Consider the following 60,072-nt stretch of genomic DNA (forward strand, 5'->3'; position numbering starts at 1 on the left):
ATTTTAAATGTTGTTTCAGTTCACTGAGACCCTTAAGGTCCTACTACCACATTTGATTCAGATATGGACTTGGGGCCATTGCAACACTTTGATTGTTTTCTTTTTCATTCATTCTGTTGCAGATTTGATGGTGTGCTTCAGTTCATTGTCCTGTTATATGACCTGTTATGTGGGTCAAGTCTTAGCTGTCAGACAGATGACTTCCCTTTTGCCTCTGGAATACAGAGAAGTTCATGGTCATCTCAGTGACTGCAAGGTGATCAGGTCCTGTAGCTACAAAATAAACCCAGTCGTTAGCCCTCCGCCACTGTACACGACAGTGGATTTAAGGTGTTTGTGTTGATATGCTGTGTTTGGTTTATGTCAGACATGGCAGTGTTCATTATGACCAGACAAGACAGACAACTCCATTTCGGTCTTGTCTGTAAAAAGGACATTTTTCCAGATGTCTTGTGCTTTATTCAGATGCAACTTTGCAAACCTAAACTGTGCCGCCATGTTCTTTTTAGAGAGAAGAGTCTTTATTGTGGCAACTCTTCTAAACAAGCCATATTTATCCAGTCTTTTTCCAACTGTCATGAACTTTAACTTACAACATGCTAACTGAGGCTTGGATGATGTAGTTCTTACTTAATACCTATGGAAGGAGTAAGGGCATACTTAGTCATTTTACACACCGTTTCCGTATTTTGGTTTTGTTTTTGTCAAATAATTAATGATGCAGTTTTATATGTCATGTGCTGTTGTTCCTTCGAGGCTGTATTTAAAAAAAAAAAAAAAAAGCAACACCTGCTAAAAAACTACAGATTTTCTTTTTATTACACCCCAATATGTAAAACTGAAAAACTGAAAAACAGTGTACATTTGAATTATCATTACTGCATTTTTAGGTGGGTGTGCTCCCCTCTTTGTCATTTAACAATCACTAACAAGGGAGCTGAGGGAAGAGAGCCGGGAAGGAAGGGCAGTTGTGGGTTATGAAAGGAAGTCGAGTCGGCTGGCAGCAGCAGAGAACTAACTGTATTTTCCATGACTGCCCACCTTTGTTAGGTGACTGTGAACTGTCAGGACAGAGGATGTGGTGGAGGACAGAGGATGCACAAGACACAATAAGAATGCGAATGAAAGTATTCACTTTATGCTTCCCTGCTGACCTGTAACACACACAAAGGTTTTATTTTTACTCACCGGCATGTCTCCTTTGCTGATTCTTCGGCCCAGAGCTGATATCAGATTTGGGTTACAGGCTTTCAAGACTCAAGACTCTTGGCATTTTATCTATTCCTGAGTCAGCCTTTCACTTTCCCAGCAGTACTCCTCATTTATCTGGAAGTGTCTTTAGTGCACATACATAAATCTGCTGTTCTTCAGTCTTGTATACTTTTGGCAAGAGATGTGGAGTTACCTCAAACCCTACAATAAAGGGTCACATTATGGCCAGTGCCACTCAGTCTTAACACAGAATAGACTTTATGCTTACCGGGCTAATTTAATGTACTCTTTATACTCTGATGGGACACATGATACATTTGCAATCAGAGCCTGAAGCTCTGGCTTGCCAAGTCTCTGTTGAAAGTGTAGAAACCAGAACATACTGGCAGAGAAAATACTTCATGAGAAAGTGACAGAGAGTACTTATGATCATCTAAAATAAGTCACTGCTGACCTGTGATATGGTGTTTTGTAAAAGGGATTTGGTGAAGCACTTCATATATTACTGCAATGCACTGGCTTGTTTTACTAGATTGGTCATTGCCTCCCACAGTTGATAGCTTTGTGCAGCTGGAAATAATTCTGCATCTGCGATTAAAATTGGTCTCAAAAGACAGCAGCATGTTTGATTTGGTCCACTAAGAAGATTAGCTAATCTTATGCATGCATTTACTTTTACTGGTCAGTTTTTTCTCATCGTATCATTCTAACATGTATCAGATTATAAAAGACAGTTTTAAAAAAACAGAAAGAAAGTCTGCAAATCTGCAAATCTCTACACGTGCTAGCAGCATGCTACCAGTGTGAAGAGTGATGTAGCTTCACTGCTTTTCACTCCACTGGGGACAGCAACAAAATCACTTAGGCCTTTCTGTTATCGGGCAAAGTAGAGCTACTGCTACATACCCCGCGGCTCTGTTTGCTCCTGGCTGGATGGCGTGGGGCAAGCTTCTAATCATGCTGAGTGAGGACAGGGGCCAAATCAGTGGGGATAAAGGGTAAGTGTGGCAGAAGGGCAGGAGCAGAAGACAAAGCTGCTAACAAAGCTTTCGGGTAATTTATGATTCCCAGGGTAGGCTGGGGCCTGTTCCTAGCTTTGTCGGCTATGAGCAGCCTTAACTCCATGGTCCATGGGCCTTCCCTTGAATAAATCAACCACTCTAAATGCTGACATACTGAGGGCTGCCCCTAGCAGCATATCGTCCCCTCACAACACCCCACACTCCTGTTATAAATCAGTTGGGGATCACAGAGATGGACAGGCAGACACAGGGAGTATGGACAAAAGACTCCCTTGAGGCAAAAACTCCATAAGGACCGAAGGCTTCTGTCTCTTTTTAATGCATAGTTTTAGTTGAGCAATCTTACAACCACAGACCATCTTACAACTGGAAAATGTACGAAAAATAAACAATAATAAACATGAATCAAATTTGATTTTCTTGATGCCTAATAAAAGTCTTTCGATTTATATTTTTTCTCTCTCTGTTTTAAGTATATTTAATAAAAGACAGTCGGTGATTTATTCACCAGCTCCTCGAGAGACACTGAACCCCAAATTGCATTTGCCAAATGAATGACATATAATAAATTGCCTTTGCTTGCCCAGTTAAAGGACTTCATGTTCTTTCTTAGATTGCAAGCATATTGTGACCTCTGGGCTCATGAAAAACTTGCCAGGGTCTTGTGTTCTTTTGCACAACCTTAAACGTGACCCAACAGCAATGATAAACTCACTTTTCGTATGAACTCCCTAGCCATAACGCAAGGCAGATGCTTTTATACTTAGTTTCTCAATATATATCTGCACCAAAGTAGCAAAATCCTTTGAGATAATAAATAAATAAATAATTTCAAAATGTAATGGGTTTTTTATCCAAGTCTGTTCAGCAGATAAACACTCCCGAGGCTGAGGTTTTACTGTAGATAATGTAATTCTAGAGTTATGAAGAAGTGTTGAGTTGTTTCCTGTTCCCAGCAAACTGGAGTATGCAGTGGCAGGAAGAGAGAGTTTTGAACCCGAAGTTTGAGCTGACCTTTGTCACCAATCTTACATTACTTTTATTGGTTGTGCCCTTATTTGTCCCAACTTTGGGAAATCCCAGTATTTTCATTCCCCCCCCCCCCCCCCCCCCCCCCCCACCCCCCACCCAAAAAAAAACATCTGATAATCTACTTTTTAAAAAGGAAGTCCACCTTTTTTTTTTATCATCTACCCTTATGATCCTTTGTACATCTTGGTTCAGCATTCCACCACCTTTGACTCACGATGTTGTGCTGTATCACTTCAGTTTACTGCCAATCTGCAATATAATTTCCCACTGGGTGAGGTCTCTGCACAGAGGTCCAACAGTCAAAGTTCTGTGTGTTCAGCACACATTTCCGATGACAGTACACATGTTTCTTATTAGACTGAGAGAACAAGCACACAACAAACAATAGGGCTGTTCAAAACTTCTCTATAGATGCATCCCATGTGGGCACAATAGCATCAAACCTATCTCGCACCGCAGGGTAGCGGCACAGAGAAATGTGAGGAATCTGACAGTTAGTGCTGAAAGGCGTGGAAAATCACAGCTCAAAGGCAAACGAGTCAAATAAAAGTGAGAAGTGTTTGACAGTTTGGAATTTCTTTTTTTGTCCATGCCAGTCAATAAGAGGGTATTAAAGACAAAAGATAAGCTGCTGATAATTAACTGTATTGATAGTGGGGGTTTTAAAAGGTTCCCTTTAGTGTTACTAGCTTGTAAATAAACACATTGGAAAGCTGAATGATGGAGAGATGTGTGGAGAGAAAACTGAATGAAAAAACATTTGCACAGTTAGATGTGCAGTACGGGTGAAGTGTTTGAGTTAGATTTGAATTCACAATTATTTTTACTGTTTGTAGCTTGTCGAGCATGAGCCATAACTCAGTTTAAACATTTGGGAGGTTAACAGATCTTAGTAGTTTTAAGGTTTCCTGTTATAGGAAGTTTACATTACCGTATCAGCCTTCTTAGGTGCTCCCTGCGCACATGAGTTGACAGATAAACTGCTGTTTTTTTTTACCAGAGGCAACTGTCCACAGTACATCTATCATCAGTTTGACAACTACAAATGTATGTTTTAGCAACTTGCGAACCGAATGCTGGAAATCAGACCTCTGGAAAAGTAAAATATACTCTGGTCTGGAATTGTCTAGTCTCTGCTCAAGCTATCTTTTACATCCGTTCTACTGTATTCCCTCTGCTTGTGTTTCAGGTCAAGGTCTTGTGAGGCACTGCTGCCACTGTATATCATCATACAAGTCCTGATTTCTGTGTTGTGGTCTGCAGCTATCACTGGTTGGAGTCCTCCAAGCCGCAGCAAAGAGAAGAGTCTTGTTATCAATGGAGAGTGATGCAGAGCTAAGCCAGCTCTCGCACAGTGAAACACAAAGGCACACACACATAAACACGCAAGTACTCATACAATACGTTTTGCCCACATTGCGGTTCTGGTGGTTTCATGTGATGTGTCACCGAACCACACAGACCTCATCCTGATTCTCTCTGGTGTGGTTTGTTCCAGCTGTGTTTGAGGACTACTAAATGCACACTTCTGTGTGAACTCACACTAATGTGTTGACACAAGCTGACCTGGAAGAGGTAGGCATACAGTGTGTGTTCAAATGTGCTCAGCCTTAGCTGGAGCTTGCATGCAGGTGATTTCCTGTGCTCTCTAGGAATCACTTTAAAACCTTTTATTTGACGATTAAAACCGTTCTCCCCAGGCCTAACGTTTCTGAATTGTTCACCTCCGAAACAAATTTTTTCTCAAGATCTTTAAAAGAGCGCAGCAGTGTAGATCTGTCATGTGGTTATGTGTAAATGCACACCTGCTGCTGAGTGGAATCACATCCAGATGAATTAGACATTTACAGCAGCATGGCAGTGGTCTGATGCACCCGGATGAGAGCCTAGCCCACCCCTGTAATTATTGTCAGACACACAAACAGACATGTATTAGCTGGGACAGGAGAGCACATGGGAGACATTAGCACTGCCAACACTGACACACATGTGTAAAGCATGCTGTGGCTGGAATATACATTAATATAGACATGACGATGCTTTACTCATGTTGATTTATTTACCACTTTGAGGCTTAAGAGAACATCATAGGCCGTATGTCTGCTCAGTTGGGCCATGAAGCAGGCACTCAACAAAGAAGCACGAAGCAGGGGTTCAACTTAATGCCGCACACATCAGCAGCTGAAATTAGAGGAATTTATTATGTGTGTGTGTGCTTTTTTAGTTATCTTTAGCCGTCTTTACACATTAACTTGGGTGCTGGTTTTGGAGAGTTTGTCTGCCTGGGTGGGATGTGCAGGAGGCAGACCATGTGATGACCACTCACTGGCTGAACATACCCCAGAAGACAACCTGCAGTGTTCTCACATCGATGCAAATCGTGACAACCAGACATCACACTAACTTTGCTCCAGGGAGCTGTAAGGCTAAAGACCATTTAATGTCTAATCCAACCTCGTCAGATGTTTGCGTTCTCATATGCCCGGTGTGGGGTGATGAATAGAAGCGTTCAGGGCTGCAGTGCATTTTTACTATTGGCTTCAGGACAAGTGAGCTTCCACAGTGAGTTTGTTAGTTTCAGTTTTGCTTTTATTTTGCTTTATCAAAATTATAGGGGGATTTTTCAGGGACAAGAATTTCACAATACAAATAGAAGTGAAGGCTGTGGCGGTTGTTGACTCAAAGTCAAGTAGACTTCCCAGAATTTAAAAATAAATAAATAAATAAAAAAAATCTTTAAAAAATGGACCAAACAATGGATCACAATAGCTCATTGTGTTAATAAATTTCACAAAGACACACAACACACACACATTTTTTAGTTATAGGTATTTATAGGTATCTATGACAACTAATATTTTATATGTGAGGCAGGTATTTCTTTCTTTCTTTTAGGAACCAGAATCTGTTTATGAAGTCATATCATGAGGATGTGTCTTTCTCATAGTGACAAAAAATAAGCCATCATTACATAAATGATTGAACTGTAAGGTGTAGACATGATTTAAGGTTCAATTTTAGGTTAAGGTTAGTCAAATAGTAGTTACGGTTATAATGAATCTGCAGGAAATGAATGTAACTCAATGTAATGTCCTCTGAAGTCATGTATTTATATGCTTACATGTGTGCACTGTGACAAATGGAAGTGTGACATAGGGTAACTCTATCCCTGTGGCCTACATGTGTATGTTTATATACCCACAAATGTATTAGGTGTCAACTGAGACACGGAAATTGAACTGTATATATGTAAGAAAACATTTATTCTTGGACTACAACTCATTATTTTCACCGTCATTTACTCTGCCAATTATTTCCTTCCTCAATCAGTTAATGTTTTAGAGCATAAAATGTCAAAACAGGATGAACAGATACACATATGATCACATATTTAAGAAGGTGAAAGAGGCAAATGTTTTGAATTAAAACACTATCAAATGCAACTATCAAATAAAAGAATGTGTCAATGCATTTAGTTGTCATATATTTTGTAAATCAGATTTTCATAAATCATTCATTCATTCATTTGTTCTCCTTGTGTAAATGTGTGTATTGAGAAGAAACTAGGGTCTGTAACTATAACAGATCTCCAGTATATTCACTTGAAGAATGAAGTGGGAGGGAAACAAAATGTCCCAGAGCCATGGAATTACTCTGAGAAACCTATCTCCACCATCATGACCATTCAGAGAAGAATGAAATTATACATTAGGTTTTGTGGGGGGAAAGGACCACATGAAATTATAACACTATCCCTAGCTGCTTACGATAACCATCAAAAATGAATACCTAACTCTAACTCTTAGCCTAAACCTAACCATAACCTAATTGTAACCCTGACACTAAAAATTTTGAGTCTGAAAATTGCCTTCAAACTCATGAGGACAGGTACTTTTGTCCTCACAAGATGTCTAAACAGGTCCACACAGCAAAAGAAAGTCTTAAAAATTAAAATCTTTCGTACGAGGCTAAAGAAAGGATCCGGTTCATCAACACAGCTAATGGACCAGTTCTTATAGAGACTGTATTCAAGCGCTACTCTACTCAAGCACTTACAGCGCTTTGTACAATATGTGCCATTCATCCATTCATACTAGCACTTTTTTCCACATCGGACTGTTTTCTATCTGGTTTTCACACTCTGATGAACACATTGGAAAGAACTCTGGGTTCATTATCTTGGTATCCAAGGATACTTTGGCAAATAGACTGGAGCAACTAGGGTTCAAACCACCAATCTTCAGATTAGCGGGTTATTCCTCTTCTACCTCCTGAGCCACAGCCACCTCACAATATCAACATAGATTAAGATCAAGATAAATCTTTGCCATCAGTTGGAAGTACGTTTTGGACGTGCATCCTTCTGTTTATTGTGATCCAGTGTTTCAGAATACAACCTATAAATTAAATTAGGAGAAAAACATCTTCTGCACACCTATGAGAACTGTTGGATTCATGAGAAGAATACTGTATAAACAAAGATAATGACCACAAGGAGCTCCCTTGATTGTCTCCCTAGCTGCCTCACCAAATTCTTGTAAAGTGATTTCATTCTCAAGAAATTCGTCTGGTCCCAGAGAGATAATAAAAGTTACCGTTACTGAAAGCGAGGAGGACTGTGTTCCAGCGACAGCAGATGAAACACAACTTCATACTGGAGCATGTATCAACATTTACAGTATTTTGACACAAAATCCATAAAAAGCAAGGACCACCCCGATTTTCACACATATAAATTCGAACCTATAACACTGCCTGTAAATCTTGCCCCCTGTGTTATTCTACTGTCAGGATGCAAAGTAGCTCAGAGCAGCAGTGTTAACAGTACTCCGCGGCACCCTGGGAGATTTACACCCAACCCTCATACGCCTTATAAATCTACAATCTACTCTGTGCATACAAAGAAGTGGGAGTTATCACAACTACATCCATTTAAGATAAACACTTTTGCTACCTGTGAGCTTGACATGGTCTATCAGTTAAACTTAACCAGTTGAACTTTCCCTACATTATAAAGCACATAAAAGCACAGCTGTGTACTAAATATTATCTCCTCCTTCTCTTGATAAAGGCTGGCAAGTACTGGTGAAATACGTGAGCGATGGAAGGGGAAGATAGAGGTTTGCATTCCTCTCTGCAGCTCATCGTGTGAATGCATCAGTTTATTTGCCACCTATGATGATTTTTAAGCAGCTCGATAGTTTATTTAACCCTTCTTGACTCCTGTATGCGGGCCCCTTATATACACTACCCTGAGAGAAAAGAAAAAAACAAGGAAAACACTGTGGCTGTGAGCTACCTGATCACAGCTCTACACTCTGCAGGTCTTCTACTAACTAAACTACAAGGTTTTGCTGCAGCACACTTTTCTTTTAGTTCAAATCTTAATCTCTGGAGAGGTTCCCCTGAAGGTGACCCACATTTACTGGTTAAGCAAATAAAACAGGAAAATGTCTCCATTTTCCTACATTCACAAGCCAAGGGTGACAGCAATATTCATCCTTATATAGCTATGTTTGCTTACACAGATAACACTGTTTGGAAAGATTACTGACTACTGCTCATGCGCTAAAGTGCAAGACGGAGAGGAAATTTTAATTAAGCCCTTCATTTATTTTTGCATGAAAGTGGAAATAAACTTCCTCTCAGAGGTAAATACTTGGAGCTCCTCATCCATGAAGCGTAGGCTTTCCAAGACTCAGAAAAAAATCACAGACACTTGGCAAATTAGAGGAAAAACATAATATATAGTGTCTTAGTAACATGTGGGAGCCCCACGTGCCACCAGAAAAGTTTCTGTGTGACTCTACAAATCCCAAGAAATCTACTCTCCAAAGAAAATGCCCTAATTTGGTGTTTTAATTTTAGTGATAAAGAGTTCTGCCTAACATGTTTATCCAAAATCAACAATCATTGTTCGGTTAAGCCAAGGTCTGATGACTGTCGGGGTCATAGTGTATGATTCATGTTATTTTATGACGTTCTCATCACTCTGTGATCCTTTGTGCCTGTAAATGGGATCATTGTCATCCTCTGCCATTAGTGCAAAAAAGAATTTTATCACAAGATAAAGATCATAACTTCTGTGCTGATCTGCAGTGATCCTTCCCTCTAAGGAGACAAAACAAAAAATGCCTGCAAAGCAGGTAGCAGACCCACCAGATCTTCAATCTTCTCGGCATTTTCCTTTAATTTGTCACATTCTTGCATATTAATAATGACTGAAGTGTCTAAGTAGTTCCCTAAAAACGCAAAGAGTTGTTTTTGAAAATGTGGTTCACAGTTTCTCCAATGATAAGGCAAAAATAAGTGGTTTTGTGGCGCCATCTAGAGTGCAATGTTCTCTGCTGCTGCCAACCAGCAGAGGGCGCTGTTCAGCAAGTTAATCATTGAACGGATGCCTTCACTAACACCGGAAACCAGGAAGCGGCTGGTGAGCAATATGACATAAAGCGAGCCAGTGATGTTGTATAACTGCACGTTTTGTGAGTATCTCATTGTCACTGTCGCTTTGACGCTGGGCTTAATGGACCAGATTTTACTCAAACAGCGAGAAACAGTGGGTGCTGTAGTAGGAACATATCTGAACATGTTTGGTCCTTTGAACGTCCTCTGTTTGTTGAAGCTGAACAGCTGATGATGTTCGGCTCACTGTTAGCTTAGCAGGTTAGCGTAGCCACGTAAACAATAGGTTGTGAGAGACTTTAACGTTTCTTTCAGTTTTATGCCTATCCTATAACTCAGCGTCTAACCGCTAATGTGGTACCTTCTTTAATTTAAATTGGTATTATTTACATTCATTTCTTCCCATTACGAGCCTCCACATTCACATAATTAGTTTAAGACCCTTCCGTTAATCGTTATTAACCATAGATATAAGCTTGGTTTAGATTCCGATCATTACATAATACCGTTCAGAGTTAACGCAGCCTTTTTGGACGCAATAAAAAGGCGACAAGCAATAACTGTTTAGTTTTATTTCTCTATTTAAAGCAGTTCTTTAACAGCTTAGACGAGACAATGGCTTAAATGACTTGTTTGACATCTGTTTGACACTTCTGGCAGCTGCTTCACTATGCCTGTAGACGGTACAGAGGACCAGGTGCCCTCCTCTCTTTCTAGCCCGGCTAGTGCTGCCCTCACCCCGGGAGGAACGGAGGAGGATGGAGCTACAGGCGGCTCAGCAGTCTGTACTTTCCCTGAAAACAGTCAGGCCCCGGAGGCTGCTGCAGCCTATCCTGCCAACACTGGACCTGGGGAGGGCAACAGCGGTGAGCTGTGCAGCATGTTGAGAGAGGAGATGGAGAATGTCATTATATCCTTATAAAATCATTTCATGTGTTATCTTTGGTGCATTTAGCTGGGAAAAGGTCTGGAGCATTGCTGCAGATTGACCGACAGCGCATCCAAGCAGCTTCTGCCAGTTCGGGAGCTGATGAGCTCCAAGGTCTTGGTGTGGCTGTGTATGACCAGCACATACTTGAACAAGGTGTTTTGCAGCAAGTGGACGAGGCGATCCAGGAGGCCAGTCAGGCTGCTGTTAAAGCTGAAGCCGAGAAGGAGTATCAGTCTGTGTTGGATGATGTCAGGTACAGGAATTTAAAAAAACAAAACAAAAACACAAATGGTTTGTGTGTGTTGTGTTGAAGTAATCATCTTACTTTGTTGAGATGCTATAAACTAAAAAAATTTTTTATTAACAAGTAGCAAAACGTCAAGGGACTAATAAGTCTTCTGCTTTTAATCATGTGTGTTGCAGGTCTGTTACAGCATCTTTAAAACATATCAACAAGATTATTGAGCAGCTTTCTCCTTACGCAGCCTCCAGTAAAGACATCAGTAGGAAGATTGAGTCTGTCAAAAGACAGAAAGAAAATAAGGTAAAATACTACATGTGTAACGTTTTAAAATAAAGTAATCTGGTTTATATGATGATGGTGTAATAACATAATAATAATAATGGTGTGATTGTGGTGATGAAAAAACTTGTCATACAGGAGAAACAGCTGAAGAAAGTCAGAGCCAAACAGAAGCGACTTCAAGCCATTCTGGGAGGAGAGGACACTCAAAGGGTGGAATTTGAGTTTTTGGCAGAAGATGATGGAGAGGAAGGTAACGTGTTTTTGTGTACTGACTGGAAACATTAACCACTGATCAGTGGGTGGAAGCAATTTTTGTGGCAGCCAAGATGCCTAACTTGTAGCATTCACTGATTATGGTCCATATTAGGTTGATGAAGGAAATTTACTGTGCATTAATTAGAATAGCAGGGTGTCCATTTGCTTTCTGCCTTCAGCAGATTTCACTTCTGACACAGGCTTAAATAGGTGTGACAACTCTCCTCTTGTATTGTTTGTTGCTACACAAGTCTGTTTTCACACATAACAATACACATAATATGTATTTCACACCTAAAATTCAAGCTAGCAAGAAATATTTTCATGTACTGTGAAAAAGAACCCATAACTACACTTGTCCTCAGTTGTAATAAAGGTTATGCTCTCAGTATATTCCATGACTGCTCCGTGAGTTATTCGGTGCATATTTAACCTGCAGTCACATACTTCCTGCACACTAGCCGAAGTATTTCCTACATAAATAGACCCTTCTGAATCCTTAAGAGTTTTCCTGTAGGCATTCGTGTTGATTCTGGCAGTGAAGAAAATCTCTGAATCTGTATTTGTGTGTGTTGTACCAGAAGCGGGACCATCCACGTTGGGCAGTATGCTTATGCCATCTCAGGAGACCGAATGGGAAGAGCTTATCCGAAAAGGTCACATGACTCCTTTTGGAACCCGAATCCAACAGAAGGAGGTAAAGAAGGAGCCACGAAAACTGATGCTTGCGGAGAACTCTGCTTTTGACCAGTACCTGGCAGACCAGGCCAAGTTGGCTACTGAGAGGAAGAGAGTCCCTCTCCTTAAGAAGAAGAAAAGCTCTGGGGTTGGAACCGGTGGAGATTCAAGAGAGAAAACCAAAAGAACTGTTTCATCTTCCAAGGATAAAAAACTGCGTAAGCGTATGCGAAAGCTCCAGGTAACTGCTTTAAAGGCCCATCCTAAGGCCCGGGCCAAGGCTGAGCCACAGCTCCAAAAGCAACGGAGAAAACGTCACACTGAAGGAGAGGAGACAGACAGTGAGGGGTCAGAGTACCTCCCCAGTGATGAAGGAATAGATCCTGACCAAGAGGAGAGAGAAGCCATGGAGGAGGGCTTTGGAGATGATGATGAAGAGTATGAGTTGAAACCATACAAGAGAAAAACCGAAGGGAAAGGGAGGAAAAAAGTAAAGAAAAGTGACAGTGAGGAAGAATACCACCCTGAAAGTACAGATGAAGAGGATGATGACAAGGGAAAACCGAAAAAATACAAAGATGATGGAGATCTGGAGTATTATAGGCAGCGAATAAGGTACGATCATGCACTACTAACATTGCTCTAAACTCATGTTTAGATCTGTGGTTGGGTGCAAAGGTGTGCAGAGTTTTTACAAAACGAAAGCAGCAACTTATGCCTGCATATGCCTTGCTCAAAAACCCACCAGATTGTTCCTTTTACTTTGCATCACATTTGTAATGGCAGTGCTGTGTGCTATTGTTATTCCTTTTACTTAAGGAGGAAGCAGTTGTCTCTTTTTCTGCTGGCTCCATAGTGCAGAAAGAGAGTTAATCCCAGATGAGATTGGCAGCTGTTTCTTGACTAAGCAAATTCACTCCCTGCTCTTCTTCTCTCTCTGCTCTCACACTGGCCTAATTATCCTCCTGCACATGGTTTTATACACTCACTCACTCTAATGCTCAAATTAATGGAAGAGCAGCCCTAATGAGATTTCATATTTATAGCTGCCAAATAAATTGTGTTGGCATGTGTCCTTTTTCTACACTATAGTGACTGAATGTCAATTCCACAGCATAGACACGGCATGGACGGTGAGACTAGCTTATACGTGGAATGATATTATTAGAGCGGGCGGTATTTGTAGTTGGGTGGGAGGTGGAGTGGGGGCAGAAAAGTGTAATTAACTGAACCAATGCTTAGTCTTGACTTAATTAGAGAGTGTGGTCTCCCAGGCCTAGCTTAAGGACCAGTTTCGTGGCAGGGTGACAGGACCAGGCCCAAATGAAGATGGATTCTTATCCTCTGTACCTCACACCTTTCTGGGGAACTCGCACTACTAATTGTCTGTATCAATCTTCATTTGCTGTGCGACGACTATGCCTCTAACTGCCCTCTCTCCTGCACTATTAAAACTGTTTTCCTTTAACATTTCCCTTTTTGCTGTAGATGTTTCACCGCTCAAGGGAAATACCTTCAACTCAAAACATTCGCTATCCTTACACCTGTGTAGACAAATGCTCAAATAACGCATGGAGTGCGAGAGGTGCAAATAGAACACCTTTCTATCCAGTCTCCACTTATCCTGTTTAGGTTTGCACTATATTCACTTGAAATGTCTGATTTAGTTTGGATCTCTTAGTTGTTTTCATTTTGCATCTGTAGCAATATACATCACTGAAAGTTTAAACAGGTTGAATTCTTCACTGTTGTTCAGGTAGTGTATTCATCTTTTTAAAAGAGGAAGCAGGTGTTTGTTCTCAGCACCCAGGCTCACTGAGCTTACCCCTTGCGGTTGTGAGCTTCTAACTAAAATAAAGAAATTCATTTTATCACATCGGTGTGCAAACACTTCATCAGTGTATATTAATTTTCTCAACAGGAGATGGAAGCGTCAGCGTCTTCGAGAAAGGGAGGAGAAGAGAGAAAGGGGTGAGGAGCTAACCGATGACAGCGATGCAGAATTTGACGAAGGCTTCAAAGTTCCTGGTTTCCTCTGGAAAAAGCTTTACAAGTAAGTTCAGTCCGAAACATTGATTATGGGAATGAGTTATGTTAAATATCCATGCATGTAGATAGAGCCACTTTTATCAAGTGATAACAAGGACTAATAAAACATTTTTCGCATAAAGATTATATGTGTACTTTGTTCTGCATCACAGTCACTGCTCTGAAAAAATAATGATTATTTCATCAGCAAGCCTTGCAAATTTATTTGTTCACTGATCTATGAGGTTACTGGCAACCCTTTATGTGTGTTTATGTGGATTGTCCATGGTTGCTGTTACAGCCATGTGTTTCAAGTGTTTGCATTCATGTCAATGACCTTTTCAGGTACCAGCAGACGGGTGTGCGGTGGATGTGGGAACTCCACTGTCAGCAGGCAGGGGGCATCTTGGGGGATGAGATGGGATTGGGTAAAACCATCCAGGTCATCAGCTTTCTGGCTGGACTGAGCTACAGCAAACTGAGAACCAGAGGGTCCAACTACAGGTGTGCGCACACACACATGCGTACACACAAACTGTTTCCAGAGACTGTGTGTCTGTATGGTATGAATATTTGAGTAGGGGGATTTCTACTTGAGAGTGTTCATCTGAATTATTAAACATGTTTCAATTATCAGACTCTTCACTTTTTTTATTTATTTATTTTTACTGCGGACATCAGAGAAAACACTGACACTCTGTGTGTGTGTGTGGGGGGGGGGGGGGGGGGGGGGTTGAAAGTGAGAATGCGTTAGAGTGAGTGTCTGCGTGAACCCTTAAAATGAATTTCAGGCTCATGAGGTGGGGGTAGAGCAGGTGGGTGACAACAAATCAACCGCCAAAAACATGACGGAGCGCTGCTGATAATCTGGTTTTACTTCCTCGAACAACACTCGTACATTTATTGGGTGGAGCTTCCCTAATGGTCAATACTCTGTCTACTATAGACGCCCACAAATTGATTGCTTGCAAACTCAATTATGGTCCAATATCAATAGCTTCCACTAGGCAGAGGTTCATACCAGCCCATTAGTGTATCTTTTGTGCGTGCCTGTGTGTGTGTTTGGCAAAGTTCTTGTAGATTTTCACAGTGGAGCTGAGGATATCTCCACACACTTTCTTTGATTTATTGTAAGTACAAGGCTTTGTAGTTGCATCATTCCGCTGTGCGCTGTTCCTCATCCTTGAATGCATCATATATTGTCATTGCAATCTAAGCATATATACATTATTTTACTTAATAGGGAAAAGACCTTTTATTTTACACTGTAAAAATGATGGCTGTGATTTGCTACTGAAGCCTGCTCAGGTTATCCAAAGTTTAATGAACACAGTTCCATTGTTTACCCATCTTAATCTCTGGTTTTCGATTAAACACGTGTCTGTGGTGTTTGTTTCGCTGTAGGTATGCTGGTCTGGGTCCAACAGTCATTGTGTGCCCAGCTACAGTCATGCACCAGTGGGTGAAGGAGTTTCATACCTGGTGGCCTCTTTTCCGAGTGGCAGTCCTACATGAAACTGGGTCCTTCACTAGCAACAAGGTAGCTGTTCATGAGTTTTATACAATCTTTTTTTTCCCTCTGGGGGGCACTAGAGTTCTGTTTACAGTATTAGCTCCTGACCTTACCTCCCACTCTTTCCCTCTTTTTAAAGCCACATTGATAATGATGCCCTACTTGGTACATTCTTTGAAGTATATGATACTAGACATGGTTAATAACTGCACTGGTTTATATTAAGGTTTACATATTAAGGTTTGTGTCTTTGCTTTTTTTCCCCCATGTTGCAGGAAAAGCTCATTCCAGAAATAGCAGCATGTCATGGTATCCTTATCACTTCATATTCAGCTGTGAGGAACATGCAGGAAACCCTACAGCTCTACGACTGGCACTACATTATATTGGACGAGGGTCATAAGATCAGGAATCCAAATGCTGGAGTTACTGTTGCTTGCAAACAGGTATTATATACTCATGGACACATGCATCAACATAAGCAAAGTTCATGCGGTTGTAATTAATTAATAATTTTTTTAAATTTTCTCTTCTCTAGTTTCGCACTCCTCACAGATTCATCCTGTCAGGCTCACCAATGCAGAACAATTTGAAGGAGCTGTGGTCTCTGTTTGATTTTGTGTTCCCCGGCAAACTGGGGACATTGCCTGTTTTTATGGAGCAGTTCTCCGTGCCAATTACTATGGGTGGATATAGCAATGCATCTCCTGTACAGGTACACACACAAAATTGTGAAATAATAATTTATTTCAGTTCTGGTTGTGTGTCCTTTCCCTCTTTTGAAGTGGAATAATGTTATTGTAATGGTAATATCATTCCAGACAGGAGCCAGTTAATCCAACAACTCTACTATTTCTGTAACTGTATCATAAGGGTGGAGCATAAATGGGCTATGCTAATTTGAAAATACCTTCTATTCATGTATGCACAGTTTTGGAAAGCTTGATGGAAGCCATTAGGTGCAGTGCACGATAATGTAGGCCCATGCAAGAAAACTTGTGTGCATCCCCAGTGTGTGAGAGAGGGAGAGGCTAAAGTAGAAAGGCGGGGAGCTAAATTGTAGCCCTTTGTCATTAGTGTCCAATCGTTAATAACTCACTGACTGAATAGATTTAATTATTTAAGATGGCTATTGATGCTTCTTCCGCTGTCGATAATAAAAACCTTTACTAATTATTAATGTTATTAAATGGTCAGAGAGGGCAAAGCTCTGCTGCCTTATCTTCTTCTCGATATTCTCAGAGCAGCAAAACAGGCCCTGAGATGATACATAAAGTTCATGTATGTTCAACTAGATGTATGTTTTAAAAAAAACATATGTGTTTGAGGTGGGGCTTTATGAGCATGTGCATATAGGCTCTATTACTGAGGCATGCATTTGCAGCCCCATGTGAATCCACTCAACAGCTTGCGCCGAGATCACTGGATCATCTGCTGCCTTCCTCGTTTTTGTTTTTTCTTTCCTCTCCACTTTACCCCATTGAGCTCAAGATACCACCATGTTATTGTCCCTTCCAGCTTTGCCAAGGGTGTCTTTGATCCCCCCCGTGGATCCCCAGTGAGTTAATGTTTAAAAGACTAACTGGCTTTTAGCACTGACCCTACATACAGTTTAGCAGGCCATTTGCAGTGGGGCTTCTAGTGTGGACCAAGTGTGTCTCAATCTCCCCCTCTGTTTCCACTGGAACTGGCCAGCAGCACTGATGAAAGAAGGCTGTGTCCCTCGAGACCAGCAGCACTCAGATCAATGTTGAATGGCTTGTACCGCTTAGAGGGACAGCAACATGAGGTGATGAGAGATAGCAGATGAGTGGCCAAACAACAGCCATGCCTTAGGAAACATGAGCGCTGACAGGAGTGTGTATGTGTTTGCTTTGCATGCTGACCTGAAGGTTCCTTTTGTTTTAAAGCAGTTTGTTTATCCTTAAAGGTATGATTTTTATTTATTTTTTTAAGGTCCAGACAGCATTTAAATGCGCATGTGTGCTGAGGGACACCATAAATCCTTACCTGCTCAGAAGAATGAAGGCAGACGTCAAGGCTAACCTCTCCTTACCTGACAAAAATGAACAGGTATTCATCATACTCTAAGACACTTGACCCTGCTCTAAGTATTGAACAGCGTCTAACGCCTGCATCTCTTAACAGGGGAGATGTTTATCTGATTGGATGTGACTATTATGTGCCACATCTAAGGAGTATTTGATGAATGTGCATGGCCCCTGTCAGGTGAAACCAGCTAATAAAGTCCCAGTAAAGTAAAAGAAGCAGGTATTCATTAAGGCGGCTGGTCTCTGGTCTGTCCTTGCGGCTGACGCTGGTGGACTTCTCAGTCCACTTCTGCTCATTAAGTCAGTCCCTCAGGACACCGGTGGCTTCAAAAAAAGCCGTTGCTTCCTTCTAATTTCTCTTCTCAAACACTTCACTTCATCAAGGGGCTTTAAAGTGGATGTTCACTGCTCATTATAAACTCTTACACTGCCCTCTATTGTGTGTGTTTGTGTCTGTGTGTAGGTTCTGTTTTGCAGATTGACAGCAGAGCAGCGTCAAGTGTATCAGAGCTTCTTAGATTCCAAAGAGGTCTACCAAATACTAAATGGGGACATGCAGGTGAGCCTTCATAGTTTGTGTTCTGCTTTTGTGTTTGGTTGACACACACTTTACGAGGATAAGAAAGTAGAAGACTTCCTGGAACAAGACATGCATTATTTAACCACCTAACAGAGGCATTTCCGTTTACCTCCCTCTCACAGAGACATTGTGTGGATTTTTATCAACTCTCGTACAATTAAAGATCCCCACCTTTAAGTGGAATCTGTGGAATTGAAATTATTTTTGCCATGTAAATTATGTTAAACCCCTAATAGCTTGACTTTGGTCTTGTTTAAGAGGTTCAATTCGAGAAGGTTGTACAGTTGTGTTTCTCACAGTAGTGAAACCCTTGAGAGAGAAACTACCATTTATCACCACTGACCAAATGGACGTGGTTGGAGAGCTAGAGGTGACCACAGATTATGCATATACGCACACGTGCGTGCTCTTACAGACGTATTCAGTGGTCACTCTCAGTCCATTAACCACCATTACTAATGCAGTGACCACTGGGCCTTCATCAGGAAAACTGGCTAAATTGTCTTTAAATAAATTATGTAACTCATTCCTGTAGATTTTTTTAAGGTGCAACACAGTAAAAATCTGTAAATTTATCAAAGTTGACATCAGTTCTGCTGACAGCGTTCATGAAGGAATCTCCTTTTTCTTTTTGTCTCATGTAGGTGTTCTCAGGTTTGATAGCTCTGCGTAAGATCTGTAACCACCCGGACCTTTTCTCAGGCGGACCCCGGATACTGAGAGGAATCCCTGAGGACCAGCTAACTGAAGAGGAACACTTTGGCTTTTGGAAGCGCTCGGGCAAGCTGATTGTTGTGGAGTCGCTGCTACGTCTCTGGTTCAGACAGGACCACAGAGTCCTGCTCTTCACTCAGTCCAGACAGGTGAGGAACACTTTCCTGAAATAATCACCAGTATTAAAGACGCATTAACAGTGGTTTGTATAAATACAAAAGATTTTTGTAAAGCCAAGATAATTCTTTCCTCCTTTACATCTTAAATTGTGGTGTCATGTGTTGCCAGCTACCTATAAGCCTGTTAAATTTAGTGTGTCTGTGAACGTGCGAGACAGAAGGAAAAAGTGAGGAAGTGAGAGAGTGTGTATATGTGATGGAGGCCCCAGCTGTTGCAGTCAATACCAATGAGATTATACCTCAGAGGGAACCTGAGACCCTCCCTGTCGGTATCTCTGTCCATGTAATATTAATCTGCTCTAATCCTTTTAGAGATAATCCAAACCTCAGCCCTTCTTTCCCCGTCTTTATCTCCTCTTTCTGCTGTCTTTATCCTCCCACTCCTTCCAGATGCTGGACATCTTGGAGGTGTTTGTAAGGGAGAATAACTACTCGTACCTGAAAATGGACGGCACGACTACAATATCTTCCCGACAGCCTCTCATCGCTCGCTACAATGAGGTAAGGATTAGTCATCTCTAATGGCTGTATGTGTTTCCAATGAAAATCCTGCCCTGAGGGACCAAATGCTTCAGTGGAATCCTTCTCACCCCGAGGTGGGGACGCTAATTGATGAAAATCTGTTGTTCAAAGTGGATGTGCTCAATTTTCTGTGTGTGGAAGATGTTGAAATATCACTTAGCATTAAAGCACTCTTTAAAACTAAAACTTTTTAAAAATGTGTTGTATCTAATACTAAATCTGATCAACATACACTGCATTTAGATAAAGCTGTTTTATCGTCTTTAAATAGGGTTTAATTTGAGAATAATTTGAGAGCAGGAGATTGTTATCTTACTTGCATTAAATTTTAACAATTTACTAATGAAATTTTTTTTTTACAGGATTATAGCCGAAAGTGATTATCAAAGAGAGTATGAAATTGCAGATTGGGTTCATTAATCACCAGTATTTTCTCTGCTTCTCTCTTTTCTTTTCTTTTTCAGGACAAATCCATTTTTATCTTCTTGTTGACCACTAAAGTCGGAGGTCTGGGAGTCAATCTGACTGGAGCCAATAGAGTCATCATTTATGACCCAGACTGGAACCCCAGTACTGACACGCAGGTTAGACAGCCACACGTAAAATAATTAAAAACATTGACTCAGTGAATTATTTCTCATGTGAGTCTTAATGTTCCTTAGAGTTGTGATTTGTCACATTAAATTGCCTACTTTTTTTTTTCTTGTTGGATGCCAGCTTTTCATGCGTTTCCAATTTCTTGTTGCCTGGTTCACCTGCTGCTCTGTAACATCGCTTTTCCTCCTTTCTCACTGAATGCTCGGTTTAATCATTTGCTCTGAATGTGTTACGCTGCTCGCAGGCTCGCGAACGGGCTTGGAGGATCGGTCAAAAGCAGCAAGTAACAATCTATAGACTGCTGACTGCTGGGACCATTGAAGAGAAAATCTACCACAGGTCAGACAGCAGTTTACTTTTCTAAGCACTTTATAAGGATAATATTCAATTGCAAAAACAAAATCCTCTGTTGGCCATTGTGTTTTCTCTCACCGAGCCTTTTTGTTTCAGTTTTCTTTCTGTTGATTTCACACATTCATGAGTATTGGCAATGACGTGACTAATTGCTTACATCACTGCTATATTAGTACTTGCACTGTCCCGGTTCTAGGTAATTGAAAAGCATTCCTGCATTATTAAATGGCCAATTGAGGACTTCTAAACTGTTGCTCTGTTTGTTTTTTTGTCTGTAAAGTGCTTTCAGAAAGCAAGTTGGAAAAACTGCAGGCATTGTGTTTTGATACCTACAGTGGTGAGGTTAACTAATGTGCTCATCCATCAGCCAAACTACTCTGTGGTGACAGGGGATCAGGACTGCATGCTGAGCTGAAATGGCAGCTTGCATTCAAGTATGTAATTCTGTATTTTATCTGCTGTAATTCAGGCAAATCTTCAAACAGTTCCTAACCAATCGAGTACTGAAGGATCCCAAACAGCGACGGTTCTTCAAGTCAAATGACATCTATGAGCTGTTTACTCTAGCTGATCCAGATGGAGGTCAGGGAACAGAGACAAGTGCTATTTTTGCAGGTCTGTTGAAACATTTCATTGTCCAGTTATTGGGTTGTTAAAATAAGCTTGAGGGATTTAATTTTATTTACTTTGGTTTATTTCTCCCTAAAAACAGGCACAGGTTCTGACATCAAAGTGCCCAAAAAACCCGAAAAGCCAAAGCCATCACACAAAGTAAATCACAGCAGCCATGCACATAAACACTCCTCAGCAACCTTCATTAATACAGGTACAGACAGCACGCACACTCCTACATTAAGGGCCGGAAGTACGTCTCCATGCAGTAAAAACTCTCAGGGTAAACAAAATGTCCCGATAGACAGTCCAAGCACCAACCAGGATGCTGTAGATATAGCGCCTGCGGGACAAAATAAAAACAGCGACTGTGATGCAGCCAAACCAGACACAAATACCTCAAACTCAGCCAGTTTTCACCAGCACAGAGACAAAAACTCTGCCCGGACCAGCCCACAGAAACACAGGGAGAAGAGGAAACACTGTGACTCGGACGACTTGAACAAACGCAAACATAAGAAACACAAGCGCTCCCGGGATGCTCGATTCGAAGGCCACCGCATCTCTCATTTGGTAAAGAAAAGAACATTTAAGAAATCCGAGAGCGAAGACAATGCAGCAGAGGACCAGAAGAAATCAGACGATTATGTCTTGGCAAAGCTGTTCAAGAAATCTGGTAGAAGTTTTTTTTGGTTGGTTTGTTTGTTTTGTACCGTCTGCAGTATCAGAAATTTTTATATACAAGATTTGCGAAACGGCAAGCTTCTTTTTCTTATTTTCAAATGTGCTGTTCTTTTCTTCCATGGTGTTTCTCAGGTATTCACAGTGTGATGCAGCATGACACCATCATAGAGTCTTCCAATCCTGACTATGTTCTTGTGGAAGCAGAAGCCAATAAGGTGGCTCAAGATGCCCTTAAAGCTCTTAAAATTTCCCGGCAGCAGTGCAGACTGCGCTTCAAAACTCCTCCTGCCCCTGCAAAGTATGTAGTCTCACACTGACACGGTGGGATTTTTTCTTTTTCTGTTTTTTTAGAACTTCACTAATTTAATTTAAAACAAACTTATCATTTTCTCAAATGTATTTAAGGCATTCTCTTGTTTGCCTTCTCAGGAAACGCTTTGGACAAAAGAAGAATTCTCTCTTAGCTACACCTTCTGTTCAGTCTGTTCCCACTTCAACCAAATGCAAGGTAATGGCCAGGTTCTCATTAAAAGATGTTACTCTGTGTTTTTTCATTTCTGATGCCATTTTTGGGTGTATTCATTGATTTCTTTTGTTTAGGATGCTGCTATTATAAAGAAGTCTGTGTCAAAGAAACCAGGTTCGGGAGCTCATTTTAGCGGGGAGGGTGCAGAAAGTGACTTGAATTCCACCCCGCTGTCATCCTCCTCTCTGCTGGCCCGGATGAAGGCCCGTAATCACCTCAGCATGCCCTCCAGGGGAGAAGAACCAGAAGAGGAGGAGGAGGATGCCTCGGGAGCTGCAGGGAGTCTTCCTGCTGCTCCGCCCACTGAGCACGATGAGCTGTTGGTGGATCTGCGCAACTTTGTAGCCTTCCAGGCGAGTGTGGACGGACAAGCCACCACCCAGGAAGTGCTCGAATATTTTAAACCGAGACTGACCCAGGAACAGGCTCCTGTCTTCAGAGAACTACTCAGGAGTATCTGTGACTTTCATAGGACCTCTGGTCAGGAGGGCATCTGGAGACTCAAAGAGAGCTTTCGCTGAGGGAAGAACATTTAAACACCCCTTCAAGCTCAAGCTTACAGTTGTTGTCTTGCAACCTTCTTGTTGCTTGCGTTCAGGAAAGACATTTTGCCGTACAGTCTTGGGTTACCTAATGAAATCATAATTAGTTAAGCAAGTCTTGAAGGTAGTTTCTGTGATTGAGTTTGGCAGTTGTTCTGTTCTTTTTTTCATTGTTGCTTGTACCTGGTAATACTTGAATTCATTTATTTTGATTTGACTAAAACGGTGTAATATCATTCAGATATGCGTTTACTCTCAAACTTTGTTCTTCAAAAACCTCAGCGATGTCAGATTATACCAACTTTCTGTTAAGTTTAAGAATAGGGTGCCATTTTATACCTCACTAAAGGTTTTTGTAGATTTTATAATAAACTTTCTTGTACACTGTAGGGGTTTTTGGTCACTTCAAAACAAATTAATATTGCCTCTCCGTTGTTTGCAGGCATTTTAAAAACTGTGTTTTATATTAAAAAAATAAATGCAATTCCATATCTTGCATGTACTGTATGCAATAAATCTGATGGCTGCTTTTCTGGCTTTGTTATTTCAAAAATACACAGATGTAAAGGAAGATTTATGATTATGAATATATGCCAAACTATTTGCAGGTTACAAAAGACATGTGGGACAGTTTTGAATCAAGAACACAGGTAAATGTGAGGACATTAAAATAACAAGATAACTCAAAATTGGACGGAAAAGCTGACATACCTTTTATTTAACTGTGGTGCTGACCAGGGTCCTGAAATAGTCGACGGCTTATGCAAAATCTGCAAAACCTGAACTAGTTAAAGTTTATTTGTAAATGTGTCTCGACCTACGGAGATGAGGAGTAATTGCATTTAGTCTTTTAAGCAATCATCAGAGGATGGAGAGGAAAGGCGCTGACAGGAAGCACACACACACACTTAAGGCCTGCACTCTTGTCAAGAGTTGTCTAGACCAAATATTGGGATAAAGTTATCAACCGTTATTTGATTTCAATTTTCTCCACGCACCTCACCGAGGTCATAATAACAACTTTATTTTCAGTGGTGCATAAATTAATTACGCGCATTTAATAACTAAAATATCATTATATTCCCCCTTTAATAACATAAACGCTGCACGCCAGGGAAACCCTTAATAGCGCGGGGCCCTGTAACTGGCCATTATCCGCCTGTAATGATATTACAGAACCAATTACGCGCCATTAGAAGGGATTTTCTGCACTTTATGTGGTTTAGTCCAATCCCGCACTCCTCTTCTAAATTTCAGCTGCTTCTCGAAGCCTCATTTTGCCTCCACCTCAGAGACGCATGGCGTCTGCGCTCTGCCGTCCCAGATGCGCTTTAAAACTAATTGAAAGGGTCCCGCAGCAGATCATTTATCTGAGGAAGCGAAATAAATCGCTGGACCCCTTGCTGTGAACAAAATCAAAAATTTGGCCTTGTGAGTGTTCTACATGCGCAAACCCTTGTAAAGTGGACCCCCTAACACACCCTGACGAGCAATTAAACCACCCGACAGTCAATCTAAAACCCAAAAGCAGTCATCCTGCTTTTTTTAATATATGAAAGAACCAAATAAAAAGTGCAGTGGGTATGTGTGCATGTTTATGGTTAGGGAATATGCTTGACTCTGGAATAACAATCACTTGTGATGAATTTTTTTGGCACCAGAGCAGAGCTGCCGTTTGCCACCCCGGGTATGTCTTTCCTCTCCTCCTTTCTGTCTTTCTCTGACACACACACACACACACACACACACACACACACACACACACACACACACACACACACACACACACACACACACACACACACACACCAGGGGTTGGGGGTGAGAAAGACAAAGCCGTGATAATCCGATTAGGACCAATTAGGCGTGAGATTCTGCGACACTAGCTGAAAGCCTTAACACTCTGTAGACAGTTATACAGTTATAGAGACATCTGGACACTCCCAGAGAGAAATAGAGAGACAGACAGAGAGAGAGAAGTGAGTAGTGTGTGGGGGTGCGTGTGAGTGTGTGTGTTTGCAGGAGCGAGAGAAAGAGTGTGGGGGGAGCGAGAGACAGAGAGATCTGGACACTCCCAGGCAGAGAGTCGGTGGAAGTGCAGCAGCCACTTCTCTCCGAAGCGCTAACTCACTCACATCAGCATCCTCACCGCAGGTAGGATGCTCTCACACATTAACTTTGAATCTCGCCAAATCCCGCGCGGTTCCGCATCTTCTGCTGACGGTTTAAGAGTGTTTTTGTTGCTCCCGTCACAAATCTGCATTATTCTAGGTCTGTGGGTTTAAGCTGAAACTTTTGTCTTTGTTCCAGGTTCCGTTTCGGAGTCTCTTAAGCGCGCAAAGATGTTCTACTTCCACTGTCCACCTCAGCTGGACGGAGAGTGCTGTCGCTCCAACACGCGTAAGTTCGCTGTCTCGCTGTTTTTTCCAGCTACGGATTATTTCTAACGTTACTCTTAAAGTTGTTCTCTGTAAACTTTTGTGATGTTTAGACAGCGCGCGGTGATTCTGCGCGTAAAGTGTGTGTGTGCTGTCGGAGACTTGAGAATGGGCCCGAATTTATCATTACTTTCTCTAAATCATTATAATATAATCATTTAACACAATGTGTTGTTAGTAATTGTTAATTAAAACAACACCGACTTATAAAATGTATTTTTTATGTCGTGGTAATATGTAACTAAAACTAGGTAAGTCAAACTGTTTCGGTTGTGAATCTGAATATCGCATGTAAAACACTCTTTTCAAATTTTAACTTGAAATTGTTGGTTGCTTATTGCATCTCTGGTAATATTTATACAAGTCCAAAACAGCAGCCGGTATATTTCCCCACACAAATTCAGCGATGGATGTAAAGGGTTAAGTCTGATTTTCTCTCTGCTCTCTTTTGGTGAGAAGAGCTGGTGGTTTGGCCCCGGGGCAGAAGGGGCGTTTTGTCCCGGGCACAGATGTTGGGTGTCATGGCTTTTAGTCCGCCATGGTTCCCCTTAGACACCTAACGTCAATGTTTCATGCAACTAATGGAAACACAAAATGTGCCTGCTTTGGCTAATATTTGTATTTTTATAGCCTTTCTTTTATCACTTTTATCACTGAACTTACCTAAATACATCATGAAGTTATTAACTCCTTATTAAAGCAGTATTATTATTATTATTATTATTTTAAGTGATTGAATTGTTTCCAATTTCCCTCTCTCTCTTTTTTCAGTGAATTCAGGCGGATTTGGCAACCACGCCCCAACTGATTTTGACGATGGATTTCTACGTAGGAAACAGCGCAGAAACAGAACAACATTTACTTTGCAACAGGTAATTATTTACCAGAACAAATAAAAAAAAATACACACATATATATAGGCTATATGCAAATCAGAGAAAAAGAAATGGGCCTAGCTGAAACTTCTCTTAAAGCAAAGCAGGTGTAGGGCGCTCTAGCTTTCAACTGGAGGAGGAAATAAATACAAAGTTGGGCAAGTTTTCTATTTTAAGGCAGGGGGAATTTCCCTGATATTCACCACAGACATAAAAAATAAAATAAAAATAAAACCTTTATCCCAAATTTATTTCCAAAAGCCCAGAGGCAATGATGCCATAAAATCATATGAAAATAGAAGACGACGAAAGATCTGTTGATTATTTTTATTATAATTGTGGATTGTCACGCGTGTATTTAACTGTAAGTACTTACAATTACATGCTAATCTTTGACATCTTTATTTAGCGTTATTCACTATGTCTCTTTACAAAAAGAAAGAAAGAAAGAAAGAGAATAGTCTGCTTATATTCAAATCAACTGGCAAATCATTTTAATAATTAAAAGTCTGCCCTCTGTTTTTTGCCAATGTGCAGTTGGAGGCTTTGGAGGCTGTTTTCGCCCAGACCCACTACCCGGATGTGTTCACGCGGGAGGAGCTGGCAATGAAGATCAACCTGACCGAGGCCAGGGTGCAGGTATGGCTGCAGCAGTGGTGTGTCCTGGGCACGTTTGACCATGCAAGAGAGGGTAAATTAAGGCACTCTGTCATTCCGGCTATGCACTTTAATAACATCAACATAATGGTGAATATTAGATTAGCTTGATTAATCGGTCATTCATAATTAACCAGCGATAATGTTCTTCACTAATTTGTCCGCGTCTCTGAGGTAGGAATACATCATCCGCGCAGATCTCGTTCTCGTGACACAGCCAGAAAAGAGAGAGAGAAAAAACGTGTTTTAAAAGAGGGCAAAGTCCGTAGCCTCCACAACTCCCCTTTCCTATCTCCCTGATCCTATCACACACACGCGCGTACATAAAAGAAAAAAATGGGCAAGCATGCACCTTAAATGTGCCAATTTATATTCCGTTCCTGCCCTGCACATATGCGCGGTTATAAACTTGGCCAGATGTAATTAAGTTATGTGTCCTGTATGTAATTTCCTGCATTCCAGATTTGCTTTTGGGTTTTGTTGTGCGCGCAGATCTAATTGTGGGAAATATAATAGTTTGCCTTTTGTTCCCCAGGGTCATCTTACTATCGCTTAAACCCAATGGCTGGGTTGATAATGGAATCCAGCGCTGTAAATTAGGGATTGTAAACAAATTATTCCCCTCCTAATCCGATTACCACATTCCTATTATTAAATCTGAACATGAATCCACCGCAGTATGCAGGGATATTAAACTTACATTATTATTAGAAAATAAATTTCCTTTCTGTTGTAGTGTTGTTGCCCCCCCTCTTTTTTGTGTGTAAAGTGTCAATGGGCCTCCCCCGCATTAAGAGCACGCCGCAAATTGAGATTAATGGAGCAATTATAGCCCATTCAGAGATGGGTGTGTGTGGGGGGGCGCGACTTCTAGCTGGAAGGTGCAGGGGTGAGATAAGTCCATCGGCTGTATTGTTGTCCTGCCACCAAAATGTTGTCCTTTCTTTATGCCGAATGAATGCATGTGTTTTGTTTGGCTGTTGACATCATTTATACCCCCGGTACAATAGCAGGGATGCAGAGCACATGCACACCGACTCTAACCTCCATTCACACATCATGATTAATGCCTGCTAGAACCAAGTCCTAATCGAATCTGATGTTGTCAAACAATCACTAAATAGGGAAATAAACGACTTCATCATTGCCGCCTCTCTCTTGGGCAGCACAACTGTCAGTGGGAAGTCATTAAAATATGATAATGAAAAATTGCTCAATTAAATGTTGTTATAGGCACTGACCTTCATTCGATTAAGATACCAGAACTTGGCTATATGTGCTCTCAGCTCTGTGGATGCTGAAGGTTTTGGGGCTAAGTCAGGGACTGTGGGAAATCAGAGCATTGCTTTGACAGGTTCAAATGCCACTTGATAAGAGAGGTCACAGAACAAAGGAAGTAGGGAATATTTCTTTTAACTTTACTGTTAACAAGATTTCAAAAATTGGGAATATATATATTTAATGTAGTTTCAATTTCTCTCAATATTACGCAAGTTAGATTACAAGCCTAAATCCAAGGAATTAAACTGAAATTATTGATGTGTCATTAGGCCCATTTTAGAATTCCAGTTTTAATTTATGGTTTAATTAATTTGTTGTACTTTTTTATTTTTTCACATTTTTAATTAATATTATTTTTTTTGTCAAATGCAGGTTTGGTTTCAGAACCGCAGAGCAAAGTGGAGGAAGACAGAGCGAGGGAGCTCGGACCCTGAAGGAGGGAAAGAGCAGATGAGTGAGGGAACTCCTCCATCTCGCAGCATCAACTCTCAGTCCCCAGTGGACCAGGGCAGAAAACAGAAAGAACCACTGGAGATGCAGCCAAGGTGAGAAGAGACAGACAGACGACCGTCGTCACAGTTATCTTAGTGAAACAGCGTCCTGTTAAAGGGGAAATTTGTGAAGCACTGTCGGCCAGACTAGAATTTTTTTTTTCTTCAAAACTCTGATAGCCAACATTAACTTCTGGAGAAAGCTCCATATCGTTAGTCAATAATTCTAATTCATTAGTGTATTTTGGAAATAGCTGTAGATATTTCTAGATATATATTACTAGAATAAATTGTCTGCTTAAAGTTATACCTGGATATTTAAGTACTAAGTAATTCCTAATACTTAATTAAGTATTTGTTCTCTCTCCAGTATCAACAGGACAGTGGGTCCTGGTGGTCCCTTCTTTCCATCCTGCTTACCAGGCACCCTCCTTAACTCTGCCACCTATGCCCAGGCTCTCTCGCAGGTCGCCACTCTGAAAGGTAAATATGATTTTTGTTAACTGATGAATAAAGATGGTAATAAAGATGATGAAGATCTATTTTTTAAGTTGTCTTATCACAAATTCCACTGATTCTCATTTTTCAGGTAATGGCTTGTGCTCGTGCTGCGTTTCGGACCCCATGGGCTTGTCCTTCCTGCCACCCTATGGTTGTCAGGGTAACCGCACAGCCAGTGTGGCCGCCCTGCGCATGAAGGCCCGTGAGCACTCTGAGGCAGTGCTGCAGTCTGCTAACCTGCTTGGTGCAGCAACCGGACCAGGTGCCAGCGTGGGAGTCCTGTCAGGAGTCGGCGTGAGCGCAGCTGGGGTGGTAAGACCCTCGGTGGGTCCTCCCATTGAGGTGTCAGGCGCTGTCGGAAGAGGGGGAGATAGCTCCAGTCCCACCTTGGCCTCCAAGGTCCCAGTCCTGGGCAGCAGTCCTGACAAGCACCCTCACTGCCCTAAGGAACCACTGGAGAAAAAGTGAAGGCGCTGGACACAAACGTGGATGTACCGATACTCTAAATCTGTGTGACTGTGCCTGCTGTAACTACTCGACCCTGGCTGTATGAGAAACTAAGCACAAATGACTGACTCCAGAAACAGCCTGGGACGGACTTTTCTCATATCACACTGTGTGGATGAAAACATTTAACTATTTATTTGACAGTAAGTTATGATTGTGAGAAATGCTCAGTAACTGGGGCCTCGTTCCCTCATAAAAGCACAACTGTGGTTTTTGGATCTATTATCTGTCTTCATGCGCTCTTGGACTCTTTCAATGGACTTACATAGATACAATATGTGTGCGACAAAGACATATTTGATAATGTGAATTTAAATAATCCTGATGTTGTTCCTCTCATTTTCATTAGGAGGTCTGGTGGTTACCTTGTAAACATTAATGCATGTAAACTGTAAGTGTGCAAATGGCTGGCAGGACAGTGAAGAGTTTTGCAGGATTTTGGGCAATATATTGTTTATGGCATCAGGTCAAGCAATCGCCTCTCATTCTTTTGAGTTTAAAAGTGAAAGTGCACTTTAATATTAATCAGGCATTTTAAGTGTAAATGTGTACATGTGCTAGACTATGTGTGAACCCCAGGCAGGCTAAAGCAGACTCAGCGAGAGAGCGGCAGTTGTCCCTTCCACTCTGTTAGCACATCTGTAGTGCCAGCAGACAGGGAACACACCAGTCCTGTTGTGACATGTTCTTTAAAACAATTAAAGATGTACTCGCTCATGTTCCTCTCCTGTTGCCTCTCGCTCCAGCCATCTGTTCTAATACATTATTTATCAGCTTCCTTTAAAGCTGGGAGAGGAGAGCATTCGTGACTCTTATTATTTATTTACTTTTAGGAACGCTTGCGCTCACCCCTCCTCTCTGCGAGCCTTTTTTTTATTTTTATTTTTAATAAACCCCATTAAAGATGATATATGCTATTTGTTAATGTTGGATTTACATTTGAAAAAATATCATCTGTCATCACCTCAGGGCTCTTCACAACGTAGTTTATCACGGGCAATATATTTGTTGATTCATTATTCTTAAATATCTCCCCTCACTAGAATGACTCTTGACTATAAGATCGACTGATCAGACTGAGAATACTTAACCGCAGTGCACACAACCAGTAGTTGCTGATTCAATTTGCGTCCTTGAGGATTTTCAGGAAATTACTTTTGATAGTCAATAACACAATTAAGTAAACTACACACACATTATCATGAATAATTGATAAGAAATTATGTATTACCATGAAGTAGTGGTTCAATAATTGATGAGGCGACACCCTGGTGACACAGGAGAGGGAGATAATGTCAGAAGTCGTGCCAGGTTGTACACAGATCATCTTTTTCTTCTTTTTTTTCACACCATTATGTGTGCATGTTGTAAATATCTGAAAACTATACCAATAAAGTGAATCTTTTACTGATTGTGACTTTAAGACTTTTTGGTAGGATTTTTAATTTCTATGAACCCATGCAACATTCGTCTTACATTTTCAGAGAAAATCCCCAAATTTAGACAAAAGTTTCAACTGGAGGCCCTTTTTTTAATTTTACATATTTGATATCATAAAACACTGCAGGTATAGAAATATTGCATTATGTAGCGACTGCTCTCCTGGATCTAAAAATGGCCCAAATATTATTACCAAAAACATTGCGCCTTCATATAATGCTTTATCTTTAAGTGCATGAGAGAGCTCCAGAGCAAATATGTTGAGCCCAGTGACATGGCGGCTAATGATAACACAATATCCTTATACAAACCAGCTTCTTCTCCAGAATGTACCAGTATGGACGACGTAATCCGGCCAACTCATACAAAAGACACAGAAAAACACATTCAGTCTCTCCAAAATTGAATACAGCAGTTGTGGAATTTAATCATTAGCCAAAACAAAGGATGCTGAAGTTATAATGACTCCGATCATCATTAAGTTCTGCATGGTGCCCATAATTCACTGCTTTAATATTTCATAAACAAGTCAAGTTGGTGTTGACATTCAGCTGTGCATGTGGCATCATTGATAATTTTCTGTCACCTAAAAAAAGTCCTGAGGCGGTTTTGTGGAGCATTGTTATATCAAATTAGCTGGAGAATGGCCAGAAAAGCAGACAAACATGGTGAATACGGGGGACAGCAGTTGAACTCTGTTCTTACAGTGCAGTTAATGGGCTTCTTTTGTTGCAGTAATGAAATATTTTTGCAGGGATGTGGGGAAAAAATGTCCTGAAACAGGGAGACGCTGCGCACATGCACCCATCCACAGACGCACGCAGACAATATAAGACAGAAAGAGGCCGTACACTCAAGAAAGAGTCATCCATACATGCAGCTCCTTTTGCTTGACATTAGGTGCAACACTAAATTTTTACTATTTACATACCTAGCTCCCAAAGTCAGACATAAAGTGAATTCAGGCCTATGTCCAGTGAAGGGCCAAAACAACCTGCTAAAGTATCGTCTCTGCTTTTAATTCCTGCAGCGAAGCTGACCAATAACCCAATCAATTAGAATCAATTAGGCTCATTTCTGGATGGAGATTATACAAACAAAGCATATCTTAATGCAGCGAGTAATGTGCCTGTCTGCTGTTTGCCACATAACCACAGCTCTGCTCCCCCTTACTCAGCAGAAGGAAAAGCATCCTCAGCGTTTGTGATCAATGCTCACAGTCCCCAGCAGCTTCTCAATAAAGCTATTCTGAAGCAAAGCTGGAGAGCTGCATTGTACAAAAACTTGAGAGGTTTGTATCAAAAGTCCACATTTCTGCACAGAACTGTAAAAACTGGGTGTTTTGTAATCTAAATTTGCCCACTAGAGGGACTTAGTGAGCAGGAAACTGATGTGAGTGGCATCATGTCTAACCTAAGTGGGGAAATTGAGCCTTTTGGTTTATGACATACAGATTATTCTTACTGAGGCATGTTACAAATGACAGTTTATCAATCAAAACAATTTTTTAAAAGACCGTACTCGTAGATTAAAGGCCCAAAAGTAAATAGCAAAACAAGATTTTATGACAGCAACTTGCATCTGTTATTGATATGAGTGGAACATACAGCTGATTGTCAGCGACTGACTTGGTTTCAGGGTGGAGAGGAAAATAGAGCATGAGAAGGGCGTGTGGGTGGAGTCTGTTTAGAAGGGCGGAAAGAGATTAGTTAAAAAGGGATTACATCAGCCTTTCCTAAAGTTTAGTGAGCTCTACGTAAAACCATCTGTGTATGTGTGTGGGCATGTGCGGAGGAGTGCGTCTCCATTAAGGCCCATGTGTGTGTGTCCATCATCCTGTCAGGCCAGCCCTGCACCCGCCAAGAATCCCAGGAAACTATCTGCTGCAGCAATCTCCTATTATAGCAGCATGCTGTAGGAGGGGAAGGAGCTATGGGGGTGAAAGGGGGAGGTACAGTTCCTCCCCTTCCTTTGCCTTATGGCCTTTTCTGCTGGGGGTTGAGTGAGGCTGTAGTCAGGGAGATTAGACGGGCCATGGTTTGAGTACTGTAATAAAGTGAAAATTCAGGTTAAAATTAACCTCTCAGACATGATGTGTCAAACAAAAAATAAAAGGAAATAGATGGGGGGGGGAAAGCCCAACAATGATAGAAAAATAAATTCCCTCATTTTGGTCTCCAACATGAAGCTTCATTCAAGCAAAGTGGCCGGAGGCCACTTGTTGACACTCAATATAGTGCTTGTCAGTTCTGTTCAACAAAGAAGGTGGCACTTGAGTGCAACACAATCAAGTTATTTCTGTCTCCCAGAAGGGCACCCAAGCTACAGCCCCTCCATACACCCTCCCAAACACTCAGCACCATAGCACATCCTCAGGAAATTAGTGTTTTCTCCTGGTTTAGATCTTGCAACCTCCTCACAAACTTGCAATACGTTTCCAGTTTACTGACAGTTAGCTCTGGCTGCTAATGGCCAATAGTAGCTGTCCAGATTTATAAATAGTTGAGAGGCTGTTTGTTTCATCCATCTGACACTCGACACCAAAGGATTTCACAGACCCACATGCTAGCCCGAGTCCTCATTCTGGTCCCCCATGGTGGACACTCTCCCTGGGACAACTCCTCTATTTCTGTCTAGTCTCCAGCCCCGAGTCCTGCTAGCGGCTCAGAGACCTGACAGTGGACTACATAGAGGGGTTTTTTGGATTTCTGAGAGCTGAAGTTGTGAGAGGGGACAGATCAGATCAGCGTCAAAGGCTTTTTTAAAGAGATGAAACACTTTTGAGGAGTTTACAACAAGGCGCAAATTATGGAATATAAAACTCAAAGGTAAGACAAGAATCTCAGTGTGCATTCTTGTTCATATTTGAAAGAAATACATGAAAAATGCCCCCAAAAAACATGACCATAACAGATGTACATAACATTACTCTTAAGCTTGGAATTTCAATGATTTTCACACAGATAAGAAAGGTAAGAGATAAGAAAATCTCTGATCCCATTTGTAAAAAGGTAATACAAATTGACTTACTGAAGCTACTGTGCAGTGTTTAGCTGCACTTATAGAATTTGGTTTTGTTCCACTGAAACTTGCTGACATCAGCAAACATTTACTGTTATCCTTTGAGAAGGTACAGAGACATTCCTGTTCAGTCTTCCTTTGGACTGGATTGGAGTCCCATCTGAAAACGAGTCATCTTTGGTGTCAGGTTTAAGCTGGAGACCCGTCACTGCACAAAAATAAACCTGTCACATGCAAGAATGGGCTGAAATCAAGCTGGCAGTTTTACAAGACACCACTGCAAAAAAAAAAAAAAAAAAAAATGCAGCTGAATGAGGGATGGCTATCAAAATTGTGCACGTCTTTAATGCTTCTTTTTTAAGAAGTCTCTCTCTATATACCAAATGTTTTGTTTGAGTCAAGACAGACTGGGATGAAGACAAAAATCTAAAATGTTTTAATTGCTTTGATCGTTTTCTCAATGTTTCTTTTAATACACTGAAAGAAGATACTTGCTGTGAGTGTACTGGGACAATGCAAAGACATGGAACATGTGGCCTTGTTCAAGCTACTGCGTTTTTGTTTTTTTGTTTTTTTTGCTTAATAGAGAAACGTGTTGCATTATAGTTTTAAACTTCTTTTTATTTCTGCGTCGCTCTTATTAGATGCTGATGTAGTCGGTCAGTACAGCAGTGTGGTGAGTAACTGTGTTATAGATGTGTATCAGATGGATAGCCTCCAGGTCAAAAGATATTAATGAACCACTGAGTACTCTGAGCAAGGTGATGGCTGCTTGGCAGCTGCATAGTATTTAACCAAAATATACCCATGATATTACCCATTTACAGTACAACAGAAGAAGAATGTGATACCTCACCTATATCCTGCAGCCGGGAAGAAACAAACTACATTATTGCAGATATGTTAAACTATATTTTAATATATAACCCAGGGTTTGTGATTTGTAGAATTGTGGATATATTTTCTAATTCAGTTTAGTGAATTTTGAAGCCCACCACAAGAAGTTCATGAGTGTAAATAATAGGAAAAGTAAAGCTTCTGTGTCAGCTGTTCTACTACTTAGATCTTACATGTGGCCTTGGATGTTTTGAGTTTCATTTAGATTAAGGCTTTGCATGTTTATTTATGAAAGAAGAACATTCTTTGTAATTAATGATAATTTAAAGGAGTCTAAATGACATATAGTTTGTTTGAAAAAATCGATAACAGATTATGCACTTTACTGGCAGTAGATTAGGTAATTTATACATGTAAAATCCCAGAATAGTAAGAGCTATGCTTAAGGATATTATAATCTAATTTTCACCCCCTATGTAAAGAAAAAAAAGTTTCAGTGTCACACTTGACAAGTCCTAATAAGATGTTTTCCCTCTTTGACTAGACAGGAAACAGGCTGATTGAAGATCAGCAGCATTAGTGACTTGAAAATGTGACATTATGTGCTCATTTCAAGCTCTGATTACTCAGTTTCTGTCTTGCACTGCGAAGTCAATTTGTGGTGCATGCGTGCCCATCTAAATTTGTACAGATGCATCTTGATTACCCTAAATAACTCACGTGAGGCTGTCTTCGCCGCGCCTAGCAACAGTGTAGTTTTATTCACAACATGTCTCTGATCTCTGAAGGTCACGGTGATTGAGTGGAAGGATTTACAGCGCTGTTTTCAGAACCACATACAGTACATTGTGGCTTAATGCAAAAGAAAATTTAAACGTATCAAGACCAGCAACCAAAAACTTAAGCACCACAACAAATGACATAGGAGGGAATATTGTATATATTTTAGTCTTTGGATAAGTTTGCAATAAATTGAGCAAAATAGTGTTATGAAACTGTGTTTTATACAGTGATGGATTACAGCACTCATCCTAGCCTATTTCCCATTTCCTTTTTCTTCTAGGAAAACAACAAACTCTGGGATTGTTTTGGAGACAGGCCAGCTAAATGGCATGATGCCGTAGGAGCTACTGGCTTTACAAAATCCTGACCCAGGGCCCTAAATTCTGGGTGCAGCAGCTCCAGCAGCAGGCAGAGTGTGTAATTTTGAGGTCTATGTTTGCATGAATGTTTGAACAACTGAAGGCAGACATTTTTGTTTGCAATTCTGCATCATGACCTCCGTTGAGAAGCGCCGCTCTGGCCGAAAGAGTGGCGGGCATCGAAGGCACAGCGATGGAGGCTACAGCGACACCTCCAGCGGTGGGTCCTTCTTGGATGAGAATGACCGTGAGGTCTGCAGTCTGACAGACAGGGCATTCAGGAGTCTCTGTATCGGCGATGAAGCTGTTTATAATGACTCAGACCTAAGTCTGTCTTCACCCTGCACTCAGAGAGACAGACAGCTGGCCTTTAGCCAGAGCGGACAGGACAGAGAGGACGGAGAGGACAGAGAAAGGGAAGAACTTAAGAGAGCTGCACGTGAGAACTTCAGCCTCAAGGTGCAGCAGTATGGACAGGACTGGAGCCATGGAAGAATGTATGGAGGTGAGATTCACAGAGATCCACAATGGGAGGTTCATGGAGAAAGGACACAGGGGAGGATTTCTGCCACATTCCAGCACTCCGTTGTGGAAACCTCTCAAAAGGAAACATCTTTAAAGGAGGAACGGCTCAACTTTCTCAGCAATGGAGCCACAGAGTTGAGTTCACAGCAACGCAAAAGCAACTCCAGAGTTTCCTCTCTCATCAGAGCATTTAATTCTGAGCGAAACAGGGATGGAGTAGGAATGGATGACAAAATCAGAGAGTGGAAAGATGAGACGAGCTGGGACAAATCAGCTCTAATGAGTATCCAGAGGGAACTTTCTGAATTCTCTACATCATACCAGCAAAATTTTCACAGCAGTCATTTCCCCTCTTCTGGTTCATTCTCATATGGAGACAACAACCTCCACTCCTTTGGATCTGATGTAGCAGCAGTGTCTCACAGTTCTGCATCTTCTTTTATGAGATCTTCACACAATAAACAGAGCATGTGCACACAGGTCAACTGCAACTCTAATGTCTTTATACACAGCGAGTTTAGTCCCTTCAAGGTGTGGAGGGACCATAACAGGTTTCCCTTCCAGCAAGGACAAATCTCAGGCTTTATGCACCGTTCCGAGTTCGCTAAATGGTATGAGACACCTATGTACAAGGAGCCTTCACAGATGGGTCAACCACAGGGTCATTATACAGGTATCAGACGGCCAAGGAGTAACTTGGCACCCATGATTTCACCATCTCTTCCACGTTCCACCTCGACATCTACAGTGCTACAGAACGCTTCAGCTGTGGAGAAACGCTGTGAGTCAGAGTTGGCAGGTAATTACCCGTACAGAAAAAGAAGCCAGAGTGTGGGAACCAACAGGCTTCCGTCCCATCGCCCATCGACTGCATCACCCACCATTGAGATGTCTCGACGTGTGAGGGACACCATCAGCTCTGTCAAAGCCCTCCAGCAGAAAATCAAAATGATGGCAGAGCAAAATATTACTACGGAAGTGACAGAAAACCAACAAACAGTACTTTACAGAAAAGAAAATGTAAGTCCTGGCAATAATGCAGTAACAGTGGCACCTAACGCTATTGGCAGTAACACAAGCACCACGCCATTTAACATCAGCCAGCTGCTGACACCTCTGGTCCATGCACATCAAGAAGCTGTTTCTTCTGATCTCCAACATTATGCAACTTCTCCTCAACCTGTAGAGCATTCTCCAGTACGAGCTGAAAGCAGGGGTGTGACTCCCGACATTAGGATGTCCACCTACAAATCCAGAGCCACGAGTCTGCTCTTCAATCTCAAAGACAACAGAAAACGAGTAAAAAGCACCTACAGTCCTACCAAATTTAAAGCAGCGGAGACGTCTGAGAACAACAAACAGCCACCAATGCACGAGTCTAGAGATACTGTGATAGATATCCCTGAATTTCCAGATTCAGAAATTCAATTTTCACAGCTACAAGAATCCAGCAGGACAAATGCTGCTATGAACCAGTATCGCATCCCAGAACTGTCACTTACAATGTCAAATTCTCAACCTGTAATGGCAACTACAGGCCAATATGCAGAATACTCTTTAAGCGATTACCAGAGAGCTCAGATGCAAGCCCAGATGGTTCATCACTCTGGGTTTACTGGATTTTTACCTGAAAACTACACCGGCAATAAGCTGGCTAATGGACAGAATCTCCATGAAGATTTAGCATCATTTGCTCCCTATAGGCAGGATACTATGGCTGATGTAGGAACGTTGGGAGGGGCTTTATACACACATAAAACACCTTATTCAGCTACAGAAACACCAAGGCTAAATGCTGACAACAATCAAAGTGGAGAATATTTAATAAGCAAGCCAAACATTGAACAACCTTTTAATGAAACAGTGGGAAGGCTATTCACAAAGGTGGAGAAATGTGAGCAGCTCAAACACAACAAACATGATTACAGTAATGTCTCCTTACAGGATAAGTGGAGGCAGACAAACAGCCAAGATACAGAAAAGCTCAGCATGAATGCAACTATCTCTCCATGGAAACAAGAAACAGCTACTTTAATGGAAAAGACAAGGCAAGAAAGTCACCAGGACAAAAGAGTGCTTCAAACACATTCTGGATGTAATGAGAAAACTGATTTGAAAGATCATTATTTTAAACAGGATTATAACAAATATAATGACAATGAATGTATAAGCCATCAGATGTTTTCTTCAGCTAAAGACAAACATATAGGCATGGGTGAAACAAGTCAAAGAAAACAATATATGCAAATTCCAAGGGGACACGAGGTCCAGAGTCTTCAGCCTTCAGAAGTGAAACCACAGTCTGAACATAATATACACATTAATTCATTTAACCCAGACAAAACATCTGCCCCCCAAATAGCAGAGAAGATGACGGAGAGACAGTTTGCTGAGGTCAAGGCTAAACAGGTCATGGCAGAACATATAAAATCCCACCACACCCAGGCAGAGGTGGCAAAAGTTCAGCAGGGGGCTCAAGTGGAGCAGCCTAAAGCAGAACCCTCTAAGTTAATTTTAGCAGGGCAGAATGATTCGCAGAAAGACGCAGCAGAGCGGGCCAAATCAGGACTAATAAAGGAGGAGAGAGGGAAACAACCCCAAGCAGAACATATTAAAGAAAATAAAGAGGAGAAGATAAAAGGAGAACAAACAAGACAGTTCAGAAAAAAACAACCAGAGCTTGCCAGAGAGGAGCAGACAAAGGCTGAACAAACCAGAGTACACGAGGTAAGAGATGAGCCAAGAAATATCACAGAGGAAGCAAGAGCTGAGCACATTAAAAAGGAGCAGGGTAAGCAGGTCAAAGCGGAACGAGCTGAAACAGAGAAGCTAAAAGAAGAGCACATAAAAACTGAACTGGCAAAAACCGAGCAGGCTTGGCAGACGAGAATAGAGGAAGCTAAAACTGAACAGGCCACAGAAAATTGGATCAATGTAGCACAAGTCCAGCAAATGGAGGTAACCACTGAACAAGTTAAGAAAGAGCAGACAGAAACAGAACAATCTGGAACAGAAAAGGTTAATGTAAAAACGGCCGGGGCGGAAAAAACAGAGCATGCAAAAGAGCAGCAAACTGAAGCAAAAGAAGTGAAGACAAATGTAGCTGAAGTGGAGAAGATCCAAACAGACCACATTAAAGCTGGGAGTTTCCGAAAAGCAAAGGAAGTAAAAGCTTCAGTTCATGTGAATATAGAGCAGTCTACAACAGGAACAAGCACAACGCAAGATGCTAAACCTGAAGTTGGAAAAGCAGAATGGGCAAAGCAGGAGCGAGCTAAAGCAGAGCTTATAAAAGCAGAAAGCATGCAGGAAATGTCAGCTAAACTCACAGCTAAACTAACGGCTGCACAACTGGTCAAAAGTGAGCCAGATAAAGTCAAGCAAGTCAAGACCGAGCTAGCTAAAGCTAAAGCAGAGTTAGCCAAAATAAAAGAGAAAATGAGATGTGAGCAAAAAGAGAAAGGCAGACATGCCATCATCATAAAAGAGGATGGCACTTCAAAGAACGATGTTCCTTTAAAGTTAAATATAAATGAAAAAGAGAATTACTTAAAGAAAGATAAGGAAGTTCAAAAGCGTCACCAGGAAGAAACAGTTATCAGAAAAGACAATGATCAATCCAGCAGAGGCAGTGATGATTATGAACATCTGAGAGAGAAATATGGCTGTACTAACAGAATTTCAACAGACAAAAACAATTCATCAGTGACAGGGAATGTCTTATTAAATGGTCCTTATGAAAAGCAAGTTTTACCTCCTAATAAAGTTGAGAAAGTAAATAAGGAGAAATCAACAGAAGAACACAGTCCTACAAGCAGATTTATCACAGCTAACCAAAAAAATATAGAGGAAGTAGGTGGCTTTAAATCCAGTGAAGTCTCTGAAAGTCAGCCTGTTTACAATGTGTCAGCCAAAGAATCCAAATTACCCAGTGCCAATTATTCTGTAACTAATGTAAAAAACAGAGCAAATTTTGACACTGTTAGCGATAACATGAAGGACAACAGTGTTGAAAAATTGGAAAAATGCACCCCTGTGAAAGACACTGAGGTTTCACAGCAAAGAGATTCTGATTGGGTGAAACTGCTACCCCATGAAAGGAAACCTAAGTCAGCTGAGCACAATGTAGGCCCAAGTAAAGATCAGCATTTTATGCCTCCCAAATCACTGTCTCATAAAGAAAGAGCCATGACCAAGCAAGAGATTCTGACTTCCAAGATAAAAGCTCATGCTGAAAAGGAAATTTCAGCAATTAAAGAAAAGGGCTGTGCTATACGAGATGGATTCATATCCAAAAATTCTTCCAAGCAATTAGCTGGTAGTCAGACAGTTAAGATACGACAGAGGCCGCCATCGCAGGAGGCGTCTAAAAAGCATGAAAGTATAATGCCCAGTAATGCAACACTGAAACCTCAGATGGGATCTTTAGGAGTACAGATGGACCGTGTCAAGTCTGTTTCACCTTCAAGCTCTGCTACTATACCAGTTAAATCTGCAGCAACCACCACTCATAATATCATGAGCACAACTGAATGCTTGCTACAAAATCAAAAGCTGGAGTCCAAACCAATGCAAAATAAAGAGCAGCCACTCACGATCAACCAAGAAGAACAGAAAGCAGTTTATGCAGAAATATCTGGAAAACCAAAAGATGGAGGTAAAGACTCTTCAGATATAAAAGCTGACATTCCCAACAAAAAGGAAGAAGATCCTGCAGACACCACCTGTGTCAATGCTGCAAGCTCCAAACCTGTGATGACAGAAAAGGCTGAAAGTAAAGAAGAAACTTATGTAGACTTAGCACCTTCACTAAACATTGTCTTTGGTCAGAAAAAAGAACCTGCAGCTGATCATAGCTTGCAGATTATGGGAATAATGGTAACTGTACACGAAAGAAAGCCAACTGTGAACACTGGTCAAGGGAATAACAATGCTCAAAACCATCTGAATGTAACAGAGAAAGAGAACAACAGTTCAGAACTGGATAAGTGTTCTCCCAACTCATGTCTAGAATTAACTGAAAGAAACACATCTTCAAATGAGGTCATAAAGAAAAATAACACGCAGGAAACAGAAGATCAGGCTAAATTTGTTAGAGAAAGTCATCCTGAAAATGTGCAAGAAACACCACTCTCAGAAGCAGTAAAGAACAATATGAAGATGTGTCAGGAAAGGACACATCCACAGCAGGATGGTTCTACTATGAATACAAAACCTCAGGGGGAAACACAGCCAGAAACCTTGACCAAAAAAGGTACCATCACTGTACCCGCTAAAAATACAGTGCCAGGTGAAACTCAACCCCTTCACCACAAAGAGGACATAAAAGCAAGACAAGGAAAGGATGACAACACAGATAAAATGCTAAGAGAGAGGACAGATGAAGAGAAAAATCCACAAAAAGTGCAAACAGCTCATAGCAATGAGAACTTAGCTGTCACAACAGTGAACACTGGAATCAACAACATGAATGATGCTGAAATGCTGATAAAGCAGGTCGCTAAGCAAGTTCTGAAAGAAGATATGACAAATGTGGACAATCAGGCCAGCATCAGCAATGTAGATGGCAAAACAGCACCGCTACTTGAGGAAAACAAACATGACTCTATAGTTCCAAAAATGTTAAACACCAGTCCTTCCAACAAGTTATTCAAAAATGAAAACACACATGGATCACACAAATTTCAATATAATGACAACCAAATCAGGGATAATAAAAAAGAGAACGATAACGTGCACATTGACAGCATCGCCATCAGAGTTGTACCATCAGTAACTGAGACGGATAACATGGCGATAGTTGGAAAAGAAGATGGTGCAACTTTGCCATTTGATCGAGTGCAAGGTAATAAAGAGAAAGAAGTTACATCATCTAGTTGCCAAGAAAAAGTTATCACTTTAAGCACAGAAGAACAAGCATGCACTGAGAGATCTAGTTCTGATGACACACATGTGCTGTCCAGTGTTAGAAAACTGTCTGATTCGCTGAAATTTAGCAATCAACAGAATAGCAACAATGCAACAAGCGAGAATACTCAATCTGAGAATGAAGAGCTTGAAAAAGTAAAGAAATGTGAGGAACTGGTGGGTGAATCAAGTGAACAACAAGCAAATGGAGACTACTTTCAAGTACAAGGGATAACAGAAACCAGTAATGAGCCACAGTACAATAGCAAAACTGATAGAGATGCATCAGAGGGAAGGGGACTTCCAGGGTTACCACCAAACAGAACAGCTGCCAGCAATGAAACACACAATGAAGGAAAGATTGAAGCCTTTGTGTTCACTGTGGATCAAAGTAAAAGAAAAACAACCGATTCAAGTACAGTTCAAGATGAAGATGCTAAAAGGAAAAATTGGGACGCAGAAGATAAGCTAGAATCAAAACAGACAGACAGATCTATGAAGAGATGGAATAATAATGAAAATGCTAAGGCAGAACAAGCTAATCACATTAGAAAACAAACTGAGAACCACTCCACTGTATCGGCAACCGAAAGACAAAGTTCAAGAAATTCATTCCCAGCAAGGGAGAGCACATTTCAAGAAAAACCTGAAGTTAAAACAAAACCAAAAGGAAAGCTATCCACAACACCAGAGATATCAGCAATTGCAGACTATGCAAGGTTAAAAGTAATTGTTTCAGAGGACAGAGAAGCAAATACTTTTCAGGAATACCCACCCAACAAAAAGGAAGGATTCTTTCCACTAATACAGACCCGTCATAGCAGACGTCCTGTGTTTACTACTGACCCACATGAGAACTCTGTAAAAGAGAAAAGTTTGCCAGATAAGACAGAAATGAGTGCTAAGGTGAATAAAGTACCCAAACTACTAGTATTTCCCATCACAGACAAAGAGCATCAAAGAACAGGGATGTTCAAACTGGGAGAAAAAGAAAGACAAGATTCCAAAGTGAAGAAAAGCCCGGCAGACAATGCAGCAAAATATACCCAACACAAAGAAAGGAACCATTCACCAAAAACTCAGACAATACAAATATCTGAAGCTGGCTCCCAAAAGGGATACCAAGAAGATCAAACCGTTTGTCAGCCAAATAGTCATTCTTTGCAACCAGCAACATCATCTTTTGTAGTTAACGACTCTCTACATCCAACCATGGAGCAAATGCGCAACAGGAAAGAAAATTTTACCCAACAAATGCAAGATGGGAGATTTGAAAAACATCAAAATAAAGACCTGGGGCCTAAGACTGACGATGAGAGGACAGAAAAACTAAAAGAAGAAAGTCTTGAAACTCAGCATGGAATAATCATAGCAAAGCAGCAGCGTACGAAAAAACAATTAGAAGAAGAGCAAGCATTCATGTCTGAAGAGATAAAAAGAGAAGAAGACATGAAAATAAAGCATATATTGGATGAGAGTAGAGCTTCTCTGGCTGAAGAAGAGAGGAGAGCCACTCAGAGAGAAGAGGAGAGGAGAGCAAAAGAGCGTGAGGCCGTAGCTATTAAGATCAAGGAGAGGCGAGAGAAGCAGAGGGAAGCAGAGAGATCAGATGAAGAAACAAAATTCAAACAGAAAGAAGAGGATATTAGAGCAGAACAAAGAGAAGAAAAAGTGAGAATGAAAGAAATTGAGGAAAAGAAGAACAGAAGAATAGAGGAGCAACAGAGAGCTGCACAAGAAGAGCAACAGAGGAAAGCTGCACAAGAAGAGCAGCAAAAAAGAGCTGCACAAGAAGAGCAACAAAGAAAAGCTGCACAAGAAGAGCAACAAAGAAGAGCTGTGTATGAAGAGCAGCAAAAAAGAGCTGCACAAGAAGAGCAACAAAGAAAAGCTGCACAAGAAGAGCAGCAAAAAAGAGCTGCACAAGAAGAGCAGCAAAAAAGAGCTGCACAAGAAGAGCAACAAAGAAGAGCTGTGTATGAAGAGCAACAAAAAAGAGCTGTGCAAGAAGAGCAACTAAGAAGAGCACAAGAAGAAAAACAGAGAGCTGCAGAAGAACTGAAAAGAAGAGCTGCACAAGAAGCGCATCAAAGGAGAGCTGTACAAGAAGAGCAACAAAGGAGAGCTGCACAAGAAGAGCAACAAAGGAGAGCTGCACAAGAAGAGCAACAGAGAAGAGCTGTGTATGAAGAGCATCAAACAATAGCACAAGAAGAAAAACAGAGGGTTGAAGAAGAACTGAAGAGAAGAGCTGCACAAGAAGAGCAACAAAGGAGAGCTGCACAAGAAGAGCAACAGAGAAGAGCTGTGCATGAAGAGCAACTAAGAATAGCACAAGAAGAAAAACAGTGGGTTGCTGAAGACCTTACAAGAAGAGCTGCACAAGAAGAGCAACAAAGGAGAGCTGCACAAGAAAAGCAACAGAAAAGAGCTGCAGAAGAAGAGCAACAAAGGAGAGCTGCACAAGACGAGCAACAGAAAAGAGCTGCACAAGAAGAGCAACAAAGGAGAGCTGCACAAGAAGAGCAACAAAGGAGAGCTGCACAAGAAGAGCAACAAAGGAGAGCTGCACAAGACGAACAACAGAGAAGAGCTGTACAAGAAGAGCAGCAGAGAAGAGCTGCACAAGAAGAGCAACAAAGGAGAGCTGCACAAGAAGAGCAACAGAGAAGAGCTGTGCATGAAGAGCAACTAAGAATAGCACAAGAAGAAAAACAGTGGGTTGCTGAAGACCTTACAAGAAGAGCTGCACAAGAAGAGCAACAAATGAAAGCTGCACAAGAAAAGCAACAGAAAAGAGCTGCAGAAGAAGAGCAACAAAGGAGAGCTGCACAAGACGAGCAACAAAAAAGAGCTGCACAAGAAGAGCAACAAAGGAGAGCTGCACAAGACGAGCAACAGAAAAGAGCTGTACAAGAAGAGCAACAAAGAAGAGCTGCACAAGAAGAGCAACAAAGGAGAGCTGCACAAGAAGAGCAACAAAGGAGAGCTGCACAAGAAGAGCAACAAAGGAGAGCTGCACAAGACGAGCAACAAAGAAGAGCTGTGCATGAAGAGCAACTGAGAGTAGCACAAGAAAAACAAAGGGCTGCCGAAGAACTGAAAAGAAGAGCTGCACAAGAAGAGCAACAGAGGAAAACTACACAAGAAAAGCTACAGAGAGCTGCAGAAGAAGAGCTACAGATGAGAGTAGCTCAAAGAGAGCAACAAAGGAGAGCATTTCAGGAGATTCAACAGAGGAAAGCAGCTTTGATTGAGGAACAACGACAGATTGAGGAGAAGATACTTGCCAATACTGAGGCAGACAATAAAAGAAAACCAAGAGAAGGAGATAAAGTTTTGCATATTTCAGAAGAGGAAAGGATTGAACAGATACAAATGGAAGAGCAAAAGAGACAAAGGCAGAAAAAGGAAGAATGGATGAGAACTCAAACAGGGGAGGCAGAAATAAGAGCTGTAGAAAGAGTAAACATCATAAAGGAAGAAAAGCAAGCCAACGAGAGACCTAAACTTCATGAAAACAGCCAAGAAGCACTGAAAAATGAGATGAGAGTGGAAAAAGAAGGCATGCTAGCTCAAAGAGAGAATAACATCAAGGCTAACAAGAGGGAAGAAGAAAAGGTAACAGCTGACAGTGAGAAGGTGAGAGATAATCGGAGAGAGGAAAAAAGAGTAGCACAGGTGGATGCTCTCCAGTACTATGCCATTACTTCAACAGAATCAGAGACAAAACAAAGAGAACGGCAACTATGCTCCCCTTCACCCTCCCAACAAAGAAACAATCTATCAGAAAATGAGTCAACTGAGTCCCACGGGTCCCACACGAGATCTTATAGACCCCATGCCCCTGCATCTCCAGCTCCATCTCTGCCCCGATCCAACACTTCCTCACCTGCTCTAGGAGTCAAGCCCTTAATGTTCAGAGTAAAGGACAACACCTTCAGAGGTTCCGCTTCCACCAAATCGGTTAAGCCACGATTCTATAAGAGCTTTGGAGACGATGTCCGGGTGGGTTCACCCAGTGACAGGGGATTAGAGAAAAGAGAGGAAGGACAGGAGAAAATAAGACACAGTGCTGGAACTCCTGTCCAGCATCACACAGGTTTAAATAGACTCACTGCTGTCAGTGAATCTTCAACTTTCCAGTCAGCATCTTCACCACAGGATCACTCAGCCCCTATCCCTCATTATAGGCCCTATTCCAGGAGAAGCATTGCTATGGAGGAAGATGACTCACGCTCTCTTATCAGCAATATGTCTGAAGATGTGGAAAGTTTTGCCACCAGTGCAGCAGACCTTGCAGACATACGAGGTCTTTATGACTACGAGAGACCAGAATCAGCATGTAGCTTCAGCAGTGATGTGTCCCGTTCTTTGGGCAAGCCTCCAGCTGTTCCCCCAAAGAGCGAGAAAGCCCTACGGAGGGCTCAAAGGCTAACTACCCGGAGAATGAAGAAAGAGTTGTCCAAAGTTGGCGCAGACAGCCTTTCTGGAGTTGAGAAAGATGTCTCCACTATTCGTTCCTCTTCATCCACTGAGGTACGATCCTCTAATCGCCATGCTATGGCTTCCCCTCATTTTTCCTCACCTGTCTCCCTTGCTAATGCTCCTGTGTCAGGGTCCAGCTTGCCTTCCACCCATACAGAACACCACTCTTTCCACGCTTCCCCTCATGCCACTGGTCCTATTTCTATCCCTCATACTGCCGCCGTTTCCCTCCCTGGTGTGTCTCATTATGCTACTGGCCCTGCTTCCCATACTGCTGCTCCTAAGACTGTTGCTCATGTTCCCTCTTCTCCCACTTTCCACCAAGCCCACCACCCAGCTCCAGTGACACAGTATCATGTAGAGTCAAGCTATCCCCAGGCCTACCCTCTGACCCAGCGCAAGGTGCTGCAAGACCCCGGTTCTGGTCAGTATTTTGTAGTGGACCTGCCTGTTCAAGTGAAAAAGAAGACTTTCTTTGACCCACAGACAGGAAAGTATATCCAACTGAATGTGCGCGAGTCTGGCAAGAGCATCTCACAACCTCAACCCCAGCAAACATGCCCACAGCCTGAGATGCAGATCAAGTCCCAGCAACAGCCCTTCTCTCAGACTTTTCCTGCTGGCAAACCCTTTGTGCTTTATCAAGGGTCCCACGGTTATCCCCAACACTACCAGCCTGCAAGTATCAATTCCCTGCATCCCAACAAGTCGCAGGTTCCTGCAACTCTCCACCAGAACCAGCAGCCTGGTCATCAGGCTTTTGAACTGGGACAAAACTCTGAAGGGCATCGCTACAGTCCAGAGAAGACCCCGTACATGGACACGGTTAATGACAAAGACAAAACATATAACACAATTTACAGCACACATGGCTCATATGAGTCGTTCCCAGAGTGTGACACAAACAGCCAGCTTGCAGGAAGCTCAGTTTGTGAAAATGATAACTCAGCCCACTCGCAATATAATCCTCGTGATATAATAGCTATGAGTGAACTGGAGGACTTTATGGAGGTGTCTGATTGGTGAGAGTAAAAACTGATATTAAATATTTAATAAAGTAAAGAGTGAATGGATCATAATATACATGATTTTAAGTGGTTGCAAATGACTTTTTCAAGTGAAAATAGTCTCAGAATGTTTTTGGTTTGTAGTTTTAATAAGTCTCTATAGCAAACTGTTATATTGTTTCTGCTTTTGGAGATTCGCTGTTGATTTACTTGTTTTACAGAGTTCACCATTCCATTTGACTTTGAATGTGAGAAGCTAAGCTATGCTTCTTGTGTAAACAGTGTCATTAGCACTGCCTGTTCAACCTAACTGCATTTTATTATATATCATACGGTATATCAAAAGTTGTTTGGAAAAACTTTTGCTACTGACAAGCCTGCTTTACCTTTAAGCACAAATTGGAGATTTTGAGATTCAGAAGCATAGTTTTTTAATTCAGCCATGTATGAAGTGAAAAAATGGTGATGTGGCTGTTGCTGTTTTTAAGAATTAATATCATACAGTAGTCTATTTTTATAGCTGAATGTTTGTAAAAATTGTTTGGTTGCTGTGAAACAGTAGCGTGAAATGGGCTGAATCAGATAATAATCGATTAATAATTTCTCATCACGGTGTATTTTAAACCTCTTTGTAAAAGTTAGAAATAACCCAAAAGGAAAAGATAAAAAGGTTCATGCAAGAGGCTGATTTTATTTTACAACCATAATATAATGTAATATAATGACATCTTGTTCTGACTTCTGAAATGTACCCTGGGCCTGAGTGATTCAAAATGAAGAGTCTTTTTATGATTGCATAAGACAATTACAATGTGCTATTGTAATGTGCAGTAATATGTCCTGAGAGATAAAGGAAAATAACACTTTGTTGATGGCATTTATTTTGTGTCCTTTTTACTGTATGAAGCAATCCAAATGTTTAAATCTTTTAATATTATACCCACGAGAGTGTGAAAATGTGCCTTCTTTTATTTCCCTTGATCCACACACTCCAATTAAATGTACGGTGCTGTGGTGAGAATGCATGCCTATACTCTCCAGTTTAACATAACCATACAGCTGATCCCCTGAGAAGCAGTAACCTGCTTTGACCACTGTGGGGCAGAGCAGAGTGCTTCATCTGCTGGAGCAAAGACCTGAACTTAAGACCTGGGAAGAGAAAAACCTGAAGGAAACCCTGAACACAAGATTTTGTTAAGAAGTCAAAATCAGAAGTATCATTTTAACACATGATCCTCAATTTATAAAACTTGTACTGTGGCTTAACCTTATATTACAGCTGTCTGTTTTTAAAAAAAAAAAAACCAAACAAACAAACAAACAAACCAGTAGATTCCCACAGACTCAGTTCCTCTTAAGAGAACACTACATACGACTAAGGGTTAAATCTGTTGTGTAATTCCATTTGGCTTTGGCAGAGCTCAAAGCGCCAGCAGAAGCCCTGCCTCAGCAGTTTAGCCTGCCCAATAAAGCAGCAGGCTTCATACCACTGGGACAGTCTGACAACCACAGCCAGAGACAAACCCATGCCACTCTGTCCAGCAGCTGGGAGAGGTCCCAGCACAGACACACACACACACGGGGACAAATGTGCCTCAACATAAATGCATAAACACATGCATACATACACAAAAATATGAACCTCACACAAATAAACATCAGCATTTGGCCTTTACTCCGAGATGCAAGATGAGCATTATTCCTGGTGACTGAGGTGATGGAAATGCATTTTCAGCAGTTTACTGTGTATGCTTCTTAGAACTGCACACAATGTCACACACACGCGTGCACACAAACCACGAGACTTGACCATCACTTTGGAGTTCTGGGGGTTTTGGGCCACGGTCCAGGACACACTCAGAACACAGGAAATGACATTTCCTACGTTTTGCAGGACACACAAGAGAAAGAGAGTGAGAGAGACAGCCACAGGGAGAGGGAGGCAGAGAGTACTGGGAGAGAGTGGGAGTTTCTAAGTGGGAACAGAGCCTTTACTGTTTCATATTACACAGAAAAGAGGAGAAAGAGGAGAAGAGTTAATGGTGGGTAAGGGCTCTGGTGGGTTGTGCAGTCAGGCTCTGTTTTGAATGTAGCTGCTTGTGTAAGTTGCTGTGCAGTTGTCTGGGTTTATGGATTCACTGACTGTGGAAAATGTACTTCTCTGTAGTGATCCTTGTCCTGACTAAGGCTCTGGTCACAGGTAAGTGTGCCTTCTTTACCGCAGCATACAGCAATGAGAAAGTGAGCAAGCAGGCGTAAAAGAGGCAATATGTGTTTGAGTTGTAACTTGAGCTGTCATCACACACCATCGTCAAAGTTTCAGTGCATTATGGACCTTTGGTAAGGAAATAATAGAAAGCATACAACTACAGTTAGCATCTAGAGGTCATCATATCTAAAATAATCACAATTTGCTAGTGCATTTGTTATTGTGTTAATAGTGTGGTGCAGAAAAGTTGTTTACAAAAAAAAAAAGAGAAAAAAAAACAACCAGTTGTGACGTTAGGGTGGTTTGTTGTCTGTGATCAGAGAAAACCTCAGTATAGTTTTTACATATAATTTGTGTCCTAAAAACTGCTGTGAAGCAGACTTACAACTCGTGTTTTATGTCCTATATTTTTTTTTCAGCTGTGCATAATGTTGTTTGAAGTACTTCAGCTGCTTTTGTTGCCACATTAAATAGTGTTAGACAAGCCCCAGAGAGCCTAAGGGAGATTCCCCAACAAACAAGACCAAAAAAAAAAAAAAAAAGAAAGAAAGAAAAGAAAAGAAAAAATTAAGCAAAAGCAGCATGGAAGACCAGATGGTCCCTGTTATCCTTCCATGTTTCTCCTTGCCTGTTCTGGGTTGTTCCATACCGAGGATGAATGTTTCCCACCTGTAGCTATTCTTTGCCTGTCTGGTCACACATATTGTGTGGGGTCTGGACACATATTGTGTCCAGACCCCTTTGTCTCTGCCCTGGCTCACAGCAGACTAAACCAAGAGCACATCCAAGAAAGTAAAGTCATACTTTAGCTGTTTCTTTCGCAGTGCTTTTACGCTTCCTTGCTAAAAGAGAGTGAATATACATACAATCATGGGAAGATGCACAAATAGAACCAGTGATTGTTTGAAGCTGTGACAGCAGACAAACTTTTAACTCGTTTATTACTAATTTCGAAAGAAGGATTGAGTCATATAAGCGTTCTGTGAGGCTTATGGTTTGATTTAATTTTATTCTGACACACATTTACCTAGATATCTTACTCGGAAAGTATTACACAGTAACAGAAGCAGACATTTTGGAAAAGGAACATACTGAGTAGATTGAAACTAAATGATATATGTACAAAATCGAATTAAAATGAAAGCTGTATACATTTGTGCATATATAACCAAAAGCGTTTGTGTTTTTTTTTGTCAACAGAGGTATGCCATGCTCTTAATGTGACAGTGACCCCTGGGCCTGTCGTCTTGGCAACAGAGAACGACAACCTGACACTGTCCTGTCTGGTATCTCAAAGGAAGAGGACCACGAGTGTCCTGATTCTTCACTGGTTCTTCTCTCCTCTAACCGCTCCTACTCCTGTGCCTCCTGCTTCCCTTCCACCCAACTCTCCTCCCGTACTCGACCACCCGCAGTTTCTGATTGTAAAGATGGGCTTAAGGAGAAGGAAGCTGTATGGGAACTACACCTACCGTTTCCCACAACCAAAGTTTCATCTGCACGAGAAAACGGAGGGAGAGGTGTACCAGTTGCGGATTCTCAGCGTGACTGGGTCGGACCAGGGTTTTTACAGCTGTAAAGTTCAGGAGATCCGCAAACACAGAGACATATGGAGAATCACTTCCAATGGTACCAGCACCACACAGATGACAGGTAAAAAGATGTATTCCCTCACATCTCTGTGCCATATTTCTTAAAATACAGACCCATGGACTCATCTGACTTATGAGGTGGATGCTGAGAATTGAGGACTTGAGACTTGTCAATGTTCCTAGTTATTGTTCTGTATTCATATACACATGTAATCATATGTATATGAATACCTTTATTTAAGCTGATGATCCGTTTGTTTATTTGCATATTAAAACTATAAAACTGTTTCAGGAGATAATTAAAAAGAATATTTTCAGACTGCTATTTATCAAAGAATTCCCTTAGCCCACATTCGTTTTAGTAAAAATGTCGACCAAGTTATCTGGAAATAAAAACAACCAAATTAAGGAAGGGCCACGATTTTCTTCTACTAAGAAACAAAGATTGTGTAGAAATGTGTCCTCTAACTTAAACTTGCAATATTTGCAGACGGTCATGCCTATATGTTTGAGTGCGACCCCAGTCCTCTGGCATTTCCATCTCAAAACAATGAGCTCACACAGCCAAACCACACTTAAAATCCCTGCCTGTGTGCGTGTAAGGAGTAAAAGGTAGGGTGTTGTTGAGCTGGCAGGGTTCAAAAACTCTGATGTCAGCATTTTGGGTTTACTTTTATGCAAGCCTCAGGAAAAAAAAATAATAATACTGGAGAGTTTAGTTGCAGCTTATTCAGTGTGTGCCAATGGTCTTGCAGAAATCAACAAACAAAACAAAGAGAAACCTGTTAAGAAATCATTTAAATCACATGAAGTAATAAATATTTCTTCAATATTTATTTTTATCTGTGCAACACACTGGACCGATCATCGGTGAGATGCACTGGGTGAAGGGGTTTACTAGAGATTTATGAGGCTTTGCCACACTTTGAGGGGGCCGTGTGTGACTCAGTTTACCTTTCAATAGTTTTACGCAAGAAAAGCGCAGAGGTTCGAGTCAGACAGAGCCTGACAACGCCCTGCCCTATATTCAGGGCAATGTCCCACTAAGGAAGCCACACAACCTCAGGCATCTCCGCCATGCATTGACCACAGAACCAGAAACAGAAGACCTGACATTATGAGGGTAAACAAAGAGGGAAAAAAATTATATTGAGGGAACCCCTTAGTCTGCAGATCTCAGTCTGCAGGGCATAGAGCAAAGACTACACCCTAAAGAGGTCAATGGACCACTTTCATTCACAAAACTCCAACCTCTTCTTTATATCTAGTTCCCAGCTTCAGACCTTTAATAAGAAAGTTTGATTGCTTTGTGCTGATTTTCTAAACTGGTAAACTTTCTAGACACTGTGTTCAAGTTCACTGAGCTGCCAGTTTCAGTGGTTGGTAATTTGTTTTCCACATTTACCTTCACAGCTGAAAGACCTCAGATAAGCCTAAATCTGGACCTGATGGTGTAACAGGGGTATAGGGTATTTACATTTCACATAAACGTATCACTATTGGTATGATGTAGAAACATTTTTAGTGAGCGTTTACATTTAATAGCTCCCTTACAGAGAAGCTGGTGACCTCAGTGTGTTTGCTCTCATCAGATGTGCGGTTTAACTGGTGGTTAACCTCAGCCCAGATTCCAGCCAATTGTAACTGTCGCCTTGTCTGGTGAACAAGACTGGTAAAGTTTGCCTGCTTCACAAGTCTTTATCTTAGCTTAACAGTGCAAAGACATGATAGCCTGGCCCATCACACCTTTATTAGTCTTAAAAGAAAGTTATATTCATGGCAAAGATAGCATGTGGTAAGAGCATTTTTAAAAACAAGCTGTTATATTTGATGAAATGGAAAAATATTTGTGAAAAAAAAATCTTCCATTTCAAGAAGAACAAAAACATGATTATTTACTTTTTATACCTTTTTTCCATCCTAGAAATATTCCCTAACCCACAGTGTTGCACATTAATTATGTGTTACTGAAACAGAACAGTGAAGACACATTGACAATTTTGCATTTAGTTCAGTGGTCTGGAAACAGGCTAAAAGTCAATTAGAGTTAATATCTTACAATATGCATCAACCTGTGTGGAAAAGTCATATTAAAATCTCATTATGGAGAGCAGAGACAGTCTTCACTCTCCTCAACCTCTCCCTAAATACCCCTGACCTGTACAAAATCAGTGACAGCTCCCTTGTTGTTGTTTTTTTCCTTAGTTAATAAGGACAAAGAGAACACTGTTGATAGCTGATATGTGGAACAATGGGGAACCCCCAAACATGGTCCAAGAACAGCAACACAGCTGATATATGTGTGTGTGTGTGTTAATGTTGTGTTTGGCTGATGGTGAAGCAGACTCTCCCTTTATGACAGTGGTTTGGATATTTCCAAGAACCACTGGGGTTTGTTGTACAGGGCCACAGCCCTCAGACATCAACAAATATAAAGATACTCAGTCTGGGCACAGTTTCCATCTTTTATGTACAGTTTCTGATGACATTTTAAACTGTCTGTTTCTACAGTGCACTTTACACCCGAGGATGGTAGAAGTGAAGGATTGTGGCTTTTGTTTGCAGGTACTGTTCTCAGCTCTATTCCTAATTCTGTCTCATTTACACATCTTGCTTAAATAAAGCTTATTCTATTCTGATGTCTCTGTTTTTAGATGTGTATCTGTGTGCTGTGCTGATCTGCTCACTGGGCCTGCTGTCCATCTTCCTATTCACTCTCGTCCTAATCTGCCAGTACTTCTACAGAAGACACAGGCTCAAATGTAAAACCACTTGTTTTCCCAAAGCAACCGTAGATTTATAGCTTTATGTTTCCCACTTTTGTATCTAAAACAAACCGTCACATCAAATGTTTGTCTTTATTGCTTCTTTCTCTACAGCCAGTTACCCTCTGGTCAAATGTCCAGAAAGCAGGTACTAGTATGCTCTTTATTTAGAAATCAGAAAGCTGGGGGAGTGTGTGTGTGTGTGTGGGGGGGACAAACACAGTATTTGCCAATTATATATATATATATATATATATATATATATATATATATATATATATATATATATATATATGCAAAACAAACAAACATTATGTTGAGCTTCAGAAGTATTTTTAAATGTCTATTTATTTACACATTTTTAAAAGAGCATTTTTAGCTTTAATATAAATTAAGATCAACTTTATCTACTCCTTACAGCTCAGGAGAGACTGTAACAAGCTCTAGTAGTTGCTCCAGTTCCTCCCCAAGCGCACAAAGGAGAGACATGAGACAGAAAACCAACCGAACACAAGCAGTAGCGCCACCTAAGCTACCTGAAGAGCCTCCACTGCACATACCAGCCAAAGGTAAAATGTCCTGCAGAGTCCTTCACAAAGTAAAATATAAAGGTTTCAGCTTTTAAACCTAAGATGAAACATACTAGAGGTACCAGAGTCACAGAGTGGCGTGAGAGGCCCTAGCCCCAAGAGCAGGAATTTGGCAAAGAACAGTAAATTACAGTAAATTGTCAGCAAGCAGAAAAGCAGGAATTAAGCTTGCACAAAAACAGTCAGAGAATGTGAAATTCCTGCCTAGTGTGTTACGAATTAAATGAACACTGTCACTGAAAACAGCAGAAGAAAGCATTTACATCCGTTTTTAAACAACACTGTGATTAGGTTTAACACAAAGTGCTTGTGAAGGACAATTTTGACTTCAACCACAATTTAATACTTGCCAGTTCATTCCTCCTGGCTGCTATTTTGAGTCAATTAAGGTTGTCTCCGTTTTCAGTGCCCGTTGCTGCAAAGAGACCTCGAAAGCCCAGAAGGTTGAAGACTCAGCCAAGGAGATCTGCCACTGTAAGTCTCTTCCTTCAAGCACAAAACCTATGTGAACTAAAACTATGAAGATCAGTTATGAAACATAGGTACTTAATACCTTTAGAATATATTTCTTAATGTTTCGAAAAGATTTTTTTCCCGTGAGCACAGTTGTTATTGAGATGCATGCAAGAGGGAATTTGTCTCACGACTGCATGATTGTCTACAGCAGTTTATTGCCATGTCTTCATTCAGTTATGAGCTTGATAATTCTATTTAGCTTTATTGCTTCTGAAACACAATTATTTATTTATAGTGCTTCATTGGTTTTATATCTTCAATAAAAGTGTCAAACAAGTGTGTACAGAAGAAAACTACTCAAACTAAGCATCATCAGTATTTCGTCTAATGGCGTTCTTGTAATTTTGTACTGAAACGAAGCACTGGAGATGTGAGCTTTTCTTTAGCACGAACATGCTGATTAGATTAGTGCAGCCAGGAGGATCTGAGGATTTTGGATAGGGCTCCTGTTGTACCAAATGTTTTCCGGGTAAACTAAATGTTCCAAGAGGTCCTGAAAACAATGTAAACAGATTCTGCTGCTGGGAAACAGAAAAGATGTTTACCATGGAAGTTGACAAAAACTACAATTTGCTGACAAGATGAAATGCTGACAGTTACAGTTGTCTGTGACTGTTTTTCCCAGTTGTAAATTCTGAAATTGTTGCACATACAGTGGGGCAAAAAAGTATTTAGTCAGCCACCGATTGTGCAAGTTCCCCCACTTAAAATGAAGACAGAGGTCAGTAATTTGCACCAGAGGTACACTTCAACTGTGAGAGACAGAATGTGAAAAAAAAAAAATCCATGAATTCACATGGTAGGATTTGTAAAGAATTTATTTGTAAATTATGGTGGAAAATAAGTATTTGGTCACCTCAAACAAGGAAAATCTCTGGCTCTCACAGACCTGTAACGTCTTCTGTAAGAAGCTTTTGTGTCCCCCACTCGTTACCTGTATGAATGGCACCTGTTTGAACTCATCATCTGTATAAAAGACACCTGTCCACAGCCTCAAACAGTCAGACTCCAAACTCCGCCATGGCCAAGACCAAAGAGCTTTGGAAGGACACCAGGAAAAGTATTGTAGACCTGCACCAGACTGGGAAGAGTGAATCTACAATAGGCAAGCAGCTTGGTGTGGAAAAAATCAACTGTGGGAGCAATCATCAGAAAATGGAAGACATACAAGACCACTGATAATCTCCCTCGATCTGGGGCTCCACGCAAGATCTCATCCCGTGGGGTCAAAATGATCATGAGAACGGTGAGCAAAGATCCCAGAACCACACGGGGGGACCTGGTGAATGACCTGCAGAGAGCTGGGACCAAAGTAACAAAGGTCACCATCAGTAACACACTACAATGGCAGGGAATCAAATCCCGCAGTGCCAGACGTGTTCCGCTGCTGAAGCCAGTGCATGTCCAGGCCCGTCTGAAGTTTGCCAGAGAGCACATGGATGATACAGCAGAGGATTGGGAGAATGTCATGTGGTCAGATGAAACCAAAGTAGAACTTTTTGGTATAAACTCAACTCGTCGTGTTTGGAGGAAGAAGAATACTGAGTTGCATCCCAAGAACACCATACCTACTGTGAAGCATGGGGGTGGAAACATCATGCTATGGGGCTGTTTTTCTGCCAAGGGGACAGGACGACTGATCCGTGTTAAGGACAGAATGAATGGGGCCATGTATCGTGAGATTTTGAGCCAAAACCTCCTTCCATCAGTGAGAACTTTGAAGATGAAATGAGGCTGGGTCTTCCAACATGACAATGATCCAAAACACACCGCCCGGGCAACAAAGGAGTGGCTCCGTAAGAAGCATTTGAAAGTCCTGGAGTGGCCTAGCCAGTCTCCAGACCTCAACCCCATAGAAAATCTGTGGCGGGAGTTGAAAGTCCGTGTTGCTCGGCGACAGCCCCAAAACATCACTGCTCTCGAGAAGATCTGCATGGAGGAATGGGCTACTGTGTGTGCAAACCTGGTAAAGACCTATAGTAAACGTTTGACCTCTGTTATTGCCAACAAAGGTTATGTTACAAAGTATTGAGTTGTATTTTTGTTATTGACCAAATACTTATTTTCCACCCTGATTTACGAATAAATTCTTTACAAATCCTACCATGTGTCATGGATTTTTTTTTCACATTCTGTCTCTCACAGTTGAAGTGTACCTCTGGTGCAAATTACTGACCTCTGTCATCACTTTAAGTGGGGGAACTTGCACAATCGGTGGCTGACTAAATACTTTTTTGCCCCACTGTATATATTGCAGCAATTCTTTTTTGTAGCTGAACTTACTTTTACCCAATTCCTCTCTCCTCTAGCCTCGAATATCACAGGAAGAAAGCCTGACATATGCAGAGCTGGAGCTTGTCCGACCAAGACAGGAGCCCCCGGTCCCTTCCACCCCCGACCCCACACCCTCCAGCCCCGACACAGTCTATGCTCAGATCCTCTTCCAGGAGAAATACCTGTAAACATGTAAGCTTGGTACCTCCTGCAGAGATCCAGCTCTCCGATCGGAACCGTGCAGCAGCCGAAGGACTATATTTATGAACTGTTAGTATGACATTGGTTTTCTTTTTTGGATGCAAGAATGTCATGTGTGGGTAAATGGGAGGCTTGTGCTTGCTGTGTTCAGTTCCAGCACAGCAGCTTCGGGTCTCATAACTTTGTTTCTTTGTTTGTTGGCATCACTGGCCTGTGAGCCAGATGTTTATAGAATGCTCTTACCGTTAACTATTCTTTATAAACTCAGGAGACTGTGTGGGAAGAAACTGTTGTCCAGGCTCTCTTACCGCAGTGTAATAAGGCATTGTAAAAGTCAGTTTTGAAATGCATTTATGATTACAGTACTAATACATCATATTAAGAGATGCTAAAGAGTACAGTGTTTGATTTCTGTAAATACAGTTTTTTAGTGCATCTTTTCTCTAAAGAAGGGTGGATTCCAGTTTGCTTACGAATCTGGAAATTTTAGACACATATACAAACATAACAGGAATGTTTGATAATCTTTCAAAGTTGGGAAATGTCCTTTCTGCGTCTAATGATGAAAGTTACACAAGATTGAAACCATTCAACTGTCTCTAGGGTTTACAGAGAACGGCTAAGAGAGGGGGGAAAAAAAAAGGTGGTCAAAATGCCTTGTTGAGTTTGGAGAACAGACAGACTGCTTCACACTAAGGTGCACAGAAAAGCGTTTCTGAATGATGAAGCAGCCACTCCTGTTGGCTATGAACAGGAAACTGAGGCTGCAATTCATAGGGGCTAACCAAAATTGCACAACAGAAGATTTGAAGAAAGTTGCCTGGTCTCATGAGTCTCAATTTGTCCTGCGACATTTAGATAGAAGACTCAGAATTTGGTGGGATGTCTTCATCCCGTCTTGGATCAATGATTCGAGTTTGCTGCTGCTGGTGTAACGGCATGGAAGATATTTTGTGTTGTTGCTCAGCATGCCAATGCCTTTATGATCACAGTGTACCCATCTTCTGATAGCTGCTTCCAACATGGTACAAAGATCAAATCATCAAATCAAGTTCAACCCAACGGTGCACTTTGAGCATGTGGTGAAACCGGAGATTCTGATCGTGGATGTGCAGCTGACTGCGTGACGCTATCATGTCTCTGGTCTATATTAACACAATAGCATGGATAAGATGAAACATTTAATAAACTGGTGTAATGGATCCAATACTTTGCCACCTTCAGACAAAAGGCAGGCCAACAGTTTCCAGTATTTATGCTAAGCTAACAATCTAATATACGTATCAATCTTCTCATCCATCAACAATAAACATGCATGATTCCTAATAAAATAGTAGAAAGAATAGAAACAGCACAAAGTGCCTCTAATTTCAAAGTGTACTCACTGTGGCACAAGCATAAATAGCAAATATAAATCTTAGAAGCAGCAGACATAAAGCTCAGGAAAGGTGAAGGGTGCAGGCCATTTTGTGAAGGTCACTGTGTGAAAAATGGGATGAAGATGGAGGAAGAGAATGATGCAAATCCACACCTTTCCCTTGGTGAGTGGGAGAGATTGAGAGAGACCATCATCCCCCACAGTTCATACTCACTGACTACAATGAACCCACTAATGACTACATTTATTCAAATTAGACTAATTGTAATCATGGTTAATAATTAGCTTTACAGTGCATTATAATTGGGTTAGGCTACAAGATGGTTCTGCCTAGGTGCAATAATTTATTTGATTTAATTATTCTGAGGAACCCAATGGTTTGACATTTCATATCATAAAACCAGCGATGTAGAGAGAATGGAGATAGCCGTTGTCTTTAGAGAAGGTCACTGCTAGCTCTCTGGGAA

The 60,072-nt window shown here is 41.2% G+C and overlaps 4 protein-coding genes across 6 annotated transcripts; all 4 read left to right on the top strand.

The window, feature by feature from the left end:
* Nucleotides 1-9,671: 9,671 nt before the first annotated feature.
* On the top strand, nt 9,672-23,485 carry ercc6 (excision repair cross-complementation group 6). 3 transcript variants are annotated; one of them, XR_013970089.1, is made up of 22 exons: nt 9,672-9,751; nt 10,332-10,537; nt 10,627-10,855; nt 11,026-11,146; nt 11,264-11,378; nt 11,965-12,676; nt 13,983-14,114; nt 14,435-14,593; nt 15,494-15,629; nt 15,878-16,048; nt 16,141-16,317; nt 17,559-17,675; nt 18,117-18,212; nt 18,878-19,096; nt 19,517-19,627; nt 20,113-20,232; nt 20,490-20,584; nt 21,069-21,214; nt 21,312-21,887; nt 22,028-22,216; nt 22,325-22,403; nt 22,496-22,555. XR_013970089.1 is itself a non-coding variant. In XM_080869097.1 (22 exons), exons 2-22 carry the CDS (start codon nt 10,342-10,344, stop codon nt 22,940-22,942), a joined length of 4,320 nt encoding a protein of 1,439 aa, XP_080725223.1. In that variant the 5' UTR covers nt 9,672-9,751; nt 10,332-10,341; the 3' UTR covers nt 22,943-23,485. The 3 variants fall into 3 exon arrangements, 2 of the variants coding, with proteins under 2 accessions (XP_080725223.1, XP_080725224.1); XM_080869097.1 differs by having other exon boundaries at nt 22,028-22,193; nt 22,496-23,485; XM_080869098.1 differs by lacking the exons at nt 22,325-22,403; nt 22,496-22,555 and having other exon boundaries at nt 21,312-21,903; nt 22,028-22,187.
* A 1,455-nt stretch (nt 23,486-24,940) lies between these two features.
* On the top strand, nt 24,941-31,113 carry drgx (dorsal root ganglia homeobox). The gene is made up of 7 exons (XM_080868897.1): nt 24,941-25,117; nt 25,274-25,363; nt 26,173-26,273; nt 26,814-26,915; nt 28,587-28,759; nt 29,076-29,188; nt 29,295-31,113. Exons 2-7 carry the CDS (start codon nt 25,306-25,308, stop codon nt 29,672-29,674), a joined length of 927 nt encoding a protein of 308 aa, XP_080725023.1. The 5' UTR covers nt 24,941-25,117; nt 25,274-25,305; the 3' UTR covers nt 29,675-31,113.
* Nucleotides 31,114-33,560: 2,447 nt separating this feature from the next.
* cUnh10orf71 (chromosome Un C10orf71 homolog) lies at nt 33,561-49,002 on the top strand. The gene is made up of 2 exons (XM_080869578.1): nt 33,561-33,981; nt 36,075-49,002. Exon 2 carries the CDS (start codon nt 36,286-36,288, stop codon nt 48,097-48,099), a length of 11,814 nt encoding a protein of 3,937 aa, XP_080725704.1. The 5' UTR covers nt 33,561-33,981; nt 36,075-36,285; the 3' UTR covers nt 48,100-49,002.
* Nucleotides 49,003-50,042: 1,040 nt separating this feature from the next.
* On the top strand, nt 50,043-58,647 carry vstm4a (V-set and transmembrane domain containing 4a). Its single transcript, XM_080869190.1, has 8 exons — nt 50,043-50,280; nt 51,490-51,942; nt 54,393-54,446; nt 54,536-54,643; nt 54,761-54,794; nt 55,067-55,215; nt 55,643-55,710; nt 58,062-58,647. Exons 1-8 carry the CDS (start codon nt 50,232-50,234, stop codon nt 58,212-58,214), a joined length of 1,068 nt encoding a protein of 355 aa, XP_080725316.1. The 5' UTR covers nt 50,043-50,231; the 3' UTR covers nt 58,215-58,647.
* The last annotated feature ends 1,425 nt before the right edge of the window (nt 58,648-60,072 follow it).

This window comes from Rhamphochromis sp. 'chilingali' (genome assembly GCF_963969265.1).
Source record: "Rhamphochromis sp. 'chilingali' genome assembly, chromosome: 20".
Lineage (NCBI taxonomy): Eukaryota > Metazoa > Chordata > Actinopteri > Cichliformes > Cichlidae > Rhamphochromis > Rhamphochromis sp. 'chilingali'.

Excerpts from the sequence above, each read along its gene's own strand:
- ercc6 (XM_080869097.1), top strand. The coding sequence starts at position 10,342 with ATGCCTGTAGACGGTACAGAGGACCAGGTGCCCTCCTCTCTTTCTAGC. Across the intron at positions 10,538-10,626 it reads ACCTGGGGAGGGCAACAGCG|CTGGGAAAAGGTCTGGAGCA; the intron begins GTGAGCTGTGCA and ends TGGTGCATTTAG. Across the intron at positions 16,318-17,558 it reads GCAATGCATCTCCTGTACAG|GTCCAGACAGCATTTAAATG; the intron begins GTACACACACAA and ends TATTTTTTTAAG.
- drgx (XM_080868897.1), top strand. The coding sequence starts at position 25,306 with ATGTTCTACTTCCACTGTCCACCTCAGCTGGACGGAGAGTGCTGTCGC. Across the intron at positions 25,364-26,172 it reads GTGCTGTCGCTCCAACACGC|TGAATTCAGGCGGATTTGGC; the intron begins GTAAGTTCGCTG and ends CTCTTTTTTCAG. Across the intron at positions 26,274-26,813 it reads CAACATTTACTTTGCAACAG|TTGGAGGCTTTGGAGGCTGT; the intron begins GTAATTATTTAC and ends GCCAATGTGCAG.
- cUnh10orf71 (XM_080869578.1), top strand. The coding sequence starts at position 36,286 with ATGACCTCCGTTGAGAAGCGCCGCTCTGGCCGAAAGAGTGGCGGGCAT.
- vstm4a (XM_080869190.1), top strand. The coding sequence starts at position 50,232 with ATGTACTTCTCTGTAGTGATCCTTGTCCTGACTAAGGCTCTGGTCACA. Across the intron at positions 50,281-51,489 it reads GACTAAGGCTCTGGTCACAG|AGGTATGCCATGCTCTTAAT; the intron begins GTAAGTGTGCCT and ends TTTTGTCAACAG. Across the intron at positions 55,711-58,061 it reads AGCCAAGGAGATCTGCCACT|CCTCGAATATCACAGGAAGA; the intron begins GTAAGTCTCTTC and ends TCTCTCCTCTAG.